Here is a 72,089-nt window from a genome sequence, read left to right on the forward strand (position 1 = left end):
GAGTCATCTATGGCTTTTTTTTTTTTTTAATGCAAGAAGAGATACCAAACATGATTTCCCAAAAGATTTATAAAACCATTACTTAATTTTAGGGTCCAGGCTAATAAAGGATTATGTTGTGCTTATGTTTATATGGAATTTAGTCATAAGTTCAGGCTGTACTAAAAACTAATTAATTCTGTGGTTTTGGTATGCATTGAACCTTCCTTCTCCTCATGCACAAATAGCTAACATTATGCCTTCTAGCTCTGCATGCCAGAGAAATGGAAAGTGATACTTTGAGCTCCAGAGACTATTGCACTGTGTGTGGATGAAAAAAGTACTTTTCTCAAGGAAGCTGAGATATAATAGATCCATCTATTGACAGCATTAGCTTGAGTCCTTTTTTTAAATGGTAATTTATGTAGCTATGTATTTATTGCTCTCCTTCATATAAATCCCAAACAGACCAGGCTTATATGCTACTTGAATTCCTATTTAATATGAATTACTTAGCACAGGCTTATACAATTTATGACCACCAAAAAATTCCCTTTTGTCCCTCTCCTACATATGAACAGCAGCCATATCATCATATCAATAAACCGGCTTTTGCTGCTTGCTTGGGATATTAAAAACAGTAAGAGTCCCAAGTATCTGGCAAGTTACGATGTATAGGTGGTGCTTTGCAAATGGACTTGGACAATCACAGTGGATTTGTGAGTTTGAGTAGAAAAATACCATTATGACAAGCAGTTATATGGTATGAGGTATTGAATTCTGCACTTTCCCTGACAAGAAATGCCATGTTGTGTTCTTGGTGCGTTTGGCATACATAAATCTTTTATACAGCAAACCCTCAGTATAGGCCAGGTTCCCCTATCATAGGATTTGTTTCCTGTGAAATTTCCCAAGAGTTTCTTCTACCAGTTGATATGAATGACAGATTTATATAGGCAAGTAACCCTAAAAGAATGTATTCCTGAAATCTGCCACTGACAGCCTAAAATAGTCTAACGCTGCCTATTTTTTAATTGTGACTCAAACTGTAGTCCATTTAATTACTTCCAGTTGCAGATGAAGAGCATCTTCTTAATGATCCCTCATTAAGAAAAAGCCTTTGTGAAAGTCAATAAAGCTAGCATATTTGGAGCAAATTCTAATACCAGTCTTTCCCCTGCTAGGGTAGTTTCCTATTTGTGAAACTCCTGCTAACAGCAGAACTTACAAATTGCTCCCCCATCATCATTAGATGCTACCCTTAAATTTTCATCACCTAATTCCTATTTCACTTTGCTCTGTGTTGAATGAAATGGAACTCTGAGAATACCTATGCATTGCTAATATGGCACATTAAACATAATATGGTATTTGCTATTAATATATTTTCCAGAACTAACTAAAAATGATTATCAGTATTGTAATCAGATATAATCTTGAATATTTTCTATTTTCATTGGGAATTTTAGAATTAAGTTCTAAAACATTAAGTCTTTCCTCACTAAGAGAGCCAATGAAAGCCCCGAAAGCAGCATTAAATCATCTGTACAGCACTCAGTTTTCTGCATGCCAAAAATAACTAATTCCACATATTTTACTTAATTATGTCCCACACTAATTACAGCTGGCAACCAGGAGAACTTGATTTTTACATTTTTGGATGGAGTGCAAAAAGAACGCTCCTAAGCTGATATTGAGCTTGATCCTGTTCACATTGTAAAAGAGTTTAAAATATTTCAGTTTAAATTAGAAATTAATTAATCAGTTCAATTCCTGACCGTTATTTTTATTACTATCTGAATTAACTCCTGTCTCACAATCTCTCAGTTAACATACAAGTCAACCAAAAATATTGCCACAGGATGTTACAGTTTCTATAATTCATTTTAAGACAGAGGTATGGCATTGTTTGCTTAGTATTTTCTCTTAAAAATACCAATAAGTACCCATACATGTGAAACACACAATCCTTTTCTATGTAAAGTTTGTTACAGTCCAGTGTTTTACATGAAATCTTCCTTATCTGCATCCTGTTTCCTCAGGATGCAATGTCAAGAATTTAGGAAGCCACTGAACATGTATACTGGAAACAAGCATAAAATATTTAAACCTTTTAAACAGACTGTTTAGATATCTGCTCAGACAAAGACAACAGAATCTCATGGCACCTTAAAAATTCACAAATTTATTATAGCATAAGCTTTTGTAGATCAGATGTCACTTTGAGAGGCATTTTTCACATGTCCTTTAATTCAGTGCCTACGCTCTATTTAAGAGTCTAGTAAAGTACTTGGTATGTATTTGTTATCAAGTTAATCAAATCCTTCTCTCATCTACTATTTCTATTTTGCCTAATGGCTACTCAACTGATTTTATCAATATTTGGATGAAATTGGTTCAGACTAGCCCCAAGAGATGTAATTTTGAAATCTGCCAGTCTTGGACAAGGATTCATGAATAATGCTAATTAAGATTTAATGATCATGAAGAATGGAAACCGTTGCACATTATCTATTGAAAAATATTGCTTCTTTCTGTCTCTAGGATCTTGTAAATATTGATTGGTCCACTTCACAAACAGTGGATGATCCACCTTTACAGTGTTTGTTTAACATGCACAGGCCTTGGTAAGTCTCCTGGGAAAGAGAATTTGGAAACATACACTACAATGATTGGGTATCATTTGGATATTTATATGTTACATTTAAATAGTTTATTAAAAAACAATTATATTAAATACAGACTAACAGAATAGTCATAATACAGTATATTTTTACAGGAAAAATAACCATGTAGAAACATGTATCTTTTAAAAGTTCTTTGAGCTTTTTCTTTTAATAAAACATGTTTTACCCGTGAAAATAAAGTTCCCGTCAGACCTGTATAAAAACAAAACAGCTTAGTTTAAAACTTTGAGTGTGATTCAGCCCAACATAAGCACTATTAACAGCACAATCCTATATATTTATCAGCTATAAGTCCCACTGAGTTTTATGGGGCTTATTCTCAAGCTAAGTGCATAAAGGATTGCAACTTAAGTTCCTTTTATTTCAATGGAAGATATTTAAACACATGGATAATTGATGTGACTTTAAAAGTGCTTAGCTTGGGTTGTGTCATGCCCAATGTGTTAAATATCTTCACAATACTTACAGTCTGTAAATTCTTCAAAATAAAAACACAGTTATCTTTCGGGATCAAATTGGTCACAGGCCGTTATTTAAAAAACAAAAAGAAAAACCAAAGTCAGTGGAGGCTCCCTGAATCCATTCTGTAGTGCCTTTTTTTTTCCTTTCTTATTCATTCTGGGGATCAATAGTGCAGATTTATCTGGGATTTCAGAGTTCCCTGTGTACATCTATGGAAAGTTGAAAGTGAATCAGTGGCAGGATGCAGCTGCAGAATCCACAGAGTCATTGACTCTCCCCAATATAGATAGGGGTCAAAACTCAGAATTCCCAAGTCCAACGCATTCCACGCTATAGCCCAGTCACTCCAAGGCCTCTGACTGGTCAAGATGCCACACACAGACTCCATGGAAGATGGTGGCCTCTTCTCATTTGTTTTCTAAATTGTAACAATGGACATCTCCTTTCCCTTTCCCATCATATCCAGGGAGTGGCTGCCCATATTTATCCACACACCAGCAATAGCCTCTCTTCCGGCCTCTGGATGGACGACACTGAAAAACAGGGAGAAAAATAGTTGCATTTTATTTATATAAAACAAAAAAAATAATTTACCTAAATACTTTAAATAGTTTTAGGGCCAGGCCCTAGCTAAAGATAGTGGTATTTCTCTAAAGAGAAATCATAGCAGAAATTATTAATTCAGTAATGTACTGCCTTCACAACTTCTGTTCAAGATAGATAGATAGATAGATAGATAGGCGCAATTTACTGAGCCAATTAGATGGGTATGCATTTATTTGAATACCATTTTCATTAACATTTGAAACTTGATAGGAAAACTATCCAAAGAACTTGGAGAAAGGAAGATGTGTCTCTTAGCGACAGAAGATGTATTACCCAAAATTTGTCTGATATACATCAGCTCTTCCCAGTTCAAGCTGAACCACACAAAAATTGGAAAGCCTATCCATACCTACTGGTATCAGAAAAATATTCATGCTCTTGATATGATAATTACATCATTCTTAAACTTTTGTACCTGTCTCTACTCTCAAGACTCTCTAGCAAAAACACAAGTTTTCTCAAAATGACATAAAAACAGAAAGTCGTATCTGGTACTTTAAAACACCATTCAGTCAATACTGTGCACATTCATATCTGATCAGCATAGGTTAAGTAAGATTAACATTGGGTGGACTAGGCTACACTTGGCTTATTTGGCATAGTGCTGCAGACAGATGAGCAGATTGTTTAATATCAGGGTACTGGATCCAGTGAATTCAATAAACATTTTATCAGCAATACAAGTGTTGAGAATAAATGGTATTTTGACTATCTTCTCAAAAGAATTAAAGCAAAATTTACCTTGCCAAATGGCTATTAAAGTTCTAGTTATCACAACCTGAGAACTATTCTTAGTCACCCAAAAATGTGGAAAAGGCTTATAAATCATGGGAAGTAACACTACACACTACAGCTGTCTACCACCATAGAGCCTCATCAACCTTTAATGGGTATACGGAAATCTCACGGGTAAGGGAATTATGCATGACCCTTTATTTGAGAAAGAAAGGCAGTTGCCTCTTGATAGGCCTTAAAGACAGCACATGCCTGGACAAGCAGCTTTGGTTACAGTGACAACTCCACTTGCATCTGTTTGCCAGAGGAATTCCAGGCTTGTAGTTGACATTTATTAGCAGATACATTATCTCTTGCAACAGAGTTATCACTTCAACAACTGCTAGGTATACTGGAAGTCTATGTATTCTTATGCATGCAGTTGTCCAAATAGATAATGCTTAGCGAAAGCAAATTCCTTAATATAATTTAGGCAATTGTTATGACTCAGGAAAAACTAATAAATGGCAAAGAAGACCATTTTCTTAATTGCTGTATCCATGTTAAAAATAACAAATCCAGATCACATATGCCTTTCTCTACAGAAATAAAAACCTGTCTGTTCAACTTTGTAGTGTCAAGTTACATATATCCCAAATTAACCATCTAATTAAAAAAGCTCACCAATGATGTTTTAACTATAGATGTATTTAGTTGCACAGGATTCAGAGTGTAAACTATTGAAATTTTGGCAAAACCATTTTAACACATGATTTTCATCTAATTATATATCGGAGCAATTCTTGAAAAAAAACCCCAGCAAGTTGGCTTGAAAATCCTTCCTTCAAAAGAAGATTGTAAAAAAGAATTGCAAAAAGCAAAGTTACTAATTGTAAAGCAGTCTAAGTCTACAATAAATATCTGCCATATTGAAGGCATTATTGATACCGATCCAACATACGTGCATAAACCATACATAAGAATCATGCAACCATTTTTTCTTACAGAATCAAAATTGGCCAATAGAATATTGGAATACATTTATATGTGACATTGTAAAATGTTCCTAAGATTAAGTTTTAAGATTCTCCAACACATCAAAGTGAGCTTTATGAAGTCCCATTCTTCACAGATGATGGACCACCTGGCTATTTCCAATGCTAGCAGATAAATATAAAGAAAACTTCCTTGTTGTCATGCAACAGCATATTACTATGGGATCAGTTGCACAAATTGGGAGAAAATAGATAGGAATACTGGTTCTCCATTTAATTAGGAAACCTTTGACTTGAGCTTGAATGTCTCTTAGCAACTGAATAAGTAGACCCCCCCCCCTCCCAAAAAAATAAAGGTGAAAGCTTTTCTTTACCTTATTTCTAATATATGACTATTGTGGGAGAAAATACTCAGTTTTCAGAAATCTCCAAAGCAAATCAGATTTATTTAGAAGACTAATGGTGAAATATGGAGAAAATAGCTTTTCTAGAACCATGAACATTGTTTGGTAGCAAAATGTATATTAATTTCTTACAGTAAATGTAAATTGTTTCCCTGGGCATAGGGGTGTGAAACATGGGAAACCAACAAATAAAACCCCACAGGAAATCAAACTGCTAAAAACATTTTTGCACATTGAAGTTTAGCTTTCTTTTTATTCTGGTATTTTTCCTCCTCAACCCTGATTGCTCATTGGAAGGACTGATAATGAAGCTCAAGCTCAGATACTTTGGTCACCTAATGCGAAGAGAGGAGTCTTTGGAAAAGACCCTGATGCTGGGAAAGATTGAAGGCAAAAGGAGAAGAGGACGGCAGAGGATGAGATGGTTAGATAGCATCACTGAAGCAATGAGCATGAAACTGAGCAAACTCAGGGAGGCAGTGAAGGACAGGAAGGCCTGGCGCAATATGGTTCATGGGGTCATGAAGAGTCGGACACGACTTAACGACTGAACAACAACAACAACAACCTTTCCTCCAGTTACAATTATCTCTGTGATTGCCATGTCTCATCCTTGTAGAAGCTATCACTCTCTTCCATCCCTGACACAGAACCATGGACTTAAGGAAGATTCAAGTAACACACACAAACACACACGTCTATAAGAACTTTAAAAGTTTGGGATGAAGGAAAACATTTACCTAAACAGGAAATGTATTTGTAATATAAGCTCTTTAGACTCTTTTTAATTTTTTATTCCTATTCATCAGCAAAGATGCTTTGGAAGCAGCTACTAGCCCTAATAGTTCCTTAGATAGAAAAACTATCTTCTCTTACCACGGTGTCCGGCCAGCAGGCCAGCATCATGCACAACTTTCCAGGGCTTCTTTTTCATAAAAATAGCACTGTACTGGGCAGCCTTCTCTCACTTCAAAATGTTTATTTTATTTATCTTTATTTTTTCTAACCTTATTTCCAGTTCTCATAGTATGTCCTAGTTTGGGTATAATATTGTTATCTTTTTATATTTCTTTATACATCATCTCTCCGATTTCACTGACAGAATGTTAACTGAAAATATTATGTGCAATTCCCAAATTGTACTAGTTACTGATATTTTAAAATGAACTTCTGAACTTTATCACTGCTGAGGAAAGCTGGAAACATGCTGGTATAATTCCTGAAAGTCAATCTGAATGCAAAGCGATGTTTCTGCTCTCCCACCTCATTGCTTGTACTGTGGTTCAGACTTAACCATTTTGGACATATGTTTACCTAGCCTCTCCCTAAAAATGCCTGTGAAGGAGATTCCCAGGCACCTGGCAACTTCCCCAGCTGACCGATTCCATTGCTCTCTGTTCTTTAATAGTCGTCTAAATACAGAAAACTAACTCTACGGGGTTTTGACCGTATAGTCATGTCACAACAACACAGCTATTATCAATCTTCTTTAATAAGAGGTTTTAAATAGGGCTGCATATTATTTCTTTGGAAAAGCCACATAACTGCTAAATACTGATAATAGTAAAAAGAAATAAAAAATACTATTTTTAAAATTTTGCTGTAGTGACCTTATCCCATTATATATTTTTATTTTAAAAAAACAGATGATGGAAAAATTGGAAAGTTCAAGAAATACATTGTCACAATGTGTATCACTGTGACAGGTGTGCACCCCAAATGCATTTGTACAGCTGTAAGCAGTGATGCTACTGAAATAGCAACAGATAAAATGATAAGAGAAGAGGCACTGTGAGGATGAGGTGGAAATGACTCAGCTATTGCTACTTAAAAGTCTTTCTGCAATCTCATTGCCAGTTATATGGTAGGATAATGGAACTGGCATCTTATAGGGCAACTGCCCTATAATATAACAAACGAAATGCATAGTTATATAGGAAACTATATGGGCAGTTTTTCTGTCATAAATGAATGACAGGGAGATGGGAAAAACACACCTTAATTGGTTCTGAAAACAGATCTTTTTGGTCAGAAGCGGAGATTCAGAGCTACTGAAAACTAAAGGTCACAAAGCATAATCCTTGCCCAAAACAGTGTCCTGCACACAGCAATCTTCAAAAGGTCCATTAACTTTATCCAGATTACTGTATGGCATTTCATAAACAAAGAATAAAATAAGCAGGAAAAGTCAATCTGAGATATGGGGCCCAAAAGGTAATTCCAATTAAGGCAAATAAGTGAATCAAGCAGATGCAACAAAAAATACTGAGAACAAATTACAAGTTACCAACCAATCCATAATGTCGTTGCCTAGTTTGATTCAATATAATGACAAATATGGTAATCATATACTAACGACTTATAAAAGAAAAACTGAGCTGCTTCTGTTTTTAAGCAGTTCTAAAAATGCCACCTTTTCAGCAGTATTTTTCAACATACCTGCAAAAACAAACAAACAATCTAGTCCAGAAGCAAGAAACATTTTTTCAGCCCAAGGTCTCAATTCCCCCTTGTGGGTTACCTCCTAAGGGGCATGTCATCCATTCAGAACATCAGCGTCAACTATTCAGAGATTCCTGTTCTTCAGGATCTTATCCAATGTACAGCTTTGTGTAAATCAGACTTCCTGCTCCCTCAATATAAATTATCCATTTAGGACTTGGTTTCTCTTCAGATTGTATAAATCTTTCACCTGACTCAAGTTGTATACCTTCAATTTTCTCAGATTAATCTTTTTGCCATATTAATTTAATATAGTATCTTCTCAAATGTATCCACATACCCATGTTTTCTTGTTTGCAGCAAGCAATTTCAACTTCTCCCTCTTCAACCCTTTTTCTTTCTAGGAAATGGATCCTGGTACTTGAACCTTCAAATCTTAATTTTACTCAAAGTCTTTTGTCCCATTTAGGAAACATATCCATAGTACATGTATACAGAGGACAAAGTAAATGATTTTCCTCTCTCTTTTTACATTTGAAATAATTCTCAGACAAATCAATGCCAAAATAAAGGAGGTGGTGAGTGAAGCTGCAGTAGGAGGGGAACAATAAAACAGCCAAGCTGGGAGAAAAAGACGACTTGATTTACAACACTGCTCTTTCTTTCCCACTTCCATCTTATTGCCAAGAAAACGACATGGACATGTCTAGATGGTCATCAGGATTTGAGCTCAACTTAGATAAGAGTTTATATTTTAGATGTTTATCCTAAAGGTGTAATGACCCTGGGCCAACGGGTCAGGCTCCCTTATCCATCCAATTCTCTTGAGTCAATTAAGTGGCAGCAGATTATTTGTACCAGGAATTCCAAAGTCATTTTTCCCATCAACCTTCTGTAATTTTCAATCTTTTTATATGTTACAACCCACTTTAATGCAGTCACCAATTATGACATCATTACCTGGCTTCAATATAAATTTCTACTACTAGGGCCTATCAACTTTCCTAATTTGTGCATTTCAGCTACAAAACTACCAACAAACTACAACTGAAGGCTCATGTGATCTAATGCTTTTCTATGTAAAAAAATAATATTCAGTGAAATGAGTTCCAATCTAGCCTGGAAGGACCAGAGGAGTGAGTGAGGACTGGAGGATTTGAGGTCTTATCAAATCAAATCAAATCAAATCTTTATCACGGTCACAGACCAGCATCTGAGCTCTTATTGTACACTAAAACCCTAATGTCCAGAAAAAGTTTTATTTCTACTTCAATCAGAACTAGCCCCCTACCTATAAAATATTCAAGTTTAATTTACTGACATCTATAAGACAGGAATTGTCTCAACACTAGGAGCCTATTTATGCTAACACATAAGTAGGTATAACAGAACAGAGACCTGCTAATTCTCAAATACTGCAGGATGGGGCACTGAGACAAAGATCCACAGAAATTGGGGGAGCAGCAGTGGGGGGTAGTCCTTTCGCTATTGGTTTTTTTTCTTTTTTTTTTTTTTGGTCTCTCTCTTATAGTGTCCATTCTTTTTAAAATCTTCCATTGTCAGAAAACTGAAGGACTGTATAAACAGGCATATTGCAAAGCACAGTCCATAACTGAATGACACTTTCTGAAAGTATTAAAGCAGTCCCATCTTCCAGAAAGTTTCATCCAAGGCAACTAACTATATTTCTGCTGAGATAGCCAGCAAAGCAAAGGAGCTGAGCAGACAAAGACACACAAAAAGACAACGGGAAAGCCAAACAATTTTACCAAGCTTCCTGAAGGATGTAACTGCTCTGCTTGTGCAATATGCTTTGCAAGCCCTTGTCAAATGCTTCACATAGCACCAGGCATCTGCTCCTTTCCTTACCTGGAGGAGCACAAGCCCCCAGTCCCTGTTTGAAAGAAATGCCTGCCAGGGCTACATACACATAGCATAAAAGCTTTTGTTGAAAGGAAGACGAGACAGTTTTGTGTATATACATAGGGAGTGGCCAAGCAGAGAAGCGTGAGGACTGTCCAAGAATATACTTCATCTGACAGGACAGATCTCCAAGGACTGGAAGTCTCAACAATTCTGATGGACTACAGTATTCAGTGTAACAGTTTAAACACTCAGTCCTTTTGGAGCACAGCTGCTGGGATTTCAACACCCCTCCTTTTGTGGAATGTATCTGATGCTTACACCAATACGGAGTGCAGCAACAGCTGCTACTGCGTGATGCCTCCATCTGAAATTACTGCAAATGATAGCTATGGCAGCAGCAATGATTTCAAGAAACATTTTGCTATTGTTCTCAGTAATACCCCAGAGAACAGTCCCAAGTGGTAGAAACCATATTTATTGCATATAACATATTGTATCTTTATTATAGCAACAAGTTGAAAATATGGATTAGAGTAGCCTCTTCTGAAGGTTGTGATTTAGAGGATGAGAAGGAGTTTTAAGCAATTTTAACAAAGATGTCAAGATCCAAAAAGTTGTTACTAATATTTAACACACAACACCAATGAAAGCCCCTCTCCTTTATTACATGGGCTTTGTGGCAAGCTGTGAGTTCCATGACTGAAGGAAGGCAGAATATAAATAAATGTATCAAAATTCAAAATAAATGAGTCTGCAGAACTATGGTCTCTAATGAGAAACAGAATAGCTGGCACACAGTATTCAAAGTCTCCCTATAAGCATAAAAACACAGAGTGCTCAAGTTAAACTCCCAAAAGAAAGGTTCTGAAAAGGCAGTCTGTTTCTCTGTGTCTTTAAATTGCTATCACCCTGCTCATCTTTCATAAATACCACACCTGTTTTTCCACTTTCGTCAACACTGAAGGTGGCTTCCCAAATTCTATAAAAATATCAAAATAACACAAAGGCATATATGACTAATTATTCCACTATCTATGTCAGCTTTCTGGTTATGGAATCTGGGATATTATTGGGCAACATTCTACACTTCATTGGCAGACACTGTAGGTACTTACTGCCAATATTCCACCCTGTTGCTGGATGGAATCACGATTTTTGGGAAGTTAACTTGTACTTCTGTTTCATAGGGCAAGGAAAGTATTTTCTGTTCTAAATACAAAGGCTGTTCAACAGAACTCTCGGTGAGTATCAGCTGGAATCTCATTATTCAAGAGTGAGCTATGCATAACCCTCCATATTCTGCTGAATTACAACCCCCACCCTACTACACCATTGTCTAAGCAGTCTGGGCCTACTGGAAGTTTTTATTCAGCTACAAAGTTCAGTGGGTGGATCTTATTTTTTCCCTACCTCTCAGCCCAGACAGAATATAATGGTGAACCTACAAGTATACCATACTATGCTATTTTAAAAACATCATACCTACAGACTGAACAATTATAAGGAATTATTAACTTCTGACTTCAAAAAACAGGAAAAATTGAGATGATATTGTCAAAGAAATTGTCTTTGCCAAAAGCTGGAACTTAGGGTGATATTTTGTAAAATGGAAAGCTCTTCTATAAGGAAAAACACAGCCCAAATTGACTGTAAAGGTTGCTAGAACGGCAACTTCAGATACAAACTGAAGAAAATCCTCAATTGTTCAAATGATATATGGGGAAATATAAAAACTATTGTACCAGGAGACAATGTTAAACATAAGCCATGCCAAAATACTTCATATAGCTGCTTTTAAAAATGTCACACATAGAGAAGCTAATATAGAGCAATATGAGCAATACAAAAAACGGGAATTTTTTTTTTAAAGGAAAGTCTCTGGACTCTTCGGAATTCACAGCAGGTCAGCTGGTAACGTGATGATGACTTTCCTCTTTTTCAATTCTCAAACCACATAAAAGCCCATCTAAAAATACAGATTACTACTATTCTCTAATGAAAGCAGTGCAGCCAATGCTGCAGAGTTGTTATAAAATGGCACCTAGAAGCCAGAGGTGTTGCCTGGGAAATCATTCATGGGAAGGTGGGTTGTCTGCAAGGCAAATTTTTCTTTTAAAGGCACAATCTACACTGTGGGAGGAGGAGGAGAAGGAAGAGGAGGAGACAACTTTTGGGGAACATGCCTATGAGGAATCTGCAACTTCTAATCCAGAAATCCTTCCCACAAATTTCAAATGGATAACCGCTGAACCTGTTAATGAGTGAAGACCACATAGTTTATTAATGAGGGAAGAGCACAAGTCAATGAAAAGTAAGTATAATTTAATAATGGCTTCACCTGTGGCAGATTTGATCTAGAACTTGAAAGGGGGTTCCATCTAAATTAATGTCTGATTAGTTTTCATACCACAAACCCAATCTACTCTTGTAACCTATGGTATTACAAAGAATAGACCCTTGTTAATATATGGATGCTTATGGACTAGGCCAACCTTTCCAGATATATTGAAACTGCTCTTCTCATGAATCCTGGAATCTCAACACAACTGTAGACCTCTAGATTAGGGAAGCTTGAATTAGATTGTGGGCTGAACAGACTTAAAGCTTGTAGAATTCCCCAAGAGACAAGAAGCAAATTCAGAAATGATCAATCTAGGAATTTGTTCTGAGGACCAGAAATGCACATTTCTTCAACAGAAAAATCCACATTTATTTCACCCATCTCAACGCTTTTTTCATGTATATGTACATGAAAATATGTATATGTAAAATAAAGTTTTTAGACAACTAGAAGTTAAAATTTGTTTTAATCTACTGTAAATCAGTCAGGGATTTATCATATCTCCTCTTCTCTATACCCCACTCTAGTCTGTAGTACCTCAGACTACAGATGGTAATCACATGAAAGAAGTCCTCCACCATAATCATTCCCTCCCAGAAAAAAGAAATCCAAAACAAAACAAAAAACTTCTCCTCACCAAAAAATTAGTCATCAGGGATATTTCATCCTACTGTTTTCCCTGAAAAGTTATAGTTAAGGAGTTTTACATATATGGATGAATATTCAATCATATGAGCCCTCAAGTTAAATGGTATAACCCATCCACAGGTTTTCAACTTCAAAGAGAACTTGGCCTATAAGATATAAAATCTTCCTGACAAAAGAATATGCAGAAAGGAATTAGCTACATTGCACAAAGTAATGGTATTACCAAAATACGTCTGTGAGGAAGGATTATCTTCAAAGAATTCCAGTTTAGGCCTGAACCAGGATTAGTAATAGCATTTTTTACTTTATTTTGATGTTCATCAATTAAAAATACTTCCTTTTCTGGGTATATTTCTGTTACCAGTAAGGTCTTTCAGCAGTTTCTCTAAATTTGCATTTATTATCATTCATAATGGCTCCACAGTTTTTGATCCAAAACATTTTCCCATTTACTCTGTGCTATTGGATTGGATATTCATTACCTTGTTTATATAGTCTATATATAAAAGTTTTTATTTTTTTCAATTTTTCAACTTAATGTGACAATCAATTTGAAGAAAATTTCTGCCACTCAAAATGATATAGGTAGTTCTCGCTTAACAACCACAATAGGGACTGGAAAAATGGTTAAGTGGGGCAGTCGTTAAGTAAGTCACCACATAACTGGACCCGATTTTATGATGGTCAAGCAAATCACTGCAGTTGTTAAATGAATCACATGGTCATTAAGTGAATCATGTAGTAATTAAGCAAATCCAGCTTCCCTAATGGACTTTTTTGCCAGAATTCGCTTAACAACCACTTGATTTGTTTAACAACTGTGCTGATTCACTTAACGTCTGCCATAAAAAAGGTAACAAATCATGATCACGTGACCACAGGGTGGTGGTGCGACAGTCTGCAATGGTTGTAAGTGCGAGTACAAGTCATAAAGCACTTTTTCCAAGGCCATTGTAATATTGAACCATCATTAAACAAAGTCATTAAGCAAGGACTACCTGTACATTTTGAATCAAGGACATGGAAATTCAGCATCTCTAATTTAAGAAAATATATTTGAATACACACAGATCAGTTTTCCAGTCGTTATGTTGCACAGATCTCCTGAGATTCCAGCCTTGAGAATTCCCAGCCACATGGCTGAGATTCTCAGCTTTCCTGAAGAAAAAGATATTAAGCTCATATACTTGTAAAATCAATGCATGGCAATGCATTGCGCAACTGAAGGCCATTTATTGGCACTGTTGAATTAGCTATACTGCAGTAGATTACTCTTAATGTAACAACAGCACGGGTAGCTGTAATGACTACATTTGTCAGAAAGGTCACAGGGGCTTTCTGCCTCAGGGGCTGATCCAGATGGAAAGTCAAAGTACTTGAGAGGCCAGCATTACTATGAAATAAATATTCACTGCATATCATTTTCATGATCACATGATCTAGATTTTGGAAGTGATCTTCTGTAGCATATAAAGGAGTGATATATGGAGTTGCTGAAGTTGCTTTCTGTAACCCAACCCAACCCAATTTTTCTAGCCACTCTCAGGCAGCTATTTATAATTTAGAGTGTTGATCTATTACAGCCATATGGCGATGGCAACTTTTGCTGGGTCTTTGTTTTGCTTTGTTTTTCTTCTTCAGAGAGCTGCTGGTATCTAGGACTTGAGTCAGCTCATCTGTGACTTAAGTATGAGGTTTACTCTGTTGTCATTAACAACAGCAAATAAAAACAGCAACCACACTTGACATGTTGCTTTGGAACTAAGCCAAAAGGTGATTTAAACTACTGCCAATTTATTTTACATTTAAAACAGCGGAACTGAACATGAATTCTTTTTTGTTGCTTTGTGATGATTACACAGTAACGGATCTGCATATCATAGAAGGAAGAAGAAGAAATGGAAATACAGTAGCCAATAACTTCATCTCACCTGTTTTTTCTTGTAAAATCCCTTCTTGTCACAATTTGGAATATGCAATCCTCTTGGGCTTAAAACATTCAGAATCTTCAGATTGTTTAATGTGTCTTCCATCTCCCTCCGGCAAGGACCCTGCCAATTGCAATTTCAGTTTATTTTTACAAATTAACTGTTTCTTGTATGCCAATAGATTGATGCATTTTATACCATTATAAGCAACTGCATTAAAAAGAAGATGCAAATTTATCTAAAATAGCAAGAATCACTCAAGAAAGGAAAAAAGAGAGCTGACTTTTGGGCACTGCCTCTCACATATATACATTAAAAATCTAACTGCTTAACTCTATTTTTAAAAACTGGTTCCAATCAACACAAACTCTCATGCAGAACTACACATAATTAACTGAATAAATGCTTTATGAGGAAGATATGTCCAAATCTTTCATTCCTTCTTCTGACCAATGGATTGGCACTACTGCAGCTTATTTGACAGAATTATACATTTACAACATTTAACTACACATTTACTCCTGGATAGGACTAAGGACTTTTCCCACAACCCCAATGATGTCCTTTCCTTCTGTCCCAGTTTCAAACTGCTGCCCATCCTGTGGTCCCTTTACTGCACCTTCATAGTGAGTTTGGTAAGGCTGCTGCCTGCAAAGAAAGTAATACACATTACTTTCTGTGCTGCAAGTGATTGCTGTAGCTTGATAAAAATCAACCTGCTGGGCTCCTCCTTTTAAATTCAGCTCTCCTGATGCAAGTACTGAGTCTGAAGTTAAAAGGGAAGATGGGGTAGGGGGTTTTATTTTCTCCTTTCCAGAGAGTTTAAAGGGTGAGGGTCTCCACACAGGACTTGCATCAAGAACATTGCATGTACAGTAGGAACAAGGGGCCTCTGCTAATGCAAGTCTGTTTGGATAGCCCCTCTCTCAGGGCACAAAGTTGTTATTCCTACTAGAGTCAAAAACAAAGAGAAAACTGGGTGGGAGTAAGATCTGTTCTTCCCAGCAGCCAATGCAGAAATAGCCACAGAGGCACAGAGCTTGAGTGGGAGAGGCACTCCTGCAGCTGGCCAACTGTGACCTTAAAGGTCAACCTCAGGCTTCTCCTCCAGGTGAATCAGAATAAATTATATACCTATCTCCTAAATTCAGGACTTGGATCCTAAAACAAACCTTCCCTGAAACAAAAATTTCCTGAAAACCCCTACAACAACTACCTGGGAGTTTGTAAAACTGTCAGCTGGGAATGGGGCTTCTGAATTATGTGAGATGGAGCGACCTGGGAGAAGACTGGAGCATTAATGAACTTCCTTAAATTAACTGAAGGTCAAAATCTGATTTCGGATAATTCCTCAATCTCCCAGCACCTTCTCATATTGTTTTGCACACATAAAAGAAAAGTTCCCCTTTTTCTTCTCCCTCCCCTCATGAGTTCTCAGTCATGCATTTTGGTCTGTTTTGAATGGGAACAGTAAGCCAAGAACTTTACAAATCAGAACTGTATCTGATGATTTTGCCTGAAGTTACTTGGGAACATATTTGGGCAATTTATGACACTATGTCTGTGCTATGGGAGGTCTCTGGGAACTACTTATCAGAAATCTAAAGACCAATAGAAGAGGCTGTTGATATAATTACAGTATTCCTTAGCTTACACACTTCTACATTTAAAGAAGATGCTTTTGTTGAATAGTCTGTTTTCATGCCCTATAAATTTAGAGACTGTTATGTTATTTTTTTGTGATTTATGTGAGTTATATGATTTTTTTTAAAAAATAAAAAAGTCCAACTTGTAGCAAGGTTACTTGTGGAGGTGAAACCTAGCCTGAGTGTGTATAACTTGTGGCTCTTCAGATGTTGTTGAATCACAAGTCCTAGCAAACCACGGCCTGAGGTGAAAGATGCTGGCAATATTAGCTCAGCAACATCTAGAGGGTCACAGGTGTCCAGTCTTTTGATTTTTATACGCATCCTGAAATGCAGTGATGGAACAGAAAAATATACCAGGCACACATACACACAACAAACCAACCAAAAGGGTTTTCAAAAAGGTTCTTTTTGTTTATTTATTAACATTATGCCCTCCAATGTTGAGCATCTAAAAATCTATGACTTCTATGTTGCTTTTTCTCATTTGTTGAACTTTATGTATATGCACTCTATTCCAGCGCTTATATTCTGTGGCTATTTCAGAATGCTTTTAAAAGAGTTTGCTAATTATGCAGGCTGGGAATTGCAAATAGAGTAGTAGTGTATTTATTGCTGTGAGTATTGTTAATCTCATTAACAGAGCCAGAAAGCATTAGGCCTATAGGCTAGGCTGGGGAATTGGGGCTGGGGGGGATAATTTCAGACTTCTATAAAGTTGCCAAGACTGTATAGACCTGAACTCAACTTGAAGGAGACATTTTACTGCTTTTTTTTTTTTTTGGTAGCCATTAGCCAACCCTATCACAAAGAAAATATAGGCACTCAAATCTAACAAAAGATAATAATGCAGTCACTTTTCACTGTAGGTAGGTAGGTAGGTAGGTAGGTAGGTAGGAAGGAAGGAAGGAAGGAAGGAAGGAAGGAAGGAAGGAAGGAAGGAAGGATGGATCACTTAAACATGCTAAATAAGCAGGATGGTCATCCATAGTGACTGTTACTTCTATGCAACCTGCATAAAAATTGACCAAGGATATAATTATTTTAAAAATATTTTAATTATTTTTTTAAAAATTGAAAACATTAAAAAATGATAAGGAAGGAAAGATTTCACCAGAACATTTGAAGTAGCATTATTTTTCTGAAACTTGAAAACAAAACACATTTCCCTCATATATGTAAACCCATAGTAGAAACACATGGGTGGACTGGATTTTTCAAAAGTATGATAATTTTATTTGTAAAAATAGATTTATAGCTCCTGTGGTTGAAAAAAACAGTTTGAAATGAAGTGGTTGCTATCTTTTGCAGACTTATAAGACATAAGAATCTGGATTCTAATTGAAAGCCTGGGATAACTTTGAAATTTGATTCTGTTGCCAAGAAATGTGAAATATTTATGTACAGTCTGATCCTGCCCATATCTTCTCAGAAGCCAGACCCACTGAACTTCATGAAAGCATGATCTATAGCAATTTTAGATAAAATCTTTTGCACAGTTTGAGGTAGTTTTGTAAAAATTAATCTGGCATCTAGGACATATTTTTCCCCAAACAATGATGCATGACTATTTCTAGTAGCCAAGTCCTTGACATCTTACAGTCATCTTTTGTCTCCCATGCTACCAGATTCATTCAGTGTCACCTTCTTCTATCTCCTTGATCATCAGTACTACTTGGCAGTTTATATCTGGCAAACCTATAAAAGTACATCGCTACCTATACATCTGAATTATTCCAATTTCAGAATTTGGGCACCTTCATTTGGGATATGGCTAAAAATGATTACACAGAAATACAATTATTCTACCTATTTCATTTATGTGCAAGAGGTAACACACTTTGAAAGCCAACATCCATGGACTGTCTCTGAAAAATGAGAGACTTTTTGTGACAGAATTAGCAGGACAGACACTTTCTGCATTTTTTTCAGACTCCAAACGTTTTCCATTTCTGTAGGCTTTTGGAGTAGTCTCTCCTGCAATTTTTCCTTTTCAACAACATAACACTGTGTCTAGATCAGCCATGAATGTTTTGATGCAGAGCCAATAAATACCCAGCAACGTTTTGTGTGCCTGTTGGCATAGGCATAGGGGATAAGCAGCTTTCCTGCCAAGAACAGTACATGAACCAGAGTATTCTCTGCTCACATTTCCTACAAGCCGGCTGTCCTGCAGACTTTGTTCGTGCATTGCACATAAGGAACAAGAAACAGTAGCCACTTCATCTCCATGTGTTATTTTGCCCAAAGGCATTTTCAGTATGGCAACAGCAATCACTAACGAAGCTAGACACTACTTTATGGGCAGTAGACACCTTTTGATAGACAGCCAAAAGTTGATACAGAATCTTGCATTCACTACACTTGCTAAATTTGCTGCTTGGGATACAAGCTCACAGACTAGAGGCAAGGAATTTTTATTTATTAATAATCTGTCTTGTCTATTGGGAGGAATAAAAGTGAATCAATGCATTGCTAGAAAAATAACTGGTCTAATCAAACAGTAAGCATGGATGAATGTACACAATATTCTCTAAAACTATGATTATTTTATTAAAAAGTTTACATCTTGCAAAATTACTAGACATTTCTCCTGAATAGGAATCACAAAATTTGCCTCCTGGTATAAGATCTAACTGTTATTAGCCTGCTTATTTGAAGAAGAAAATTTGTGGTTGTGAAAGGTAAAGGAGCACTAATGGTAACAGCTCGGGCATTTTTGTGTCTGAGGGTGATCTTGAACTTGGGCCTCCCCAAGGGAAATCCAACCGATCAGTCACTGCACCACATTGGGCCTATTTGAGATCCAGCACAAATGCCCGAGCTGGTACTATTAGTGCTCCTTTACCTTTCACAAGCACAAATTTCTTCTTCAAATAAGCAGGCTAATAACAGTTAGATCTTATACTAAGAAGCCAGTTCTCTGTAACCCAACTTAGCTCGCAGGAGTTGTTATGGGGAAAAGGGGGAAGAAGGGAACACTGCATATGCTGCCTGGAGCTTCTGAACAAAAGGCAGGATGTAACTCTAACAACACATAATTTCTTAAAGAATATTTTATTTATTCATTCATTAAGTCGAGAAAACTATTTTCCCCACCCCTCTCTAAATAACTCCAACATTTGCATTTACTAAAATTTCATTGAAGATGCTGTTTGGTGATATCTTTAGCTATAAATGATGGGTAATTCCATAAGAGAAAATATTTAAACCCACCTATAGAAAAATCACTGAATAATAGAATAAAAATCTTTAAAAACTTCCAATTCTATAAAACCAGTATTTTAATAATTTTGATGGCAGCAAAAACTCAGGATAAAATTCATTAAAATGCATTTTAATGTTTGTATTATTTTAATTGCTTTTATTTTTAAAATTTTGTTCGCTGCCCAGAATCTCTTGGTGAGATGGACAGCAATACAAATTAAATAAAGTAAATAAATAAATACATATCTGAAAAATGTATCCATTTAAAATCACATAATGAAGACTTGTATGTATGTTATACTGTTAAACAAATACTTGCATATTTGTAGGTAATTACATACAAACTTAAATACTTACATATTCAGTCTCCTGTTTCGATTCAGAAGAGAAATTCTGTGTGTCTGTGCTTTGTGAATCGTATTTGTAGCGCTGGGTATTTTTGGCATATTGTTTCCTTATGACATCTATTTTGGTCTGGTGGACATGTGAGTCTAACATCCTGTTTGTGTTGGGGACAGACTGATTTTCTGTACTACTGATATTCTGGTCTTCATCTGAATCACTGGAATTCCCTTTAAATAAAAACAAGTTAAAACAAGCTGTTAGCCAATGACAGTTTAATAAAAAGCATAATAATATGTTTTGAATATTGAATATTAACAGTTTATATTTTGCAATCATTTACATACATTACTGAATAGCAAACAAACAAATAAAAAATCAAGTCAGTACAATTCTGAGAAAGCACAGCAAAGCAGAAATCTCAATAAATATTGTTACATACATTTAGATTTAGGATTACATATAGAAAATGATCTGCTACTCAGGCCTCATTGCTTAAAACACCTGCTTATCCCAGAATCATGTCCTGAATTCAATATACAGCTCAGAGCAAATGGTTTAAAGATGGCAGCCTTAGAATATAGGGAACAGGATCTATTTTCTGAATAGAAAGAGTTCAGTGTTCTCATGACTGAAGGAACCTAGTGACTTTTCAACCTATCCTTCCAATGTTGTTATTGGGTTGCAGGGCTCGTGTATCTTTCACTTATATTTAGAAGTTTGAAAAATGGCCTATAAACTCTAAATGATTTGTTTTCCTAGTCATAATTTTAAGCCACATATGTCTAGAAAACTGCCTTCCCTGTATTTAAAGAAACATCTCTACCTCCCATCAGCAGAGGGCAGAATTGTACCGTGTCTGAACTGCTTCTGAATCTGGATCTAAATCAGAAATCTGTTGGGAAGATTGCCAAATACATTTATGTTAATTTGTCCTGACTTTTACGGGATTGAAATGGTTACCTATTTATTACTTTTAAAATTAATTGTAAGAATTTCTATTTTTGTGATTGCCATGAACAGTTTTTCCCCTACCCATGACAAATGGATTTAGACATACTATAATCTGTAAAGGTAAAACTGAATTACCAATTACTGGTAACTTTAAAAAAATTTTTTAGTCTTATGTCATTATTGAATTATTACTTCATATTTACTGCTATTCTGAAGGAACTGGCAATCCCTTTCAGGGCTGTGAATATTGCTTTGCTATGGTTCAAAAAACAAACATTATGCTTACTTAATTTTTCCTGAGACTTAAAAAAAAGTCACTTCTATAAAGGAAATGCTTCAAATATGAGGCAGACAGAAAGTTTCCATACAGTTAAGAAGCATGTGTGTATGCTCAATTTCTCTCCAGCTGCTACTGTACCTGGTTACATTTCCTTTGTGTATTTTGTTAAAGTTAATATCTCCCAAGCTCATTGGATGTTTATATTTCAGCCAAAACCACCTGTAGCAATAGTACCAAAAATGCACAATATTCAATAATTAACAGGGAATGTGTTCACCTATTAAGTGGTGGGCCCAGAAACATAGCAGCTTCACATTCAGCTATAAAAAAAATGATATAAAAAGCTCTACTCAGAACGACACAGGGCAAAATGCTATTCATGGCACAGAAAATAAAGGCCCAAGCATTTCTATGCAGAAGAGGCATATGGCATGTTGGCAAGAAGCAAAGGAGTAGAGTCAAAACTAGCCACTTGCTATTAGTACGTCACTATGACAAGTGGCAAAAGTAGGATAATACATTTCTGACAAATGGTCGAAGAAAGCAAAATTAACTGCTTTCTATAGATTTAAATCTATGCCTCATCAAAATTTAACCTTTTTGCTTTTCATGCAATTTACTATTTTTTTAAATGCCACTTTCCTATTATTTATTAACTGCTTTACTAGATACAGTACAGCTCCCTTTTAAAACCCATTTTTTCAGCTTTGTAAATCTCTCCCCAACAAGTATACATATAGATTTAGACAATAGTTTAATGCCTGTTATTAAATCATGATGAAACTGATTTGTATAATCTCTCACAGAACTATTTAAGGCACCAATAATAAAATCTGACTCTGCCCCCATGTTAAAAATATTCCATGATGATGATGATTTTTGTGCCTTCAAGTCAGTGTTGACTGCTGGCAACTACCTGGACAAGTCCCTGCAGTTTTATTGGCAAGATTTCAGAAGTGGTTTGCCAGTGCCTCCTTCCTAGGGCTGAGAGTGAGTGACTGGCCCAAAGTCACCCAGCTGGCTTTGTGCCTAAGATGGGACTAACACTCATGGTCTACCAGTTTCTAGCCTGATGCCCTAACCATTACACCAAACTGGCTCTTTCCTTCCTTCCTTCCTTCCTTCCTTCCTTCCTTCCTTCCTTCCTTCCTTCCTTCCTTCCTTCCTTCCTTCCTTCCTTCCGACTAGGGAATGAAAAGTCATCAATTTATTTAAAATATTTAATTTATTTGGCATATAAACCAACTTTCCTCCAAGAAAAGGAAACTTTTGACCTAACCAGAAGATTAGCTGAGGAAAAAAAAACTGACTTAAAATCATCTAGTGAGCCCCATGGGAAGACTATAGTATTTGGGCTGCAAATATCTGGGCAGACATGAGATGGCAGCAAAGCATATCCATCTAGTGGCTACCTGGATTTTTGACGCCCAGATCCAGTAGCCCTAATCAGAGGTAGAGTACTTGAACCTGAGTCTCCATTGTCCTGGGAAATGTACCACTTTATTGACTAATTAAATTGCTTCCAAATTATTCTTAAATGGAAACAGAATAGTTTCCAGATGGGTTTGTTTTTTGCATTGGTTTCTTTTCCTGGAGATACAGTGGTACCTCGGGATACAAACTTAATCTGTTCCGTGACTCTGGGCATATCCCGAGTTGGTCGTAACCCGAAGGAAATTTCCCCATAGGGTTCAATGTAAATCCGGTTAATCCGTTCCGCCCTCCGAATATGGTCGCACCCCGAAGCAAATTTTCCCATAAGGTTCAATGTAATTACCGTTAATCCGTTCTGGCGTCCGCAGACCACACGTCAGGGGCGGGAAAACGGCCCGGTGCGGTGCGGGCGCGAAAATGGCCGGGCATGGCGCGGTGCGGTGCGAAAACGGCCGGGCGCCACGCGGCGCGGCAGAAAAATGGCCGTGGACCACGTGTCAGGGCGGGTGTCAGGGCGGAAAAATGACCGTACCCGGAGGCGGAGTTCGCACATCGAGGTAAATTTTTGCGGCCGGAGCTGGTCGAAACCCGAAAAGTTCATTAGTAGAGGTGTTCATATCCCGAGGTACCACTGTATTTAGAGTGTCTTAAAGTACCTGAACACCATAAAAATTAGGACTGACAAAATCAAAATGAACATCTGCCACAACATATGTGTCCATGAAAAAATTTACATTGCTTTGCTAAAAAAAGCTACTCTCAAATCTTCCAGTGTGCTTTTTTTTGGGGGGGGGGGTTCTTTTTGTCAGACATTGCCCTTTTTAAAAAAAAAAAAGAAAGAAAAAGAAAAAGAAAAAGTTATATCCCAATATTCTTCCAGGAATTCAGATCTGGATTTTCACCTCACAGCAACCTTGTGAATAAGGCTACACTAACCATTTCCCCACTTCATGGCTAAGCAGAGGTTTCTTAACTAATTTATCTTCATAACATGTCAAATGCTATTCAGCAATTACCTTCATCTGTTCTCATTCATCTGTAGACTGCAGCAATTTGCTCTAATATAACAGTTTGACAACTTCTTACTTCCATGGAAGTATCTGTTAAGGAACCCAGGATATTCCAGTACATTGCACAAATTCTTATGACATGTTTTATTGCCTATGCATGGTTTATGCAGGACACTACTCAGATTTTGTGGGGGAAGGGGTCCACTGTCTGATCTTGTCAGGCAAAAGAGTCCTGAACATAGTGAATGCTGCCCCTGAAGATGAACAGGGGGATATTGGTAGTGATACCCTATTTTCCAGACTAGTTTGCCTGTTATGGATCTTCTCACAAAGAAATCCCTGGCTCAATCTCAATGAATCCCAAAGTTCACAGAATGCAATTTTAAGCCCAATGGCCTATTATATACAACAATGTAAACCCTATTATTCATTCCAGATCAAGGACAGGCAAATTAAAGGTCACCTCCACAGGCCTCTTTTTAAGTGCTTCAAGCACACCACATAACTTTTTGATTTCTAATGAAAAATAACACTACTTTACAACACAGATTTGTAGCCAGAATCCTCTGCCTATTTCAGTTAAATGGGCTCTTTCCCATTCACAAGAAAGGAGGGAGGTTATTTGGTGAATCCGGGCATAACCCCTTTCATCCCTGGTCACTAATAGCCACTGACTTTTATCTTTTATTCTGAATGTACCTCTGAATCTACTCCTGTCTCTGTTTTGATGGTAGAACAAAGAAAGTAATTTGTATCAATCAGGTTTATCATGTTTAAATATTTCCTCTGTTCAAGCTGTCACAAATTGATGAGGAGAGGGTTGGGAATCAAAAATATATAGTCATCAAAATAGATTTTGAGTTACTCTGGGAAACAATGTAAAAGCTGACTTGTAACCAAATTCTGAGATGAAAAGGTTTAACTAAAGATTGGCAGCAATCAGTACACAAAGCCTCCAAGTGAGTGTGTGTGTGTGTGTGTGTGTGAGTGATGATGATGATGATTACATCAGTTTCTTACAAATGCTTTCATGTGGAATATATTCATTTTAATATTTTTCAACAATGAATCCCATCTTTGTGTTCTGAGAAAGTATATACTATGTATGTAGAAGTTACCCCTGTGATCAATGAAAAACTGTACTGGAAGTGAAACCCCTACATCTCTCTTATAAACCATGCTGCAAATCGAGATGAGGCAGTCTGAGCTTGATTCATTTGAAGTTTCCCCCCTCTGAAATTAAATAGCCTAATTTTAGTTTACATAACCCTCTACACATATGCATCACACATTAGCATTTTTCAAATACATTAAAGTTCTAGCTGTATTCACTAGGACACAAGCTCCAATGAATTCAGTTAGACTTATTACCCAGTAAATGTTCACAAGATTGGATTACAGAGTAGAATGTCTTACTTCAGTCTGCTGATTGCAGAACCCAGGACAGCATTTCCCTCCCTTTCTCCTCCCATTTTCTAAGAAATTTGCAAATAAATCATCTTAATATATTGTCTTTAGGTTGCCAGGATGAACAGTTTTGCAGAACTACTAATTAATTTAGGAAGAATGATTCTGAAGCATTACTAAGGTCTTTCATAAATATTTAATATACTCTATACAGTATCTCTCTCTCTCTCTCTCACACACACACACACACTATATATATATAACAACACCAATTTAATATAAAATGGAGTAATTCCTGCTCTCAGTGTAAAGGGTATGCTTTTTATCTTATAAAAAGAAGCTGTCACTATAGCTATTTCATTATTTCACTTAAACCATTTTTAAATGAAACTGACATGAGAATGCTCTTTTCATGCTGGATCACAATCAAGCTGTTGCCTAATACACAAGTATAGCTTACTTCAGATGTGAACACAAATGGAAGACCAGCAGCAGACACAGCTGAGTAAACTTTCTAAGTTTCCTGATCAGCCCAGACTGGAGTTGCATAGGTCATTATATGCACACAGCTTCACCACCAAGATTGCCCAGGGCAATCTGCATATAGATACCATGGGAGTCAGGCACCCTTCGCGACAGAGATGGCATGATATATGCCTTTGCACATAAAGCTTAATGATATAGAAAAGTTCCTACCTGCTGACACACACGCACACGCACACGTTGAATCAGAGGAAAGATTTCTTAGTCATCAGTTCGTGCACTCACTCAGGAGTCAGGCTATTTGAAACACGCGTTTGCCTTTCCTTGGGGTACTTAACACAAAGCGTTTGTACTTTCAGAAAGTATTAAATGTTGTTTCTAACAGAGGCCAATAAGGAATATCACTATTATCGCACTTGTGTGCCTATGCCCTTATTCTCTAAAGAAAACATATTAAATTAAACTAGTATCACTTTTTTACCCCCTCGTTTGGACTTCACACACATGCACGTGCATATGTACATTAAAGAAAGCACCACACACATCCTACCAACCTTAACGTCCCGCCTGCTAATCACACAGTGTGGTGTAGTAATTAAAGTGTTGGACTCACACGGGGAAGATGCTCAGCAAGGACAGGCCACCACTAGGTGACTCTGGGCCGTCCTCTCTCCCAGCCCAACCTTCCTCACGGGCTTGTCGCCGCGGGAAAAAATCGGAGGAGGGAAGGCTGCGCCATTCTCCTGGAAGGCGGGAGACCAGCCAGACAAACCAGCCCGCGGAGCCCTGGCGCTGCTCGAGCTGCTCGTTCCGTACAAACCGCCTCGCCTGCCTCCAGAGCTGCGCACGCGCGCACGCGCACTCCGACGCTCTGGGCGAGCAGGCTGGCGCGGCCGCCGCCGAGGGTCCGCGGCGAGGAAGTCGCCATCAGCCCAGCCCTTTGTCTGCTTACCTGGCCCGTGGGTCCCGCGCGGGAGGAAGTCGCCGAGCCTGTTGCTGGCGGAGGAGCTGCTGCTGCTGCCGCCGCCCGCTGCGTCGCCGCTGACGTTGGTGCAGAGCCCCTTGCCGTCGAGCAGCGCCTGCAGAGGTTTCGGCTCGTCGCTTCGGGGCCGGCAGCTGAGCCCGGAGCCGCAGCGCTCGGTGTAGACGCCGCACGGCTGTCCTTCTTGCAAGGCGCACGTTAAGCAGCAGCCGCAGCCCGGCTCGCGCACCAGCTCTGGGCACTCGGGCGCCAAGGGCTTGCATTGCTCCAGAGCCCGCGCGTCGCACGGATCGCACCGCACCACCGGCCCCACCGCCACCGCCAGCCGGCTCAGCAGCGCCGTCGCCGCCGCCACTGCCCACAGCAGCACGTAGAGCCCCGACACCATAGCAACGGCGACAGGGGGGCGAAAAGAGGAGCAAGAGCGGCAGGCAGAGAGGAAAGAGGGGCGGCAAGCAGCCTCTAGCGGTGGGGACGGACCGGCCCGAGCACCCCTCGTGCCCAGGACGAGGAACAGGCAAGCACCAACACAGCAAGGGGCGCGCAGCTTCACTCGCCCTCTCACACACACGCTTCTGAAGTCGCGAGTTGAGGGGCAGAGCACAGCGCCGTCCTGCCTGCCTGAGGAGCGGGAGGACGAGAGGCGCCGCTCCTTGTAGCTTCTGCGGGAGCCCCAGTAGTTAAAAAAAGGTGGCAGGAGGGTAGAGATCTGAACACGGTCTTCTCTCCAACTCCAAAGCCTGGAGGAGACCAGCCTCTTTCTCACATACGCAGCAAATGCGCAGGAACAAGCCAGGACAAGAGAAGGCTCTCAGTCCCTTCAGTTCTGCCGCAGGAACAATTCCCCTATTTTGCCCTTTAACATCAATACAGTCATTCAGAGGTATATATTCTCTGTTTCCAAAGCTAGTGCTCTCTTTCCTTTCAAAGCTACAAAAATCGCTTCCTTTGGGGATTACTTTTTTTTTTTTTTTTCTATTTTGCCACACAATTTTTTTTAGCGTCCCTCCCCAAAAAGCTAAAATGATATGTCCGGGGATGGGGGGAAGAGACTAGAGAAGAAAAGCAGGAGAGAAAAGATGATGCAAAATAATAATAATTTAAAGAAGATAAATGTCCTTTCTTTTTGTCGATAAATCTCCTTGTTGCCTGCAACTTGCGCTCGCTCTCTAACTTTGCTCCATCTGATCTCTCATTCAGCCGCAGTTGTTGCCTATATAGATCCCCGGCTTAAGACACGCCCCGGACTATGAATAATAAATGTATCTGGCAGTAAGATGGAGGGAGGGGGAGACCCAAATCCAGGTTTCGGTTAAGAAAGTACTGTAAAAGAAGGCGGGAGGAACGGTGAATGATTCATAATGGTAATTTAAGTTCACTTCTTAGAAATTTTGTTGAAGTAGATACTGTGCAGATAGCATGGGGAGGGGGCAGAGGAGGCTGGCGACCCCCCCAAAACCCCATATGCCTTTGTTTCAAGGAAAATGCCCCTCCACGCCCCTCGGCTCAAGAAGGGAAGGCAGGAGCAACCCCAAATGGGAATGCCTTTTTGAATTCTTGTCTCCAGTGGAGCTGACTAAAAGAACAGATAAACCTGAGAGGCATGCTTTTTTAACAGGCAGCCAGTGTCTAGGACATGATCTTGGAACCAGCTTTCATCTCACATGATATCTGCAGTTTCTTGAGAAACTGAAAAGTGTGTACAGATTTTATATGTGTTCCTGTCAGCCTGCCTTTCTTCTTGGCAGCTCTGCAAAACAATCACTGCTTTTCTGTCCAGTTTTATGTAAGATTTCTTTCTCCTTAGGGATATATTCAAATGTCCTGTATGGTCCTAGAACAGTATGTTTAGTACTAGGGCAAAAAAAAAAAAAAAACCTGTTCCACCAGCATTTATTATACATTATATCAAATAAATGCTACATTTTTCTCAATTTAATTAAAACTCTTAAATTTTATTATATCAGTTAAATTAAGCGCTGGTTTCTAACTTATATTAAAAACATTGATCAATGTTATGCTGCATGATATTCTTAATTTTATCAAAATATTTTTTATAAAGATAATAATCAGTTTATGGATAGATAATGATCTGGTTTTCTATCAATAACATTAGTTAATGTTTGAACAGTCAATATCATAAACTGTTGTTGAATGAATAAACTGTATTCCTTCACCAAACAGGATCAATTAATTGTGCTCACTCTGCAGCATTAACAGTTTGAAATAATTTCAGTTGTTCTCACTGAGGGAAAAAAAAGAATGAAAAAGATTTTGACATAATATCTCTGTCAATTCTTTAAGTAAAAGTCTGTTTTTTTAAATGGCAATTCTCTGTCATTTTAGACTGATCATTTCAGAAGTCAGTTTTTTAGTGAATTCTTATCTGAAATTTTATAAGTAATCCTTTTAAAATGTGTGTTTGAACTGTCATTCCATACCATTCTATAAAAGAAAAAAGAAATCAAATTGGCTTATATTATTGTTGTTTATGTTAGAAATTATCCTCTAAAGTAGGCTGAAGAAATAAGAAATGAATTTCGGTTCACTCAGAATTATACAGGGAAGACTTTCTTTGTTTCTCTTATCCTGAGAACTCACCAACAGAGGTCGCTAATTGCTTAGCAGTGAGCTGAGGGGACCAAATGTGATTGTGCTGATTTACAAAGATGCTATTGATCACTTCCTTCTTACTGGTATAGTATTGCAGGAAAGTTTTCTGGTTTTTTTTTTCCTGTTTTGTTTTTTAAAACTGTCTCTGATAGGCTGTGAACTTTGAATAGCTTTGAACTCTATTATAGGTTATGGTCACCATCTGATGGAGAATTAAGTGCAATTTCAGTTATATATTTAAATAGAATTAAACATACTTGTGTTTCATTCTGGCATCTATTTAAAAAAGCAAAAATAACAGAGATAGTTTCATGAAACCTGACCAAAAGAAAGAGTATACTTTTCTATATTTTAAATACTAGCAGAAGTTCTGTAATAAATGAAAGATCTTAATAAGCAGCAGTTTCAGATATCTAAGTGGTAAAACTGCACCCACTGAATTTCTATAGTAAAGATTCTAATTTTAGTCCTTGCAGCATGTAACCAAAATAAGTGAATACAAAATGTGATTTCTGGAAAGAATTATACTCTAAAAGATGGAAAATTGGTGGTAGATATATAGCAACCACATTGTTCTGTATGCTTAAGGCACCCCCAGCATAATAGAATATACGTGCTAGAATGCTTTATATGTTCAGCTATATTTCTAGAATATTGTCCTTGGTTATTGTTAAATATGGCTTTCTTATACTAATAACAGACAGTTATGATGAAATGAATAGGTGACTGGGGGAGCACCTCAGTCATTTTTGGTGATTCCAAATCATGTGCCCATATCTTGTTTAGGAGTTGGCATAGTATCTTTAATTTATAATTTAATGTAAAGTTTTATATGAGAAGGAGAAACCAGAGTATAAAATTTAATGTATACAAATTATGCCCAGTTTTATATATGAACCAAATAGAAAGAAATGCAAAAAATAATATTGTAGGGTTTATATGAATCAATGCTCCCCAACTAAATCATCCTCTCTGACAATTCACAAGATGCGTAAATGTTCCTATAAGTTATATCTTTTGAATCTGCTTAATCAAAGTTTCTAAAGCATGGGATGTTTCATTTATATTTAACTGAAAAAGCAAATCGTACATATCAGTTCCTCCTGTTGCAACCAATTAATCCTCTAGTAATCAACACAAATATTGTGATCTTTGTGCAGTTTTAAAATAAGTATGGACTTTTTTTCATTTATGCCTCCTGAAATTATTTTCCATATCCCTGAAGCACATTCATGAAATGCAAGTGCTACACAGCAAATTTTATTTTATTTTATGAGTTTATTTTTAGCTACTTTGTGTGGTGACTTCACAAAAGAGATTATGCAGACTGGAATAGATATTTAATATATCCCAAAGTTGACTAAAATGGGGACTATATGTATTTTTCAGATACAAGGTTTTGAGTTTTCCACATCTGCCTTACAATGCTACCATCATAAGGGAAGGACAGAATTATAGTCCAGGCCATTGTATACATATTTTCCCCTATTGTTTACATAAATCATTTTTCTTATATTAGTTTAAATGTGCACCCCATTCCAAATGATGAGCTGGATAACAATATTTTAGTCATTAAAATCATGTTTAGAAAATGTACAATAGCCTATTCTCTTTCCTATCCTCATCCCCAACACACCCAATCTCCATCTCTGGCAACTGGCTTTACAGCTGCCTTCTATAGCATTCCTGAAAGATGTAAAAGCCTGTCCAGGTGTTCTTAAAACCAGTTTTAAGAAATGCCACACTGGAGCCATAGCCTCAAGCTTTAACAGTCTTCATGGGGCATTAATATAACAGTTTGTGTCCAAACTGTCAAGTACATCTTTTTACCATATAAACAACCCAGTTTTATGTTGTAGCTGGAGAGCAAATGTAATTATAGTTATAATATAGGAGGTATCCGAAAATACCTCCAGGAATATTTTAATTGCTCTTTGAAAGTATAAGAGGGAGGGGATTGGCTGAATATTTGGTGGTTGGCTATTCCAGAGATGGGAGGCCATCACTGAGAAGGCTTAAGCATGGGTCCTTGTAAATGGCATTCCCTCAGATTTCTGACCCTGAGAAAACCTGTACTAGATTTCACTGGATGAGCAGATTCATCTTGGAGAAGGCAGATTCAGAGAGATCCAGACTATGTAGGCTGCATAGGGCTTAAAAGTGACAACTGGCACCTTGAATTGCATATGGAAGCTAACTGGCAGCCATTGCAGCTCCTACAGTATTATTGTTACCTAAGTGAATCTAGGTGTTTTCATAACTACTTGAGTTGCTGTGTGCTGAACCAGCTAAACTTTCAAATGGTCTTTGGGGACAATCACATGCAAACTGCAATAATCTAGTTGCAATGTGACAAAGGCATAAATAATCGAGTAGCTTCCTGTTTCAGAAATGACCACAAGTGGCACAATTGTTTGAGATGCAGTTGTACATAAAACTATCAAGTGAGTTCATTTTTCAAATAAAATTGGCAAGATGTAATTAGTAATTATAATCTTCACTTTGGGAATGGTGATAGTGTGATGACTTCAATTAGCTTGCCATTTGTGCGGTTAATATTTGTATTATTTTAAGAACTTCATCTTTCTCTTAAATTTAATAAAAGCTGCTAATAGGTTACACCCCTTCATGGATCACTGCCTTGTCGTGGCGAAGGGGCTTGCGTAACTCAGTGAAGCCATGAGCTATACCGTGCAGGGCCACCCAAGACGGACAGGTCATGACAGAGAGTTCTGACAAAATGTGGTCCACTGGAGAAGGAAATGTCAACCCACTCCAGTATCCTTGCCAAGAAAACCCCATGGACAATGGTAAAAGGCTAAAAGATATGACGCTGGAAGATGAGCCCCTCAGGTCGGAAGGTGTCCAATATGCTACTGGGAAAGAGCAGAGGGCAATTCCAAGTAGCTCCAGAAAGAGTGAAGCGACTGGGCCAAAGCCGAAAGGACGTTCAGCTGTGGATGTATCTGGAAGCGAAAAGAAGGTCCGATGCTGTAAAGAACAATATTGTATAGGTACCTGGAATGTAAGATCTATGAAGCAAGGCAAGCTGGATGTGGTCAAACATGAGATGACAAGATTGAACATCGACATCTTGGGAATCAGCAAACTGAAATGGACGGGAATGGGTGAATTTAATTCGGGTGACCATTATATCTACTACTGTGGGCAAGAAACCCTTAGAAGAAATGGAATTGCACTCATAGTCAGTAAGAGAGTGGGAAAGGCAGTAATGGGGTACAACCTCAAAAACGACAGAATGATCTCAGTGCGTATCCAAGGCAAACCATTCAACATCACAGTAATCCAAGTCTATGCCCCAACCACTGATGCCGAAGAAGCTGAAGTTGACCGCTTCTATGAAGACCTACAACACCTTCTAGAACTAGCACCAAAAAAGATGTCCTTTTCATCATAGGGGATTGGAATGCTAAAGTAGGAAGTCAAGGAGTAATCGGAATAACAGGCAAGTTTGGCCTTGGAGTACAAAATGAAGCAGGGCAAAGGCTAATAGAGTTCTGTCAAGAGAACAAGCTAGTCATAGCAAACACTCTTTTCCAACAACACAAGAGACGACTCTACACATGGACATCACCAGATGGTCAATACCGAAACCAGATTGATTATATACTTTGCAGCCAAAGATGGAGAAGCTCTATACAGACAGCAAAAACAAGACCAGGAGCTGACTGTGGCTCAGATCATGAGCTTCTTACTGCAAAATTTAGGCTTAAATTGAAGAATGTAGGGAAAACCACTAGACCACTCAGGTATGACTTAGATCATATTCCTTGTGAGTACACAGTGAAGGTGATGAATAGATTTAGAGGATTAGATTTGGTAGACAGAGTGCCTGAAGAACTATGGACGGAGGTCTGTAACATTGTACAGGAGGCAACAACTAAAACCATCCCAAAGAAAAAGAAATGCAAGAAAGCAAAATGGCTGTCTGATGAGGCTTTACAAATAGCTGTGGAAAGAAGGAATGCGAAAAGCAAGGGTGAAAGGGAAAGATATAAGCAACTGAATGCAGATTTCCAGAGAATAGCAAGGAGAGATAAGAAGGCCTTCTTAAATGAACAATGCAAAGAAATTGAGGAAAACAATAGAATGGGGAAGACTAGAGATCTCTACAAGAAAATTGGAGATATGAAAGGAACGTTTAGTGCAAAGATGGGCATGATAAAGGACAAAAAAGGCAGGGACCTAACAGAAGCAGAAGAGATTAAGAAGAGGTGGCAAGAATACACAGAAGAACTATACAAGAAAGATCTTAATGTCCCTGATGTCCACGCTGGTGTGATCACTGACCTTGAGCCAGACATCCTAGAGAGTGAAGTCAAGTGGGCCTTAGGAAGCATTGCTAACAACAAAGCTAGTGGAGATGACAGTATTCCAGCTGAGTTATTTAAAATACTAAAAGATGATGGTGTTAAAGTGCTGCACTCAATATGCCAGCAAGTTTGGAAAATGCAACAGTGGCCACGGGATTGGAAAAGGTCAGTTTATGTTCCAATTCCAAAGAAGGGCAATGCCAAAGAATGCTCAAACTATTGCACAATTGCACTCATTTCACATGCTAGCAAGGTTATGCTCAAAATCCTACAAGCTAGGCTTCAGCAATACATGAACCAAGAACTACCGGATGTACAAGCTGGGTTTCGAAGAGGCAGAGGAACTAGAGATCAAATCGCCAACATTCGCTGGATCATGGAGAAAGCACGAGAGTTCCAGAAAAATATCTACTTCTGCTTCATTGACTATGCAAAAGCCTTTGATTGTGTGGATGACAACAAACTGTGCAAATTCTTAAAGAGATGGGAGTACCAGACCACCTTATCTGTCTCCTGAGAAATCTGTATGCGGGCCAAGAAGCAACAGTTAGAACCAGTCATGGAACAACCGATTGGTTCAAAATAGGGAAAGGAGTACGACAAGGCTGTATACTGTCACCCTGCTTATTTAACCTATATGCAGAGTACATCATGAGAAATGCCAGGCTGGAAGAATCACAAGCCGGAATTAAGATCGCAGGGAGAATCATCAACAACCTCAGATATGCAGACGATACCACCCTAATGGCAGAAAGTGAAGAAGAACTAAAGAGCCTCTTGATGAGGGTGAAAGAGGAGAGTGCAAAAGCTGGCTTGAAACTCAACATTAAAAAAACTAAGATCATGGCATCTGGACCCATCAATTCCTGGCAAATAGAAGGGGTAGAAATGGAAGCAGTAACAGGCTTCATTTATTTGGGCTCCAAGATCACCGCAGACGCAGACTGCAGCCATGAAATTAAAAGACGCTTGCTCCTTGGGAGGAAAGCTATGGCAAGCCTAGATAGCATATTAAAAAGCAGAGACGTCACCTTGCCGACAAAGATCCACATAGTCAAAGCTATGGTTTTTCCAGTAGTAATGTATGGCTGTGAGAGCTGGACCATAAAGAAGGCTGAGCGCCGAAGAATTGATGCCTTTGAACTGTGGTGCTGGAGAAGACTCTTGAGAGTCCCCTGGACTGCTAGGAGGTCAAACCAATCAATCTTAAAGGAAATCAACCCTGATTGCTCATTGGAAGGACTGATAATGAAGCTGAAGCTCAGATACTTTGGTCACCTAATGCGAAGAGAGGAGTCTTTGGAAAAGACCCTGATGCTGGGAAAGATTGAAGGCAAAAGGAGAAGAGGATGGCAGAGGATGAGATGGTTAGATAGCATCACTGAAGCAATGAGCATGAAACTGAGCAAACTCAGGGAGGCAGTGAAGATCAGGAAGGCCTGGCGCAATATGGTTCATGGGGTCACGAAGAGTCGGACATGACTTAACGACTAAACAACAACAAATAGGTTACAGCTTTGAATGTAAATATGAATTATCCTGAGAGATACTGTTCTGAGACCAGAATATATCAGCAGATGAATTTGCGTTCATATTTATATATCATGGAAAGACAACATTTTTGGGCTATGGACACATTTGGAATTTTGAGAGGCGATTGTAGTCATATTCTCTAAATGACTGCCATTCAGGGGACTCTGATTTTGAAGCATGGCATAGAACATTTATAAATAAATAAAGGTTGTTCTGTGCCATACGTTTTGGTACTCTAGAATGCTCTCTACCACTTCAGTTTATCTTCATCTTTTTTCTTGGTAAGTGGGTACATTTCCCCAAAAAGTTCTGCTATGCAGCCATCTACCTTTTGAATGGGGACTATGTGCATGGCAGGACTATGTGCTGCTCAGGATTTAATGAATCTATAACAAGCATGAAGTTGCCTTTAGTCCAACATATTAAACAGCTTTTCCCCTCTGCATGGGTGAAGAATTAGAAAGGTCTGTCCCTGGAGTCTAATGAATCTTAAAGGTTTCCAGAGAGCTCTGAAAGACTTTAATTGCCACTACTGGTCTGTTGATGTTCTGATCAAACTATGAAATGCAGAATTGATCCTGGACCTGGTTTATCCCAAGTATCTTCTTCTACTGGACAGAACTAAATTAGCATCTTGGTATATTTTGAGGTGAGAGCAGCTGGAAAAGAGGGGGGCCAACAGCTGGAAAAGACGAGGAGACTTATGCTGAATCCAGTTAAATACAAATAACAGCTATCTGACAACCTACTATGTGGCAGTGAAGGAAGTTTTTTTTCCTCTCCTCTATTGTATCTTCATAATTTCACCTAACAAAGCTGTTTTATGTGGTAAAAATAGAGTTATGTAGTGTTTCAGATTCATTTCCAAAAGATACTTTGGAGCTCACAGGAACACAAGTATAACACCTGTCTCATATTTTTCCAGAATCATGTGATAATCATGTGATTGTAGAAAACTGATATAGCTATTTTAAAGAGTTAGATGCTACATTTGCACTCTTCATACTTTGAAGCACATCTTCTGAATTACTTCTGAAGCACCACACAGTCCTAGAGAAAATATTGTTTCATCCTGGCCCCAAATGGGAATTAGTCATACCCTCAGTGGCTTTCTGAGGTAAATTTCTAATACATTTGAAAACAGAGTTCACAGTCACCATGACTTGGATTCCTTAGTTCATGCAATTAAATTAGTAGAGATGTGCACTGTCTTGTGCAGCTAATTCTGATCTTTAAAGTTTGAGAATATGAACTAGGTCCTTGGGTGAATTCAACCAATCACTTGTATACTCAACCCCTTGCCATCTTTTTTTATTAAATCTAATAAGGGAATGAACTGTAATAATTAATTCTTGTTTAAGAAACAATACTAGCCTCTTTGGAAAAGTGATCAATCAGACTGCTTCTGAAGAATTTACAGGACTTAGACCCAGAACTGTGGACAGTTGCAGATTGTTTGCTAATATTACTGCTTACTTCCAGATGCACTTGGATAAATAATTTTGTAAATCCATTTGTGTCTAGCCTGGGATATGCGTTGGCAACACAAACTGCCTTGACTGCTCTGTTGAATGAGAGGTATGGGAAGTACAGCCTTGTCAATTTTGAGGGCCCTCCAAATGACTTTTAATGCCACTGATCATGGTAACTTTATGGGTTGATTGGGCACTGCCTTATCATGGTTCTGTTCCTCTTTGACTGGTTGTTTCCAGAAGATGGTGCTAGGAGATTATTCTTCTCTGTGGCAACTGTATTATAGGGTTCCTAAGGACTAAGTTTTATTGATTATGCTGTTTAACATAAAACTGCTGGGGAGAGGAGGAATCATTCAGTGATAAGGTTGAGTTAATACATACATGACACTCAGCTTTGCTTCCTTTTCTTCTAACCCAGGTGAGGCGGTGGATGGCTGAATCAATGCTGGAATATATTAATAGATTGGATTAGGACCTGAAGGAGAAAATTCCCCGTGACCCAATTTACAAGTGGGGACCACACAATCTGCTTGAGTCAAGGTTATTTGAATAGCGCTGGAGACAGACCAAAGGTTCTGCCCACTTAAGGAGGGTACAAACAACCTTTATATAGTAGTATAATAAATGCTGGCTAGTAATGATGTCAAATGCCAATCATTTTATTTTTGATAACATCTTAGATTTTTCTTCTTATAGTGAGATAAGCAAAATAATAAAGTGCAGGTCGGCAAAAGCCAGTTTTTGTTGTTAGTTACTTCTTAGTTCCCTTTTAAAAACAAAAGTGCTGATTTAAGATCTCATGAGCCAGCAACTGCAAATGCCTAAGCAAGCCATTAAGGAGGCTTACTTGAGTTTAGGGGCCTTGGTAGTTTAAAGCTCTTGGTTCGGGTATTTATTTTACTCCTTCAGACCCAATTTGGACAAGGTGGAAGTTTTGTTAGTAGATGACCTATTTCTCCAGGGGAATGGTGTTCTGCCTATTCTGGAGAGAAAAGAAAGATCAGTTGTGCAGTTTCTACTGTCAATGGAAACACAGGTGACTAGGAGAAACTTTTTAGACTGATATACCAACTGCAGTCCTAAGCAGAAATAATAGCCTAAGATAATTTATGCATGCTCTGGTAATCTCTTGGTGATTACTGCAGTGGGCTGTATGTGGAGATCCCTTTGTAAAGGGAATAGGGTCTGGCTGGTACAATCATGTGATGCAAATGTTTTGTCAGCTGCACTAGGTATCAGTCTTTTTCTTGGCCCAGTTCAAAATATTGCTGCTGAATTTTAAATACTCTGAATAGCTTGGCACAGAGTATGCTTCAACTCTTAACTGTCTGCCTGCTTGGCACTCCAATCATCTTTGGAAGCCATCTTCACTAATATTAAATTATTGTTATAAATAATAGCAACAAGTCAAAAAATGATGATGTTGACACTTTGCATTGCAGTAAGCTCACTTTCCTTTCAATTTATGTAATTCAATATCCAGTTTATTAAGTGTATGGCCCTAATAATTGAAAACAGTTTACACAGACTGATATCCAGTTACATTTATCTTCATTATGATGGAATCCCTTTATGATTGATTGCCATGAACTTCAAGTTAGAGTTGTGTCTGAATCCCTTCAGTTTCAAAGGGAAAGCAGTGCTTCAGAAAATGTGGGAATGCTTATGTATCTCACATAATAACTCTTGTTGCCATAGTTTCTATCTTACTTATATATTTATTCATTTATGTATTCTTCTAAAGATTCATATGCTATTCTTCAAAACCAGATTTTCCCAGGGTGGCTTATGACAAACAAATCATACAAAATTCTAAGACGATAAAACATAATAATGTATTAATAATTAAAATAACATTAAAATAATAAAAGTAGACACCTGAAATAAAAAATACACCAATATGTTAAACATTAATGCATTAATTATTGCTTAAAACACCTTGGAGAATAAAAACAAATTTTAGTTGCATTAAAAAGATAATACATTTGGTATACCAGGCATATCTCACTGAGGGGCACAAAACTAACTGGGAGTAAGCCCAGGCCTTGGCCTTGGACCAAGCTGAGATGACACCTTGATGCAAGACTGTGCCAGCCCCTCATCCTATTCCACCCAGGTGCAGATTTACATTTTCTTCTATCAGCTAACTTAAGGGAGGATTCATAACCCTTGGACAAGCTTCTGCCCTATTTCCAGCTATCTTTGTGTGTGAGAGAGAGAGAAAAAAAAGAGAAACAGATCACAAAAATGACCGAGAGAAAACCCCTGTTTTAGGAGAGACCAACCCTTTCCAGTAAGGTTGAACACTACTCAGATTGATAGATAAAACATCCTCTGTCAACACTTCTGTCTTCTCTGGATTGAGCTTCAGTTGTTAGCTCTTATCCAGTTTATTACCATGGTCAAGAACTGTTTCAGCACTTTTACTTCTGAACCTGAACCTGAACAAACATAAACATGTCATAAAAATATTGCATGTCATAAACCTATTACCCAAATTCCATTTTATTCTCCATGCTGTTAAAGAAAACATCCTGCTAGATATAATAAGGCATCTGAGGTGGTCGACCAAACTCAAGCAAGCACTTAGTCCACATTCTCTTGTTTCAACTCAGTAATCCAAAAGATTCTGAATAGACAGTAGCCAGGATTAACCTTTGCAGATTACACTGATAAAACTGCAGAATATAGGTCATGATATCTGTTATCCAAGTGAATAGCCAACATATCACAACACCAGCAAGAATTTTGTATGATTTCATGGTGGCCTAATTCTCAAAAGACTGTGAAGCACTTAACAAATTCTGCAGGGCAACACTAAGAGGAGGGTGTGTTGGAGGAGGAAAAATTGCTTTTTTGCCTCTTATCACAGCCACTGAGGAGCTTAGTGTTTGTTCAGACTGTAGATGAGTTTCCTTCATCTGTATTCTAGTGGTCTAGTGGTTTTGTCAAACTGCCCATATCATCTTTATATTCCATAATAATCAAGGTTTTGAAAGAGCATCTATCATACTACCTGGAAAATTCCTCAGAGCAATTTAGAATCCTTGGCATCTAGGGGCAGAATGTCTTAATGGGTCCCCTGTCCTGGAGAACACCTTGGCCTGACTTCAACCTCAGGCTGGCCATGAGTCTCCATTGGGAGGACACGCAAATGGTTAGAGACGCATCTCTGCTTTGGCATCTAGGCGTGTAGATGAGCCCCAGGCATCAAAGCATTGGTATATCTCCAAATGTGGTTTCATTAGAACCTTTTTTGTGATTAAACATTTGACCTTGTTCTCATCACTATCATTACCACTATTGCAATTAATAAGTAATTATCTAACTCTGACACAACTGTCTGTGAGACATGATGCTTCCATATTAAAAAAACAATTCTAAGATCCTCTTGGAGGTTTTCATTGTAACTGCTATTAACCAAATTCTGCATTTATAATAACGATTTCAGTAAGTTTGATGAGAGTTCAGTGTTGTAGGGGATACATTTGTGAGATAGGAACAAGACCACAGAACTTGTTAGTGCTCAAATTGGGAGTTGTTTATTTGTAGGTGTGAAAGTAGAGCTTTACAGACTGAAAAAAGGAAACAATGTAGAATATTTGTTCATACAAAAACTAAGTTGCCAGAATTCCTACCAATAACACTGGATTTGAGCAGCTTGGAAGCCACCTTTCTGTTTCCTTTGGAATACTATCAGTTTTCTGTCTGTTCTGTACAAGTGCATTCTCTCTTCTCCCTGTCAGATGGGAAGAGCCTCCCTCCTAACCATCAGGTTGTTCAGATCATTTGTTAATAACTCTTAAGAATTAACAAAACAAAAAAATCCCAAACATACTTAAAATAGTGTTGACACACCACAACACATACAAGTATCAAAACACAAGTATCAAGATTTATGTAAACATATACAGGTATTGAGTAAACACATACAAATATCAAGATTTATGATTCTTTACAGAAAAGCTGTCTTCTATAAGAAAGTGTCAACAACTCTTAAGGTATATTTTTAGTTATTCTGCTACATAGAGAAAATAAAAATAAACATTGTAATATACTTGTTACTCTTCCCTAACCTTTTAAAAAAAAGTTTCAGTTTGTTCACTGACCACAGTCACTGCTGTGAAATGGAGAGCTATATAAATTATATAACTAAATAAAAAAACTTGTATCTTTAATTAAGGGCATTATCAATTACTAGGCTCAATTTTGCTCTCTCATTTATATTCTTCTGTTCTTGCAATATTGGTTGCAGCTTTTGCTGATTTGTTAATATGCCACAATTTGCAAACTGCATAAAGAGAACTAAGAAGTAACTTAGTATTGGTTGGGTGGAGAGAGAGAGACAGATGTGCTGCCTCTCTCTCAGGAGCTCTTTCCTCTGATTTTTCTCCACAACACTGTGAGGTAGGTTGAGCTGAGAGAAAACTACTAGTTCACCCACTGATTTTCTGACTAAGTGTGGACTGGAACCTGGGTCAATCCAACACCATATAATTAAATGTACTTTTCATAAATGTTTCTACCACTCCAGACTTATTGATTATTACAGCTAAAGCCTAGAAGAATGATATAAGATTCTCGTTTCTGAGAAATTAAACTAAACCAACTTAAAACAATTTTATTTAAGCTTGTTATCCCACCTGTCCCATTTAGAGGAGTAGCTGTATTTTTATAGAAGGGTTCATAAAGACATAGAAAAAATGCTACCTGTAAATCTTTCTTATAAAAGTTTAATATTTCATCATTCAGATGTAGAAATAAGATCAGATAAGACACTGTTTGCAATGTACTACTGAAAGGTCCTTGGAACATGACCTGTTTTGCTTTGCAAGATTTAATGGAATGTTCTCCAAATTATTATTTATAATTGTTATTAATAATACAGCAACAATATTTCATACCTATTGCAATAATTTCCAGTACACTTCTAATAGTCTCAGTGTGAAAGCTTAATCTTGTGCATTAGTAAATAAAATCCTTTCTTTTGAGTCTTCTAGTACTTCCTTGTAAAATTGTTTTACAAGTCTAAAAAAGAATTAAAAGGTCTTACCAAGGCTGTCAGTCATTATATAGTTACATTATCACTCAGATTGCACTACTCCTAGCAGAGAGAGAGATCTTTTCTCTTTTTAGCGTTCTACAATACTTGGAAAGTTCTCACTGGAGGGTATGAGAGAACATTTCTCCTATTGCTTTCATAAGATTTACTGCCTACTTCCACGTCTGCACTCCATTCCTTTCCGAGTACTCTGTAATCTTGATATTCTGTGACTATCCAAGAAGTAATGAGGAATATAATAAAAACATTGGTCTCTTTTCTGCTCCTGAGAATGTTCAGTTTTCCTAAAACTGTTTTTTTCTTTGTAATGCATACTCACATTGATTTTGAAAACAATGAGACTTAAGCAGTTAATTTCTCATGTAGTGATTCATTAACCCAAGAAAAATTTAAAAATATACATCTAAGCATTCCTTGCAATGATAGAGGCTTATGAGTTCACTTGTGCTGGTTTCACTCCTTCCTAATTCCTCATAATATAAACTTGGAGAAAAGGATGAGAAGGAAAACTAGGAAGAGTAAACAGTTAATGAAAAATATTTGAAATAGGATTGTTCTTTCTAAGATCTCATGGAGGGCCATAGCATTAACTAGGCATTTCCCGAACATGTCTTTAAAATTTTAGCTCATTGCAAACTAATATAAAAATAATTGGCAATGTATTACTGAGCAGAAACTCAAAAATGAAATAAAATATGATACCAGCTTTTCCTCTCTTTTTCTACAGTTTTGTCCTCAAGATAACAACTGAAAATATGAAAAAAAAAAAAAAAGGAACAGAAGGATAGCAAAAAGAAAGAAATGTCAGAACAGAATTCTAAACTGCACAAGGTGTTCATTTTATTTTTGTACAATATAGATGCCACAGAGATCTGTGGTATAACTCCAAAATCACCATACTGTGATGCAGTTTGGCAGACTTTAATATTCCTTACAGATTCTTCTAAATCATATTCACGCTTATCTATCATGTTAAAATTAATAGAACCAATATTAGCCAGCAAATCATAAATTATCTAGTGACTGAAGCCACCTTTCTAAAAATTCTTCTGGAAAGACAAAAGTGCAGTCTAGTTTTTGCCAGTTGTGTTATGGATAAATGAGATTATGTGGGAGATGTTTTTTTAAAAAGATGAATCCATCAATTTAGGCCTCTCAGCATATGGTCAATTTACCAAATGCTTTACAGGCACTTTTATCCATACCAAAAATTAGCTGTTTCAAGCAAATGCATTTTGACAACTCAGAAATGTTGTATCATATATTCTGAATGTCCCCCCCCCCCCATATATACAGTATAAAATGCACACAGAATACAAATTCACAAGAGAGCTTTCCTGACTTGATATGTAGAAAATGCAATAGATTGTTACCTAAAACATTTGATAATGTAAAATCATGTTTCAACCTTCATAATATTTAATTTGTCAACATATGTTTGTTTTAGGGAAATTGTTAAAAGGTGGCTTTCTAAGAGAGACTTGGGATGGAATTGCTGTGAGTGGTCAATCCTCCTGTCATATTTTGTGTTTTTTGATTCCTTGATTGTTCCTTGGATGCAGGAGTTTTTTTTAATAACTGTAATTATAATGTGTTATTTATAATTATAAATTATTTTATAAATGTATAATGTATTTTTATTTTTTTAGCCTTACTGTAAGAAGAGAATATAAACTGACTTTTGCATTGAGTGGTTTATAAGCCACAGTAAATAAGTAAATAAATATCAGGGCTTTGTAAGCCTTGTGCTTCCCAGGTCCTTATTTTTACCTATTATTTCAATTTATGGAAATACATATACACTTCAAGATATGAGTTTTCATTTTGGACCCATATGGACTCTTAATACTGAGCTCATTACAGTATTTTAATAGTTTCCAGACTGAATGCTCCAGAGTTCCCCAAGAATTCAGACAAGTCAAATGAAGAGGAATAATTTTATGAATAATTATTTAAGAGTAGCTTGGCTATATCTGGACTCTAGAAACTCAGAATGACATTCACAGATTGTTCATATAATCTATACATTTCAGAATATAAAGTCTCTTTGTAAATTTAGCTGTTTGATTGATTAATCAGATATTTTCCATACATATTTTTGGTTTGTGTTTAGGTATATCATGGTTCTGTTGGTCTTTCTGTAAATAAGGAATAGTAGAAGACAACCATAATGCTGAGAACTTCTTTAAATTAACTCAGAGGAGCATGTTTCTCATATTTTAATTTGATGATAATATATTTCATTGAAACAGTGAAAAAGAATAGGAACCAAACTCATCTGTCTTGATATAGCCAATATTCATCCTGTCTGATACCTGTGGTGCTAAATGAAATACAGTATACTATTGTGTACCATACTTTGGAGGGTTTGGTACCCTTTAAGGAGACATGTGAAGTGTTTATACATATTTTACTTTAAAGTTCAGTATTCCTGTTGATTATATTAATGATATGTTAAAAATGAATCTGAATTTGAAAGATTATTTGATATATTTAATTATACTAATTTTGCAAGATATGTGTTAATAAATTATGTATATCACTAAAATAATGTTAAATTGTATTGGGTGAATAGCAAAATATTTGTTAAAAAAACTGTTATCTACTACCAACAGAATACAAAGCATTACACTCTTTTTAATCATTGGCATAGTGTTATTCTATGCATACTAGAGTCATTTCAAGATAGGCTGCTATTTAGAATCATAGAATCATAGGGTTGGAAGGGACTAGTCCAACCCCCTGCCCAAGGCAGGAGTCCTCATACCATCTTGGACAAATGGTTGTCCAATCTTTTCTTGAAAATCTCCAGCACTGGAGTACCCACAACTCTGGGAGGCAAGCTGTTTCATTGCTTAATAGCTCTCACTGTCAGGAAATTCCTCCTTATTTCCAGTTTTCTCTGGAATCTATCTCTGACGAGCTTCTACCCATTGCTTCTTGTCCTACTTCAGGTGCTATGGAGAATAAATCGACATCCTCTTCCCTGTGGCAGCCCTTCAAGATTTGGAAAACTGCTATCATATCTCCTCTCAGTCTTCGTTAAGCTAAGCATACCTAGTTCCTTTAGCCATTCTTCATAGGATTTAGCCTCCATATAAATTGATTGAATAAATGAATAAATACTTAGTCAGACCTTTCCACAAAGTTTCTAAAGTGGTGTTACAGTCTTCTATGAACTTATACAAGAATGAGTCCCCCTGCACTCTCAGTGCAGCTTATTTCTGAGTATACTACGATCTTATACACACTTGCCTATGTACACATTTACCACATATTCAGGGGGGCTTATTTATGAATAGACACATATAGGGTTTTCATCAAATTATCTAGGTTTTTAAATTTTACTTAATGCCTTTATTTTTGTAACAAAACAATCTTTAATCTTAAAAAAAAAGAAACTTAAAAAAAATTAAAAGTAAAAACTAAAAATACAGAACAAGAAAGAAAAGGAGAAAAAAAATCTAATGTTTACCATTGAATTCACTACTATAATATGAACAATACAAGATATTATTGTAAGATATCACAGAATCTCTGGCATAATAAGACATAGTGCTGCATCCTTTGATTGGTAGAAAATTGTCTTTTCAAAAACATAGATCATACATTTCCAACAATCATTCCTTGACATCTGGAATTATATCACTTTTCCAATTTCCTAATACAATTCCTTTTTGTGGAGCACCCCCCCCAATACAACCACATTTCCTGATAAATACCCAAATTCCAAAGCTTTGGATAGTAAATTATCTAGTTAGAATACCATGTAATATTGGAATACCATGTAACATTGATCCACTTGTATCTGTGTCAGGGTAGAAGTGCATGAAAAGTGTCAATGAAATCAAGCCACATAGTATAAATCCTAATATGGCTTTCTTGATTAAAGTAGTCACAGAAGAAAATATTGATAATGATTCTTAACAAATTTATAAGTGGAACTAGCAAACATTCTAGCTTCCCCTAGATATTATGTAGAGGTTTAGGATTTTTTTTTTCTAATAATGTTTTAGGATTAATTTGAAGATGACAGCATTCTGATAAGAAAGCACTTTGGGGGAAGAAATTAGCATCTCCTCCACAAACAGATGTTCCTCTGTTTCCCTTTTGATTTTTCATCTCATCTTGAATTATTCTTGTCATTTGCAAGAAAAATGAATATATATTTATATTCTGTCAAGTATTGTCAGACCTCATAGAATTTATTCTCAACTATTCCATCCATTTATCTTATTTTATTTAGATATTAAATAAAATCTATTTTGTGTGTATTTGGAAAACATTTTTATACTGCTGGAGAGTCTAACATTTTCATAGACTTACTTTAATTGAAAAACTAAGGTGCACATAGTTTGGTTTTCCTGTTTTCCCTAAGGACAAATCGAAACTAATGTACTGCCTACTGTTATGTATTCCCTTTAAAGAACATGCAACTATGTAAATTACTATGTAAATTGGTAAAAAGAACAACTATTTAACCTTTTTAAAGCTAACAAAATGCAATATAAAGCACAGACTTTCTTTGTAAAACAATTTATGCATTTTTGCAGATAGGTTTTCAGTTTAATGAAGAAAGAAATCTAGGCAAATATATCACATTTTTTTTTCAGTAGAAAAACAGCATTTGAAAATGAATGCATCTTTGCCAGTTGTGTGGCTTGAGCATTAGCAACCAACTAATGATAGTTCAAACAAAATGTTTTTCACAGAATAAGGTTCACAATAAATGGTTGAATCCAAGTTTGTTTTCAACAAAGTTGTGCCATCTAGAAGAATGGAAATTTGTTCTAATTTCCTCTTCAGTTTCACTGTCAATTCTATATCATTCCATAGATGGGAGGCAGCTCTGAAAGTTCAGATGAAGAGGGGATAGTAGAAAAAGCTACTGAGTCCCATTTTCCAGCAGGAAGTCTCTGTTTGATCCTGATTCTTCTGCAAATGGAAGTAGGGACAGATCTACAGCTAGTCCTGTGTTTACAAATGTGTGAAATAGCCATAAATCTAGCAAACATTCCTTGAAATGCATAATGGCAAAAGGTAGGTAGGAGGCTGGGACCCCACACGCTGGCCATTCCTTTATATCCTGCCAATTTCTGTGCCTCTCCCCTTCATTTTCAGACATCTTGTTGGGCAAAGAGGTCTGGAAGGGATCGTGTGAAAGTTCACACACAGTCAAAAGTAAACAACTTGATCAGGCTGTAACCCAAGTAAGGAACTGATGGAAACTGTATCTTCCACCCAAAAAAGTATAGCTTCCAGCCCTTTACATACAGCAGGCAGGAGAAAGAGGTGCAAAAAAGTGAACTTGATTGAAGTATAAATAGAGCTCCTATTTGATACATAGCAGTTGTTGGAATTCTTTCACAATGGCTTTATTTTTGCTATCTGTTTATATGTGCCTTCAGGTATTTTTACTTAACAATTGAGAGGTATAATAAATCAGAATGGGATCTTGCTTTATCAAACAATGCACACAGCACACAAATCTCTGGAAAATGCTAAAGGTGGAGGAGGTCTGTTTTCTTTCTGACAAGGTTTTGGAGGTATGTCCCTTCATGGACCCAGTACTGGTAGAAATGTTCATTATAAAACAACTACAGTTTTAATCTGGTTGCACACATCACCCTTCCATTTCTCAAAGATCATCTTTAAGAGACAAGCATGAAACTGGCATTGTTTCAATATATATTCAAGAAATCTTCACAAAGTAATATTTCAAACATCTGAAAAGGATTGAACATACATAACTTCTGGAAGGTTAAAAAGATTGAAAACAAATTGTTTTCTGATGTTATGGGATGCGCAGTATGTGGCAATAAGAGACTGTAATAAAAATACAGGATTCCTAAGCAAATCTGGCATTTGGAATTAATTAGTTAAAAGAGAGAATTTGGGACTTCATTTAAACAACAGAGTTATTACGTTCAACAGAACTTTTGATGTATGCTTGTAGTCATAAGAAGGGGGCAACATGCAATTGCCAGTTGGAGATTCTCAAATAGTGTTAACATCCTTTGTATTGTTTTGCAACAATACAAAAACCTTAACTGAGAACTTCAATGGAAATTAGGTTCCTTCTGTAATCTGTAACAATACCGTAGTATACAGTTCTTGAAGTATGGGTGGACTTTATTGTTCATGTGAAAAGAACTATAACACATAAAAAGGTCCCAATTTCTAATATACTTCCACTTGCTAAATTTGTAGCATAGTTTTTTGCATACTTACTCAGAAGTAAAACTGCTTAATTCATGGTGTTTAGTGAAGCTTTAAATCAAGGCTAGAAACAACTAAAACATTTTCCTTTCTCCATTTAAAATTGTATAGATGCTAATGGGTAGAACAGTGATAAAGGTGACAGATCCAGCTGGGGTTTTTCGTTTTTTCTGGTGTGGTGAAGTAGATTTATTAGTTTTAAGCTGTTACAACTATTTTGGGTTTACAGTAGCTTTCGTTTGCTTCCCGCGCTACTTTTCAGCACTGATGTACCTAGCATATTTCACATCCTGAATGGATCCTTTTTTAACATCCTCTTCTCCATTGCCAAGACCAGTTTGGTGTAGTGGTTAAGGCATCAGGCTAGAAACTAGGAGACCATGAGTTCTAGTTGCACCTTAGGCACGCAGCCAGCTGGGTGACTGGGCCAGTCATTCTCTAAGTCCTAGGAAGAAAGAACTGGCAAACCAAAAAATGCTACCAAGTAAACTGAGGGGGGAGTTGCCAGGAGTTAAGGCTGACTTGAAGGCAAACATTTTTCTTCAATCACAGCTGGGCCACACTGCCAACTGCCAAACAGTTGATTGGTGTACTGGCAGCAACAACCTGACTCCACACCCTGCCACTAGTCTCCTCATTGTTTTCAACAGCAGCCTCTTTATTGCCTGCATCTAGGGTGAGGCACTCCCTCTTTGGTATGCCACTACTTTTCAGCAACTGAGCTATGAACATTTGACAGTTTGATCTGGGTGGCTCTGAAGGCTACAAAAACAGATTTCAGGACTGCTTTAGCTATGGTGCAGTGGGTTGCCCGTAAGAAGCAGTGCAGACAGTGATAATTTTGTTCTTGTCTTTTTTCTCTCTCTAATATTTTAACTGAAATACTGGGGCTTCTTGGAATTTCAAATAATAGCCATCTAAATTTGGAAGGCAAACAACTTAGAATGAGAATGTTACTAGGATAATACATGGCATGTATGCATCTGTCCCTTACATCTGCTTCAGAAGGTAGATAGAACCAAGCTTGAATGTTAAACAGGGAGAAATTCTTGGCATTTTCTTCTACTACTTTTGTTGAGATAACATCTGAACTCATAAGAATAACTGACTTAATTATACAGGTCACCACTGATTCCTGTTTAGTACAACAATTAAAGATACATTCAAATACTGTTATTACCAGGGAGCATAGCCATCTTACAGTATCTCTTAAAAGAGGTGAGGATCTAGCTTCAGTCCAGAAACTGTATCCATACCCATCACCCTTTAACTGGTGGGCTGGGTAATGGGAAGGGCATGGCTTCATAGAGTGACATCCTTCATTTACTCCTGTCCTTGAGCTATTCAGCCATCATAACCTGTCTCCCCTGGTATTACCAGGTGGGGAGGCAATACTCCTTGCACTGCACTGCTCAGTACAGCACAGACCACTTTTGTTCACAGGAATATTAGCTTTCTTTTCTTTTTCTCCTTGAGACATAGAGCTATGTCCAGATTTTGCATTTTCCCCTTCCCCTTCAGGGAAAATGCAGGAAAAGAGATTGAGCCATGGTGGTAAGCTGGGATGCTGCCAGAATGGATCTGGCTATCTGGCATTTTTCTCAAAAGTGAAGACCTGGAGTGACTAAAATCAGGCATCACTATACTGGAGACATTACAGTTGGAACACCTATAAGGGAATTGTGATGCAGTCACTGAATTTTACCCAATGCAAAAGGTATGGAGTGACTGAAGCTGTTCTATGCAAGGCAGGGACGGAACACTGATTTCATGCTTCATCCTGCAGAGATTACCTGTGCAGAACCAGTCAGGGAATCAACAGTCCAAGCTTCACCCTGAACAGACAAAAGTGCTCTGTGCAGGTGATGGAGTTAATTTGGTTCCATGCTTTGTACTGCATTGATTGCCAAGGTTAGGGATCAGAGAATTAGGAGAAGATGTGGATTAATTCAGATTAGAGCCACAAGCAAATGGTTACCCCACCCCCATGTTAACACTTTTTCTCTAGCTATCAGTTTACTCAATGTTACACAGGAGCACAACTTGCATAATAAACCCACCTCCTTCCTAAATCTGCTCTCTAGAATCCTTGCTTCTTCCTAGGCACACTTTGCAGAAGTGATCAGTAACTGATCATTTCTTGAATTATTCTATCTCAAGAAATCTGCTTCCTCCAGGTGGAGAAAGGGAGTTATTGTTGCATAGAGGGGGGGGGGGGGAGGGGAGGTTGGGGGGTGGATTGGGAAGAAGCTTCTTTTCAATGATGTTCAGCCATCATTGTCAGCCCTTTGAGGTAAGCCAGGTCAGGAAATAGACTCCACCAGATGACTGGAGCTCTACTTTATTGTTGCAGGATACAATAACAGAATCTTGGAAACCTTATAGGGTTTCTTTCTCCTCCTTACACCAAAGAGAATCAAGGCAGGGCAATCTTGAGTTTCTTTCTCACTCCTCTCTTCCACAGATAAGCTGATGTTTATTAATTTCTCTTGCATTTCTTCTTCAAAGTTATCTGCATATTCCTCTACACGATATAAGGTGTGGGAGCAATAATCTGACTGCTGGCAGAATTCAGTTACACATTCCTCCTTTAGACAACACCCAGACACTTTGGTTCAAAGTTCTCATTTTGCTCCAGAAATTGGTTAATGCTTCATTATGAATATGTGTTGGGTGTGCTCATAATCACCGCTGAATATATAGATTTTGGCCAAAGGCTGAGGATATGGGAGTTGAACATCTACAGGATATTAGGTTGGAGAAACTATGCAATATCAGTGATAAGCTTTCTTGTGTTACATTTTATCCTTCAAGATAAAATACCTTATATTTATTTCTATTTCTGGATCCTTTACCATGATGACAACAACAACCTGATGGTCTGTAGTTGTCTCAGTAGCTTGAATAATGGTCATTCAAAGATTTAGGGAGTGGTGTCATTATGAATGTAGGTAACACCCAACTCTGTTTTCCCTGTTTATCAAACTTAAGTGGGGCAGTAGAAGCACAAAGTCAGTGTTTATAATGCCATAATGGACTGGATTAGGGCCAGTAAACAAGTTCACTTCAAACAAGATAGACTTATTGTTAATGGGTAGTTCATATTTTCCTTGTTCTTCTACCTGTCTCAGAGAGAGCTGCATTCCCCCTAAAAGACTAAATTTGTTTCAAAGGATGCTCCCTGATTTATCCCTGTTCCTAGAGGCATGAGGTCTCTGTTTCTCACAGAACTGTATTTCACCTTTGGTTGGTACATCAGTAAAGATTCTAACATGATGATTATAATGATCCATCCCTATCATATTCCTCTTTAGTGGACCGGTGGTAGGTGGTGGGTGCCTTTGGAAATGGTTTGAAAACAGAAGGTGGTACAGAATATGAGTACAAAAAGATAAGAAAGCCACCGCTTCATCATTCTTACTCACTTTTATTCCATTTCTAGGTCCAGTTTAACTTTTTGATTTTGACTTTTAAAGTTCACTGATCTTGATACCTGAGAATCACTATGTCTACATATACAAATATATACCTGTTACCTTATACTGTTATCTTGATTTCCTCTGACAAGTGTGATATAGTAAGTGGATCAGAAGATACTCTTTTGGAAGTGACACTCCATTTGTGAAAGACTCTCTCAGATTTTTAACATCAGGTCTGTACATTTTATATCACTGATCCTTTCTTTTAATTTATATTGTTTTTATCTTAATGGAGTTGAATTTCTGCATTTAAGTGCAGAGAAAAGTATAATTTTACAATTTTATACTAGTTTTTCCAAGAACATTGTTATGAATTAGCCTATGAGGTGCACACACAAATACATATAATAATAATATAGTGCTGACAGACCATTGCACAGTTCTTAGCTGAATGTTTAAACTGTGGAAAAAAGTGCTTCTCTGAAAAGGCCTCTGTATGACACCTACCATAAACTTGCTAACTGCTGAGAAATCATGGGAAAAATCATACTTCCTCAGTTTTCCACCCTTCTTCCACTTCCCACAGATGAAATTTAATAAAATCAAGGTCCTGTTAACTATAAGTTACGATTCTGCAGCAAAACTGAATGCACACATTTGCTGCAAATGTGTGGCTAGTGCCTAGAACTGAAACATCTAGCTGAACCGTGTACAAAGGTTTTAAATAGAGAAAGGGATTTGAACATTTTTCATTTTTTCCAGGAAGAGTGTCTTTTCCAAAATGTCCTAAAAACTGACATTGGAAAATTGAGGTATTTTTTAAAAATGGATTAAATGGCTGCCTGATGCCAGAAACATTATTATTAAATACAGAGGTAAAATATTCCATGAAGAAAAAACAAAAATCTGTTTTTAAAGGTCTGAATACCTTTGCCCAGTTTCACAGATAATAAAAACTTCAAAAATAAAATTATGAAGCTGGAAAATAAGGATTTCATCCTATTGTAATTATGACCATGCTTATTATGACTAATCTGAATTAAATGTAATTATGTGTGAACAATTGTCAATTTTATCTAAAGTGAAGTTTGAGGCAAATAGTAGCAAATACCCTGCTCAAGTAAAATACCTGTGGGATCTTTTAATATATATATTAATTCCTATAAACTTACTGAAGTGATGAAGGTGGAGTTGAAAGAGAAAATAGGCATACCATATCTGAGTATCTGAGCTACAAAAACCCTGAGGTCTCTAGAAGGAAGGAAAAAGTCAGAAGTTCTTCTCTTTCTTTGCTGTCATCTAGTGCTCATCTGGATTTCTAAAGCCCAGTTGTGGTTTATGTAAAGAGACATTTTAATTGGCATTGGATTTTCTTTTAAATTACTTGCAAATTTGGAGAGGGCCATTCACACTCTTTTTAAAGGAATTCTGTGGGAAATTAAAATATCAGGAAAACTGTCAAAACTTCCAATTTGCAGTCAAACATCATAAGGGAATCCCAGTTAAAAGGTTACCTTCTTTGCCATATTTCGTTCTTGTGCTTCCCAGCAATTTGTATGGGTCTTTGGGAATTCTTTACAAGGTACAAATGTACAATAATCTTCTTTTTGTATTGTCTTTAGGCTTAAAAGATCATCACTCTCAATAATGTATCATATTCACTTAAGTTGCCATAAATTAAAACCAGATTCAAAGGTGGCAGCATGTAGAGTGAGAAAATAGTAAGGTGACACTGAATATTCCTTCCCTTTAATTAGTGTCAAAGTGTCCTAGGAGTGGGTGTGGAGAAGAGCTGACATACAACTATGTGGTCATTATGCATTTCCGGGTCTCCTAAGGATGTAGTTCAATACAATTGGGGTGAGTTATTTTTAGGGCTCAGTGTTTATGACAGGAAATGATTACAGATGAAAGAAACATTTTAAAAGCTCAGGGTGACTTCTACCCAACGCTCCACTTTTAACATACAGTTAAGGGAGCAGGAGATCAATATTTGATCTGCCACAGTTTTAGACACATGTTTTAGGAAGCCAGATGTTTTAACTTCAATTTGCTTGAGAAAAGGTTGGCTAAGTAGTTGATATGGAAGGCATCGCCATTTCTCGCACAGACACACTGGTATCAGGAGGAAGCGGAGGAAGTGTGGAAGCTAGCACGCTCTTCCCAAAGAGAGACTCTTCTGAGTTGAACTGGAATTTGTGAGCTTTATGAACAGCCCATCTATTTCTTTTGGTAATAGCCTTCTTCTGCGGTTTTTTCTTCAACTTCAAGTCTACCCCTACTGTCCTAGGGTTTCCTGGTAGTCTTCAGTCCAAGTAGTAGCCATCCAGGTCATATACTGCTTGCTTCTTGCGATCAGTCACGGACGGATGGGTCGGCGCTCGTTAAAAATCAGATTTACAAGAACCTGGGAAAAGGAGGAGGTGGGTAGGCGGGAGCAATGCCAGAGATGAGGCCGGAGCTACGTGCTGAAAGTAAGGCAGCATATTCACCTCTGGCTTCTTTTCCCGCCCCTCGCCCATAGTGAGCCGCCGCTTTCTCATGCCAGGAACACAAACAAAAGCGATTTGCCTGACGTGTTGCATTCTGCTGTCTCTTCCCGAAGCTCCTGAGGGTAGCAGCTGGGAAACACATGATTCACGCGGGTCGGTCCGGGGTTAACACGGCGTCTTCCCTGCCGCCGCCCCCAGAAACTCCCTTTGCCTCTTCCCTGGAGGCTGCCTTTCCTCAGCTCCAGGACGCGCGAGACTGCCGCTTAACACGCCCCCCGCCCGTCTGCTGTCGTCTTTCCTCCACTTACCCCGCGTAATCCGCGTTTCCTTTTCCAGAGCTCTCGGAATGAGAAGCAGATCTGCGTCCTGCAGGAGTAGCTCGCTCGTGCCCAGCAGCACGCTTCATCCTTTTTCCCATGCCCTGCCTGTGGCGTTGCCTAGCGATTGTCCCTCGTCATCATTCTATCAATGTTCCAGCTCTCTATAAAGTAAAATTATCTCACCCAACGGGGGCTGACTAGTAGCAGAGGAGAGAAGAGTTTGGTCAGACCCTTTAATCCACTACTGCAGTAGTTTGTGAAATAATGCAGCCTCTATTTCTAGGATTAGGAGATGCACACACACATCTGTAAGAGAAGTACCTGTTGCCCTCACTTCTGTGAAACTGTTCACACTCCTGTTTATTGAAAACATTTGAGAACCTTCATGTCAACCCAAAATAAAGCAATTAGTTAAAATGCAGAACAGTTCAAGAAACACAACTCAGATTCTATTTAATAAAAATACAATTCTCAAAAGGTCCCAAAACATAATGTTTTCACTTTCACTCAGGGCTTACTGGACTTAGTTGTACTACTGACACCAAATGCCTTACTCCTGAGAGGCAGGGACATATGTCTACCTATGACAAATGGTTCTTGTGTGATAAAGGGGACCCTGAGGTATTCGGGGCTTCATACATCAATACCAGTACTTGGTGTACCAGAAATGAGTGTAGTTATTTTAAAAGTTGCTTGAGGATCGTATGCATCTTCAGTAATATGTACATCTGATCCTTACAGTTTGTCTCAGCTGTAAGGACTACTGGGATATGCTAAGGCTTCATGGAATAGTACGTATGCTAGAACAAGAATATAAGTTTGAATCCAAGCTAAGTCTTTGCACTAAATTCCCATGTATGTCAATAGAATTTAACTCAGGTAATTTCTAAGTTGTCATTTTGATTTATGTTGGTCCTAAATGCAATAAACTTGGTCTGGATCAACACATAAGAAAGTGAGCTACTGTTCAGGAGGGTCTCACCACCCCCATCCTGGCAATTGAAATCTCATACAGTATCAGCTTGAAAGTCACTTGATGCCATACTGCAGCATATCAATCTGCTAAATATTCCTCTTTAATATAAGACGAGTTATTGTATACAGCACTATGACATGTGAGATACATGCACTGACACATGCACATTTAATATCAAGGAGTTCCTTTTAGAAATTATATTTAGTTTTGCATATATAAAGCAAAGTTAATTAAATGAGTTCCTTAAGAAGGTGGGGCATTTCATATTTGGGGTGAGCCAGGGCCATAGAAAGTGGGGCAATGATGCAAAGTAAACAGGGTCACATCATGCATTAGGTGGGGCTGGATTTTGTTTTGTCTGGAAAAAAAAAACAGGTACAATTATAAATTTATTATGTGTTCCCTTTGATATCATGACTGGGGCTGGCTCCTATTTCTGTATTATTTTACTGTATTTCTAGTGTTAAAAACTGTGAGGCATATTTTGAAGATGTTGTTACAGAACCATGACCCATATTCACAGAATCATGACATTCTGAGATAATTTGAACATTGCAGGTAAATGTGTTTGTTTATTAGAATAATTTGTAGGCAGCTTACAATATTACAACACTAAAACACCATATAACAGAATCCAAAATTAAATGTTATATATGGCAGTGCCCCCAGTTAAAAATCCTCCTCTTCAAATGTTCTATTACTCTTTTCAACCAGTTTCCTAAAAGATGAAAGGGTGAGGATTAACCTGATCTGAGGCAGCAAGTTGTTCCACAGTGAGGGGCTGCAAACCCTCCAATGTCTTGAGTCACACAATTATCTCCTGCCTAGAACATGTAGGGTTGGCAAATTCTACCTGGAGAAAATGGACTTGAAGGTAGTAAGGGCCCAAGGCATAAAACCATAACTATCATCAACTGGAATTGGACCCAGAAGTCTACCTATAGTACTCTTGCAAAATAGTTATGTTCTACTGAAATAGCTAGTTTCAGTCAGTTGGTGGGCAGCAGCATTCTATGCCAGCTGTAGCTTCTGAGTTGTCTTCAAGAACAACCTCATATAAAACAAATTACAATAGTCTAAGAGATGACAAGAGTGTGAGCCACTATCTTCAATGCCTCCTTGTCCAGGAAAGGAATGCAAACCAGCCAAAGCTCCCCATAGACTGCTGTAGATGGTTCATAATGCATGAATAACAAGATTTCTGCTGAAAGAAAAATTTACAGAAATTTGTAAGATGAGACTCTCTTCCAGACCAAAGGATTGTTATGGGGCTAAGGACACTCAACAGAAGTTTAGCTTTAACCAACAACTAAAAATTGCCAGTCAAGCTTAAGTCTCCATCATAGGCAGCCTTGACTTCAATCTCAAGGTTGCATTCAGTGCACATCTAGGAATTTGGAACTCTGTTCTCAGAAATGTGGACTGCATAGATATCAGCAAATCACATTTGGAAAATATGGATCTAATTGAGTTCCATAGATGAGTTGGGCCAGAAGCTTGGCTGCAAATAATTCAATCGTTGCAGGAAAAATCTCTCCTCCTTTGGAGCAGAAGAACCTCAGGACTACTATTGCACTGACATTATTATTTGTTCAATCTGAGGTTTCCTTTTGCCAAAGGTGGAAACAACTACAGTATATAGTATCAACAGTCCACTCTTAGGAAGTGTGCAGACTGCTCACAGCCCTGCAAGTTGCCCTTGCTTATAACACATGTGCAGAGTTGCCTATATAACAGGGAGTCCAAAAATTTACTGCAAGTAAAGCTGCCTTTTGCACTTGACTGATGGAGATTTTGTCAATGCTGATGCTCTTCAAGTGGTGTTCCAGATGTTTTGGGATTACACCTAAGGTGCCTATAGCTATTGGTACTATCTTTGTTTTCTTTTGCCATAAATGTTCAACTTCTATTTGCAGGACTTTATGTTTTGTGATTTTCTCCAGTTCTTTCTCTTCTATTCTGCTGTGTTGCAATGTCCACTATCCAGACTTTTTTGTCTTTCTTATCAACAATTGTTAAGTCTGGGGTATTGTGTGGCAGGTGCTTGTCTGTCTGAATTCTAAAGTCCCAGAGCACTTTAGCTTCTTTATTTTCTATTACTTTGTCTGTTTTGTGGTCCCACCAGTTATTGCTTGCAGGCAAATGGTATTTCTTGCAGATATTCCAATGCACCATTGTTGCTAGTCACGCCATTGTTTGTAGTCAGTCTGTGCAATCTTCTTGCAGCAGCTAACGAGGTGGTCCACTGTTTCTTCAGCTTCTTTGCAGAGGTGGCATTTGCTGTCTGTTGCTGTCTTCTCAATTCTGGCTTTTTATGCATTTGTTCTTAAAGCTTGGTTCAGTTCTGTTTATTATTGATTAGCCATTAGGCCATATCAGAATACAGAATATAAAACACAAGACATTAATAAGACCATATAATAAAAATAGGATAAGAGAAGCAAATTAAAATTAAAAAAGAAAGAAAAAAGATGCAAATCATATTTCTGTATCACCCCTACAATTTACCCCTATCAGATCCACATATGCAGATCTCAACTGTACTGTTTTGTTCAAATAAAGGGCTGTATTATATGTAATTTTTGAATTCTGACCACACATGAAATAAGTTGTTTTAATATAAGGATCTCAATACATCATTCTTCTAATGTGCAGTCCAAGATACTGATCCCTCTCTTTTTTATACAACTGATATTCACATAATAAAGATTGGTCTTGTGCAGCCAGAATTAGCCCCTCTGTCTCTTTCTTCAACTTTCCGGCTCTTAGCCATTGCCTGATCTTGTTGTTATCTGCTTTGCCTGCTAGTTTTTTTGTATACTGGCCATATAATACTTTTCTTGCCATGTCTCTTTTCTGTTCTTCATTTTGGTGTTGCTTTTATAGTTAGGAAGTGTATAGCAAGAACAGTACTTGGCTAACAATGCAATCAATGACCAAATAATATCGATTAGACTTTATGGACAACCCTTCAGTATGACAATCATTCAACTTTATGCTCCAACCACTGATGCAGGAGAGGAGGAGGTTGATGACTTCTATGATCAAGTTCAATTCAAAATCAACAGAATGTGCAAGTAAGATGTGCTGCTTGTGATTAGAGACTAGAATGCCAAAGTTAAAGACATGAAAGAGGAAAATGTATTTGGATTGCATGTCTTAGGAAATTGAAAGGGAGCAGGAGATCAACGTATCAATCTCTGCCACTCCAATGATTTTTTCATACCTAACACTGTCTTCAAACAACCAGAATGACACCTCTATACACAGACATCACCAGATGGAACATACGGAAAACAAATTGACTACATTATTGCTAAAAGGAGGTGGAGGAGCTCAATTACAGCATCAAAGACATGGCTAGGTGCTGACTGCAGAACAGATCATGAACTGCTCATGTGCAAGCTCCAAGTTAAGCTAAAGAAGAAGAAAGCCAATCAGTTTCCATGATATGATCTTGAACATATACCCACCATTTTCAAGGAGAACATCAGGAATCCCTTTGAAAACCTGAACCTCAGTGATAGAGAACTAGAGGAATTGTGGAATGAACTTAAAGAAGTAATTAAGGATGAATGTGAAAAGAGACTGATAAAAATGAAGAATGAGAATAAAGCAAACTGGATGTCAGAGCTAACCATGGAAATTGCCAGAAAGAGAAGAGAAGTTAAAGCCTAGAAAAACAAAAATCTTAGAAAGGAACTTAACAAAGAGTTTTGGAGAGCTGTTAGAAAAGACAAGAAGCAGTATTACAATATTACAGTATTCTGTAATGGCACTGAAGATGGAAAAAAAAAAACATGGAAAAACAAAGAAAGTATTTCAAAAGATCTCTGAACTCAGAAGAAGGTTCCAACCTCAAATTGGTGTGCTAAAGGACACCAATGGACAGATAGTAACCAATTCAAGGAGGTCAAAGGAAGATGTAAGGACTATATTGAAACACTGTACAGCACAGATATTAACATCCAAGATACCTTAGAAGATATTCCTTATTTACAAGAATTTCTAGTACTAGAAGATGAAGTTAGATCAGCACTCCAGTCATTACCAAGTCGGAAAGCTATAGGAACGGATGAAATACCCATTGAAATATGGCAAGCGACAGAAGAAAAATCAGTCAAGGTTCTAGCCAAGCTAAGCCAGCAAATCTGGAGAACAACACAGTGTCCAACTGATGAGGTAAATCTACATTCCAATACCAAAAAAAAAAAAAAGGAAACTTAACAGAGTGTGCAAACTATAGTACGATATCCTTAACTTCACACACTAGCAAAAAAATGCTTAGGATCATCCAACTTAGTTTAGAGCCCTACATGGAAAAAGAGATGCCAGATAATTAAGCTGGCTTTAGAAAACCCAAGGATCACGAGATATTATTGCTGATGCAGACTGGATAATTGAAAAAGCCAAAGAATACTAAAAAGAAGTCAATATGTGCTTCATTGATTATAGAAAAGCCTTTGATTGTGTCAGTCACGTCAAGCTGTGGAATGTGTTCAGAAAAATGAGAATCCCAGAACATCTCATTGTCCTCATGAGAGACTTACATACAGGTCAGGAAGCCACAGCCCAGACAAAACATGGTGAAACAGACTAGGTTCACATTGGCAAAGGAGTGCAAAAAGACTGCATATTCTCCCTTTGTTTATTCAACCTATATGTGGAATATATATTAAGGGAAGTTGGATTGGAAGAAGATGAGTGTAGTTTTAAAATTGGATGAAGAAACTGTAAGGTTCGCTGCATTCAGCGCTGAACAGAAACCTTGTAAGGCACAGGCTTGGATGAAAGCTAGTTTATTCAGGCGTAATGCATAGCGGTTACAGACAAAGCCAGGATTGGCTTGGCACAGTTTCTTACAGCAGTTTTATAGGGTTCCCCCCTTGACCCGTAGTTACCCCTCGGTTCCACCCCTTGCCCTTGCCCTGGGCTACCCATCTGTCCGTTGCGATCTTCCTTCCCCTCGCCTTGATGGCAGATTCAGCTGGTTTCGATTGTGTTATGATCATCTTCCTTTGTCTGTCTTGCCTTGGCATCCCTTGAGCTTTTCTTATGGTGAGTTGGAGTGGCTGTTTTAATCTGGTTTTGAATTACCCACCAATTGCCTCTGGATTGCTGCGCTCTTGGTGTATTGTAAGCTGGAGTTCCCCGGGGCGCCTGGGGAGCTGGCTGTGTTACAGTGTTGCTGCTTCTAATTAACTTCCTGTGGTGAGTTAACTGCCCACCCCCTGTCAGTAGTTAACTTGCGGTTACATTGTTTCCTTGCCCTATTGCCTGAGGCGGTGAAACTGACTAACAGTTCGGTGAAACTGACCAATGGCTCTGCGCTCAGCGTGTGCTTCCTAGGCTGAATCTGACAGAAACAACAATAACCTGTGCTATGCTGATGACACTACCCTGATAGCTGAAAATCAAAGGATCCGCAAGCCCTAGTACTAAAATTCAAAGTGAAAAAGTGGGACTAAAATTAAATATAAGGAAGACCAAATTAATGACAACAGGTAGAACAACCAGCCTTCAAATTGACAATGAAGATATTGAAGTGGTGGATAGCTTCTGCCTTTTAGGATCAACCATAACAGTAAAGGAACAAGCAGTCAAGAAATACGCCACAGACTAACACTCAGTAGAGCAGCCATGAAGGCCTTGGAAAAGTTATTCAAATGCCATGATGTGTCTAAACCTATAAAGATCAGAATCATGCAAGCCATGTGGGAAGCAAAAGTTGGACTTTAAAGAAGTGGGTTATGAAGATTATAGATGCTTTTCAACTTTGGTGTTGGAGAAGACTCCTAAGAATATTGTGGACAACCAAGAAAACAAACCAATGGATCAATGAACAAATCAATCCAGAGTTCTAACTTGAGGCACAAATGACCAGGCTCCAATTATCCTATTTTGGACACATTATGCAAAGAACCAGCTCTCTGGAAAAGGCTCTGATCCTGGGAAAGATGAAAGGAAAAAGAAGAAAAGGACAACCCTCAGTTACAGAGGCAATGAGTTCACCATTGGGAGACATGAAAGAACAGGCTAGGGATAGATTGTCTTGGAGAAAATCTACGACTGCTAGGAGTTGAAAACTACTTGATGGCATATAATCAATCAATCAATCAATCAATCAAAGTTTACATGCTGTTAAACATACAACCTGAAGTTTTACAAATAAGTTCCCTTCTATTATTCTTCAAAATGATAAATACAAAATTAATAATTTGTGAATTTGAGATCAAAAGAAACCAAGTTACCATAGCAAAACAATTGTCAGTTACTATTAAACCCATTACTGATGAAACATTTTGGTTAATCTATTCCATTGTCATGCTATTCTGGTACTTCAGATTTCCAACTAGCTAAAAGTTTGATAAATAAAACTACATGACATTCTCCTGTAGTAATTTTATGAAGAAGAAATACTTATTTTGGCCACTGGCCATAAAAATCTAAACATAAAAGAGATCACAAAAACATTATTCCATCAGTTTCAGGAATGCTTTGCAATGCTGGGCAAGTTGAAACCATCAAAGTACCCTTAGTCTTCCATTACTCATACTTGTTAAGTTGCCTGGTTGTTCAGAGCAACTGCTTATCTCTTTGTTACTGTTTTGCATAGCAGCAACAACAGACAACTTTTATTGAGAACTGATTGCTAGTCAAAGGTAATGAGGCCCAGCATAGCTTTATTATTTGCACTGTTGTCCTTCACCTTTAGTTCCTTTAGTATTGCAATTTTTATCTTTATAGCTTGCTTGTTTCTTTTTTTAGACAGCATAAAATATTATGTTATTATATTTTATATTGTTACACTACATAGGTATGAGTTCAGTCTTAACTTTAACCTTGTACTGTAACTTCCCACAGATTTTAGGTTTATAGTTACTTTACAATTCGCGTCACTATATTTTTAAAAACCACATGGTTATTTTTTTCACAACTTCCTGGCATGAGTTCTTTTTAATATCATGACTATAAACACTATCAGTTCTAAGTTTTATCCCATGCTGATCAGTGGCTGAAATAAAATGATTATTATTACATTTATGTATTCCTCAGTAAAATCTAATGCCACTGCCTAAATGCCAAAGAATTGGTATGATTCAATAATAGTCCCTCTATGTATATATAAGACAGGGACTTTTATGTCATGTTTATGCAAAGACTTTAGTATAAAACATTCTACACATAGCTGAACACATTTTTCATTTGGCATTCTACTAGATGCAGATTATGTACACTGGAGATTTAAATATTATTAAATATGAACTAGTCCTAAATATCTTTTCCTGATGTTGCATTAATTACCATAAATTAAATCAAGGACTTACATTTTCCTTTGGGTGAAACATACATTTGGGTTATTTTACACTGGAAGATTTCCCTAAACATTTCTTTTTTCTATTTAAAGTATTGCTTTGCCCTCAATTATTGCACTGCTCTGTAATGCATGTAAAAGGCAGACATGTAGTGCATACATTGATAACAAGATATCCAAGTTTAGGAACTTTGGAAGACAGAGTACTTTGATGGGCAGAATGGGAGCCCTAGTGTGAATGTGACAAATTGGTAGATTTGGTTTGGCATAACAGTACCCCCTAAATAATCTTGAAAAGCTGCCTGCAGGTTTTTATTCATACAGGTTTTTAAATTAAAAAAAAAAAATAATAATCTACACATCTCTTGAAAGAAGCAGAAAACACGAGGCAATCTCTGGCTTTACTTGTCTTCTTGACACTCTGCCCCATGTCTAGTCAATGTTATATTCCCTCATAAATGGCTCTGTCTGGTCAGTTTCATAATTTAGCCAGTTTCACAGAACAAGGAACTCCTCAGCTTGATTTACCCTCCTTTAGCATTTGTTTAGCAGTATCCCATAAATAAAACTGATAGTAATGCAACTTTGAAATACATCATAGGCTGCAATACATGAAGCTGCCATTGAGGAAAAGCATAAAAGCAGTATGATATGAAAACAGACTTTTGAAAGAGAGTAGCATCAGGACAACGGAATGATACATATGTTGTTATATTCCATAAGTGAGATTGACATACAACTGTCACACATTGAGAGAATATATCATATAAACCCACTCTCAGACAAAATCAGATCAGATTTGTGCTTCCCGTTGACTAACATGGAAAAACGTAAACAGATGTAACTTTTGTTTTTTCATCAGAATGGTATGAAATTCCCAAAGGAAAAACAGATTTTACTTTTAAGGGTTAAACATTTCCCAAAGACAGAAACATTGGTGCAGAATTTTTGGATTTAGGCTCCAAAAGACAAACTATAATGTGTTTCAGATGGATTTGCTGATGTGTCCCTGCACAATGAGATTTTTTTACAGGTTTGGGAAATGTGAGGTAAAGGTTCATTTATCATTCCTTTTGTTTAATGAACAATGCCTATGCCTTTTGCACCAAGAATCCAGTCCTGCAAACAAGGTAATTGGGATGAGTGCTTTTTGGGGGGGGCAGGGGGAGCAGGGAAGGGGCAGCCATGGCACATCTCTTTCTCACAGTGGCCATGGTCAGGACTACAGGAACTAGGCAAAATTGATGGGAAGTTCATTTTTAGCCATGATTAAAGTTAAGACTAAATTATTATCACTGATTTAATTAAGAATTCATTTTAAATCAACATTGTCATGGTCTACCCCCTTTTAAGATCTTTACTTTTAAATTACATTCCTTTATTTTCCCTTTCTTCCCCCTTTCACTTTTGTTTTAAACAAAGTTGCCTCCAAAGAGCTCTGTGTGTCCTACTTAGTGTAAGCATCAGCTCTCTGAAAGAATAGATAATGACAAATTCAGCCTCCCAAATCAAGAATACCATATTTTTCTGACTATAAGACAATACTTTTTTCTAAAATCCTTACGCTAAAAATTGAAGGGCATCTTATTCAAGGAAGTAAGCCGAGGAGAGAACCGTGCGGTTGCAAAACTGCCCATACTTTGTCTCTGCAAACAGGCTTCCTCCAATCACGAGCCTCCAATCACGAGTGAAACTGCCCATACTGTCTCTGCAAACAGACTTCCTCCAATCACGAGCCTTATGTAACTGATGTCAGCTGATGCTGAACAAACCAATTGGAGGAAGTCTGTTTGCAGAGACAAGCTATCGGCAGTTTCACTCGTGATTGAATGTAATCAGTTATGCAAAAGAGCCTGGAAATAGAGCTGCAGAGAGACGGTTTGGACCTCCTCCCACCGAGTGTATCAGGTAAATGTTATCTAATTACTAAATAAAAATGTGTTCTCCACTATCTTTAAAATATTGATTTCTTAATTTTGGGTTGGAAAAGTGGGGGTCGTCTTGTACATGGGGGCGTCTTATTGACGGAAAAATACGGTATTTTCAAAAGAACCACCTTGGAATTACGAAAGTAGGAGGAGGAAGCAGGAATCAGTCTGAAGACAGACAGAACAATGTGCATAATGTTTGGAACAAGTAGTGGCAATTTAACTTGGTATTAAATTGTTGAGGCTCTTGGTTTGACATTAGTACTTTTACATAGAATTTAGGCAACCAACTGATAAAACCAAACTAAAATGCAAAAAGAGATGTAGAAGTGGTACTTAGGAAGCATTTCCAGCCTCCTGAAAAAGTGTGGCAGTGCTACCAATTTAGTAGTGAGTTGATAGTGCTGCCGCACTTTACAGTAATTTTAGAGGGGGCTCCAAAATTACATGAAAGTCTTGGGGGTTCTCAGATGGTCAATGGCCTATAGGTTGCCCACTGCAGGTTTAAAACATATGTTTTAAAACAATTTGAAGAACTTTACGAAAATATTTACAATATTCAGTGCAACATATTAATTTATATTTGGAACTTATAACAAAACCTAGGAGAGCAACAAAATCATACAAAGTTGACTGCTATTAATAACCCAATTTAATGTATGACAATTATTTTAAATTACCCAGAGTTTAATACCTTTCTTTGAATAACAAATAAAAATAATAAGGAACATCCGCAAGGGCCTGCAGCCAGATATTGGCATAATTTGCTACTGCAAAGCCATTAATTTTTTATTTTTTTTTTACGCATGGGCAAGGATTTCCTAAGCAAGCAAAGAAGGGAAACTTCCTCTTCCTATTTAATCTCCAGGATGTATTTATAATTTTTACTGTTGAATAGCAATAATTCTAATTTGTCATTATTGTCTGGTTAAACCTCCAAAGAACAGCATCTGATCACATACTGGGTGAGATCAGGTATCCAGACTCAAACTGTTTAGGAGCCAGTGAGGCAAACATTGAAAACAACAGCAATATACTATTTCTGTTTTTCCCTTTGCAGTTTATTATGGAATAGTTTATCAAAACACTAAAAAGAAGAAGATAGAATGAAGCTTCTCTAAATAATTTTAATAAGCAAAGTCCAGTACTTGGAACATCCTAGTAGCTATTGTTAAGTACAAAAGTTTTTGAGTTTTTAACATCAATTACATTTTGTCTTATTTTACAGCCCTAAACTTGAAAGTTTTGTTATGACATTACTGTCTGAAGTAGAGGCTTTCATATATAACTTCCACAGGCAAATCTAGAACATTAGATAGCCAAGGAAAAATGATAAATTAGGAGTTTGTGAGGAGGATTAAACAGAAATTAAAGTAACAAAAATTCTGGAATGAAGATTGAGAAGGACAGAACACACTTGAAAGGAACCCTGTGGCTCTCTACCAAGGCAAACATTGGTTTAGGATCCTTATTTCAAGAGGTGGCCATAGCCCTGTTCAGACAATTTGTTCCCATAAAGGATGTCAACATGTGAAGAACAGTTAGCAACTCCTCATCTAAGTCACATTAGGGACAACACTCCATCTGTAAAGCACATCATCAGGATTCCAGTTTATGTGGAAGCATCCATGTGTTGATAATTTGCCATCCCCTTGGATGGTCAGCTGTACATTGATGGCACAGTGAAACTTAGAGAAGAGGATGCTCATAGCTTTTGCATATTGAGTTTTGCATGGGAAACATTGCTTTGTGACAAACTTCTAGTGTTATTATGGCACCACTGTGCATCTGATTGACCCCATTATGAGAGACTGAATAGCTGGAATTTAACTTTTATTTGCTAAAAGAACCTTTACCTTTCCCCTATTTAAAGAAAGGTAGAGTTGGTGAAAAATAGTCTGCACCTTTATAAATCATCAAAGGTTATTAGGAAAGTGGCTTCAGTCCTCGATCCTTAGATATTGTCTAATTTGCTCACTAGATATTAGAGATGGAAATTGTTTTGACTAGCAGTGATCAGTCTCCCCAAAGAATCTGGCTAATCTCTCACATTGCAATACAAATGTGCTGAAATTGAAGATTCTATTCAAGGAATTATTAAGTAACTAATGTAGCTAATAATGTATTTTCTTTAAAATTGTGTGTGTGATCATTGCCTTTCCTTGCTTTCCCTGTATTTCCATTTTTCTAATAGATTCCTTATAGATTTGGCTTATAAGGGAATTACTCATAAAGATCTTACCTACATGCAAGGCTGCACTATTATGTACAGTACCTACCTCTTGGGTTTCAGGATTGGCACAAGGATTGTTAAGTTCTGTATCTCTGAGCTTTGGTCAGGAAGATCCAAAACTGTAGAGTTCATGGTGCTCTCTGAGCCTAGTGCTTTGCTTGCAGATGTTTCATTAGTGAAGTAGGTAGCACCATCAGTGATATTACCTAGTTGGGTAACGAAACATCTGCAAGCAAACAACTAAGCTCAGAAAGTACCATGACCTCCACAGTTCTAACCTTCTATTGTGATTACCTTTAAAAAGAATGGTCTGCCAGGGAGTTCTTAAATAATCCTCTGCCTGATCTACAGAATGCATCAGAGCTAATGAAAAACAACTGTAGAATTAAATGATGGCATGGCAAATTAAAAGCAATCAAATTGAATAAAATGAGTCATTAGCGTGCAACAGAAATGTTGCTCCATCATGAAAGTCCACAAAGAAAAAGAGGACTTCATCTCCAAATAGGGGACAGTTTGGTGTGTTATTGGATAGACTCTCAATTGGCCAACTGACACTAGAAATCTAGCTAATGGGTGGATGGGATCTTTGGCTCCTCTTTCAGGAACTAAAATGTAGAGCTATTGCATCTGATCTTCCTTCTTTTTGCAGGCTCTCATATTCCGACTGATTCTTCAAAATAATCTTATTTGACCTAATTATTTTAAATGCTGCTGGCTTGCCTTAAATGCAGCCTTTCAGCTAATATCTACTTCCTGCTTTTGCCCAAGCTTAAGTCCATTTTCTGTTTTCACTCCAGTTTCATCATGATTACCTTGTTCCATGAGATCAGGAAATACCTCCACTACCTGGCAGTGGAGTTATTCTCTAAAAATCAATAAAACATATATTATTTCTATTATTATTTATTAGTGATAAACTTATTTATTGTTAAGTAAATACTTAATTAGAAATTTCATATTTAATTTTCCCATTACTTTGTAGAGTAATGGATTAGAACCACAACTGTGCTTTTACTTACTGTAGCATCAGCTAATTAAAATGAGCTCCAATTAATTACTCAAATAAGAGTTTAATTGATTAATTTATTGAATAAACTGTTTACAGTTTATAGTTCTGTATTAACTTTCTTAAGTACAATATTTAATCCAGACTAGATGTACTGCAGATGATATGTGAAGTTGCATCTTTCCTCACCTTTTTAAAAAAATTATTATTATTTTACAGATTTTGTTTCTACCTGGCCTGATTTGGAAAGAGAGTGGCTGGAGGAAAGTGCCAAGAATAAAGAACATGCAAACAGAATGGCAAATAGTAAAGGTTCAGATATTTCCCATAGGGCCTATAATGAAATTAAATCTTTGTCCTCTGCTTTTTGAATAAATTAACAAAAATAACAAATGGGCTGTCTTGTTCTTTGGATGTATTGAGCAAATAATATATTGGATAGCTAGTGTGTGAGCCTGCATAAATAGATAAAACCTATTCCAACTGGGTCTTTTTCCAAGTAGTACAGCAGCAGATTTTTCTAGAATATTCTGACTTCACCAATAAATTCTAGCTGTGATAACATCAACATTATAACTTAGAGTATGTCTTTCTGTGCCAGTATTTACCTTTGCCATTGCAAATAAGTGATGCCATTATTTAGGCCCAGCGTGTTAGTTAAAGTTTTATGTTGATTTTTAACATGTTGTAGTTCACTGGAGATCCAATTATTTCTCAAGTAAGAAGAAATATTGTACAGCTGTTTTGTTTATTCAGAGTGATAAGACCTGTATCTATAAGTTAAAGAACTGATAGAAGAGATATACCCTCAATTATTTTTTTCCTTTTCTCATTTCTCTTGTTCATTTGTTATTTTTCCTTCTTCTTTTAAAAATGATTAATGAATCCATAAATTTGCAGGACTCAGAACACATATCTCGCAATTGCTCAATGTCTTAGAAAAAAGGAGAAGTTTTAGTGAAATTTCAAGAATGGTGTACCTAAAAACAATTGTGTTACTACATTTGTAAGTTTTCAGCTGGCCTTTCCCAACTACAAATGGAACACCTAATGTATGACCCAAATTATAAAGTTATATGAGCCACATAATTAAAGCATGTGTATACATGTATATACATAAATATGTCCGAATATATTAGTGATATCTGAAGGAGTATATATGATTTGCTTGAAGCTATCCAAACTGATAAATAGGTTTACAGAATTTTAAGAGACCAGCATTATCTTCAGTCCAGCTTCTAAGACAATTCTTTCTATATTCAACATTTTTGACAAAATAGTGCATAATCTATCTTACAGTATATTTCATTTAATGGAAATATGGATGTAGATGGAAAAAGAGTGTTGTGGCAGACTCCTACACACCACAGGAAGAAGTGCCTTAAATACGTGCTTGGTGTTTCAGACATTTAAATGAATATACATAGGTTATTTATGGAGCCTGTCACAACAATACCCCTATACCAATTCATACACTCATTCCGTCTGATGCATAAAAAGGCCAATGGGATCCTGTTTAACATAATGCAAAGAAGTATTTTGTAAAAGATGAAATGAGTATAAATGTCAGAAATGAATGTACAATCCTGACATGGCGTTTTGTTATATAAATAGGGACATAACTCCTTTGAATAGGATGCCATGGATTTTTCTTATAAAATTATCCTTTACCCCAAAGAAAGTGTGAAAACCATTCTCATCTGACTTTTCCTAAAACTGCTGCTTCATAACCAAATATTAGGGCACCACTCACCAGAGTAATATCCCATAGTGTGAGTATACATTACATTAAATGATACAGTAGTCCTTGCTTAACAACTGTTCATTTAACAACTGTTTGAAGTTACGACAGCACTGAAAATAGTTACTTACGACCAGTCCCCAAAATTACGACTGTCACAGTGCCCCTGCGATCTCATCATGTGAATCATGTGATCTCAATCCGGGTGCTTGGCAACTTGCTTGCACTCATAATGGTTGCAGCTTCCAAGGCCACATGATTGCCATTTGCAACCTTCCCAGCTGGCAAGCAAAATCAATGGGGAACTGCGTGATTCACTTACCGACTGTGTGATTTGCTTAATGACTGCCACAGAAAAGGTCATAAAATCGGGTCTGGTCACATGATTAGCTTAATAACCGCATCACTTTGCAACCTAAATTCTGGTCCCAACTGCAGTCGTTCAGCAAGGACTACCTGTAAATGAAATTCATCTGACCAACCAAAGTATCCTAAGGGAAAATGAATTCATGACTTCAAATTTGACAAGATGTTCATGAATGGTCAACCTATATCTGCCAGTCAGTCCCTTCAACAATTTGATAAATATATTTTAAACATATTTTTATTCCAGTAGTTTTCTAATATTGTACTTTCAGGGAACTAGTTTTATATGTCTATCAGGCAAGGAGCCTCTGCATATCTGCTATTCTGTCTATTACAGATTATTTTGGAAAGTGCTTGTACTCCTGTCCTATATGGGCATTTTAATCTGCCGATTAGGAATGGTGTGCTAGGTTTGTAACCCCTAGTGCCATAATCTTCCATGAGTTTAAGAGTAAATATATACAAGAGAGAGCTTCTTCTATTACACTCTTGGTGTGATTCAGAATTTGATCTAAATTTTGTAGGACACATGAATAGAACAAGCTCCCCACTGCATATGTTTGCTTCCATAAATTGGAAGAGATGATAATGAAGATGGCAACCAAAGAAGAACTGTGTGCTTGTCCTTGCTCTCTCCATATATTTCTAATTACATTCCCACATACTGGGCTTCCTTTCATACACGATACTGATTCGATCTCTCAAGTCTTATTTTTGCTGTGAACTAACAGTATATCAGAACACACACCTGGTAGTTCCCCTCAGCTACACCTTTTAGGGAAAGGGAAAATGATGCAGAGTTTGTCAAGGAAGTTTTCCGGTACACTGATAAGCTTCTAAGCCTCAAATTTCCCCAGATCACCACCTTAAACCCAGTGTTATATCTTAGAAGCTTCTGATAAAAGAAAATAACTCTAATTCTTAAGATCAAAAATGGTTGGTGCTCTATCTAGAGCACTCCTGATTTTCTACTTCAACATTTTACCCTTAAACATAACCATATAAATGCACACATTAAAACATAAAATGTTTTGTATGACATCTACATACTGTACATTATTTGGCTAGATGGAGAATTTTGTACTGTGCTTTTTGGGAAATGGAACAGGGTATCAGTTGGATGCCAGCCTTTTTCATCTGTTTTATATGAGATAGTCCTAGAGTGTGGAGAAGCCATGCAACAGTCTTGATGTTATGGAATGATGCAAATGATATGTTGTAATATATTTAGCTAAGAATCATATTAAACCACAGAGAAATATAGGAAAGGGAAGAAAAATCTCTCTGTACCCAGCTGTGAAATGATTAACAATCTAAAGCTAAATAATGGGAATGTGGTAATGTTCCTTTAAGTCCTCCCAGAAACATACAATTGACCTTTTCTAATGGGTTGTGTTTAAGATTTGAAATGTCACACTCCCACTACCCCCATTTCTATTGACCAAACATCTTAACATTTTAGCAACTATCTGATTATATGCAAACCAAAAGCTTTGGCAAAGCTCCCTATTTCTGATCTTCATGGAAAAACAAAAGAGGAGGCAGCTTTTTCTCACTGTCAAGCACCTCCTCAGAACCTACTCAAATGTGCTTATTCATTTAGCTTCCCCTCTAAACCTGACTCTACTGAACAGAATCACAGTTGCTTGGCAGATTCTGTTCAATCAAAATCTCCTTATGATTTGAGATTATATATTCCAATCAATCATTTGTTGTTATTGCGTCTATGAATGACTTAGCCCTGAGCTCCATGCAAATATGCATTGTGCTGGAGGTAAGAGGTTCTATGTCACAAGACATCCTCTCTTCCCACAGATCAAACTACATGTTCAGTTAGACATGCCACTTTTCTTTTGAAGGGAAGCATAAACTAAACAGTAAAGCACAATTTCTTCCTGGCTGGAAAAGCAATGGTCTGGGAGGAATTCAGCTGGGAAGTACTCTGGAACATCTTTCCAGCTGTGAGCTGTGTGACAGGAGTGTGTTCATTACATAAAACTTACATCCATAACTCTTATTCAGGAGGCAGGAAGCCATGGATACCACAGCCTGTTTTAAAGAGTCTTATGGCATCTGCAATACTAAAAATATATATTACAACTTATTACAGCAGGCTGAAGTCCACTTCATCATATATCTCATAGCTCATGGAAGCTTTTTTGCCACAAAAAAAAGTAGGTTAGCATTCTCTGAATTCATTAGAGCTTGCCCCATGATCAGACAATGGTCTTAATTAT

The 72,089-nt window shown here is 37.4% G+C and overlaps 1 protein-coding gene across 1 annotated transcript; it reads right to left on the minus strand.

Moving 5' to 3' along the window:
- Positions 1-2,840: 2,840 nt before the first annotated feature.
- Positions 2,841-28,119, minus strand: IGFBP3 (insulin like growth factor binding protein 3). The gene is made up of 4 exons (XM_088150072.1): positions 26,788-28,119; positions 20,283-20,497; positions 15,076-15,195; positions 2,841-3,661 (listed from the first exon to the last, which is right to left on the minus strand). Exons 1-4 carry the CDS (start codon positions 27,203-27,205, stop codon positions 3,536-3,538), a joined length of 879 nt encoding a protein of 292 aa, XP_088006198.1. The 5' UTR covers positions 27,206-28,119; the 3' UTR covers positions 2,841-3,535.
- Between the last annotated feature and the right edge of the window lie 43,970 nt (positions 28,120-72,089).

This window comes from Python bivittatus, unplaced genomic scaffold, assembly GCF_059951505.1.
Source record: "Python bivittatus isolate LINGU-HERP-01145 unplaced genomic scaffold, Pbiv_v1 ctg000610_np1212, whole genome shotgun sequence".
Classification (NCBI taxonomy): domain Eukaryota; kingdom Metazoa; phylum Chordata; class Lepidosauria; order Squamata; family Pythonidae; genus Python; species Python bivittatus.

Excerpts from the sequence above, each read along its gene's own strand:
- IGFBP3 (XM_088150072.1), bottom strand. The coding sequence starts at position 27,205 with ATGGTGTCGGGGCTCTACGTGCTGCTGTGGGCAGTGGCGGCGGCGACG. Across the intron at positions 20,498-26,787 it reads GCGCGGGACCCACGGGCCAG|GGAATTCCAGTGATTCAGAT; the intron begins GTAAGCAGACAA and ends TTTTATTTAAAG. Across the intron at positions 15,196-20,282 it reads CGAAACAGGAGACTGAATAT|GGTCCTTGCCGGAGGGAGAT; the intron begins GTAAGTATTTAA and ends TGCAATTGGCAG.